At 45.8% G+C, this 63,488-nt stretch overlaps 3 protein-coding genes across 5 annotated transcripts in view; all 3 read left to right on the top strand.

The window, feature by feature from the left end:
* Positions 1-5,285: 5,285 nt before the first annotated feature.
* Positions 5,286-40,628, top strand: NSUN4 (NOP2/Sun RNA methyltransferase 4). Its single transcript, XM_061186632.1, has 6 exons — positions 5,286-5,426; positions 9,337-9,680; positions 14,767-14,921; positions 17,968-18,128; positions 31,891-32,015; positions 39,182-40,628. Exons 1-6 carry the CDS (start codon positions 5,334-5,336, stop codon positions 39,456-39,458), a joined length of 1,155 nt encoding a protein of 384 aa, XP_061042615.1. The 5' UTR covers positions 5,286-5,333; the 3' UTR covers positions 39,459-40,628.
* LOC133089052 (sperm head and tail associated protein-like) lies at positions 5,859-8,476 on the top strand. Its single transcript, XM_061187219.1, has 2 exons — positions 5,859-5,920; positions 6,346-8,476. The coding sequence occupies exons 1-2, from the start codon at positions 5,859-5,861 to the stop codon at positions 8,474-8,476; spliced, it is 2,193 nt and encodes a 730-aa protein (XP_061043202.1).
* A 10,105-nt stretch (positions 40,629-50,733) lies between the features above and the next one.
* Positions 50,734-63,488, top strand: part of FAAH (fatty acid amide hydrolase) — an 18,890-nt gene continuing 6,135 nt past the window's right edge. For 2 of the 3 annotated variants that reach the window (XR_009700395.1, XM_061184267.1), the window contains exons 1-9: positions 50,734-50,945; positions 56,424-56,537; positions 58,933-59,067; positions 59,257-59,390; positions 59,470-59,676; positions 59,928-59,968; positions 60,198-60,322; positions 62,326-62,451; positions 62,980-63,077. Coding sequence is in view for 2 of the 3 variants with exons in the window: in XM_061184267.1 (XP_061040250.1) it covers positions 50,751-50,945; positions 56,424-56,537; positions 58,933-59,067; positions 59,257-59,390; positions 59,470-59,676; positions 59,928-59,968; positions 60,198-60,322; positions 62,326-62,451; positions 62,980-63,077 (1,175 nt within the window). In the remaining variant the exon portion in view is untranslated. The remainder of the gene's footprint in view (positions 50,946-56,423; positions 56,538-58,932; positions 59,068-59,256; positions 59,391-59,469; positions 59,677-59,927; positions 59,969-60,197; positions 60,323-62,325; positions 62,452-62,979; positions 63,078-63,488) is intronic. The other variant, XM_061184268.1, reaches the window with a different exon arrangement.

Here is a 63,488-nt window from a genome sequence, read left to right as displayed (position 1 = left end):
AAAGAATCTGAAAAAGAATATATATATATATGTGTGTGTGTGTATATATATATATATATATATATATATATATATATATATATATATCTGACTCATGGTGCTATACACCTGAAACTAACACAACATTGTAAATCAATTATACTTCAATGAAAAATAAAAAAAGCAAATAAACAGACCCAGAACGACAGAGATGATAAAATAGTAGACGAGGACATTGAAATTGCCATTACAAATATGCTCAAGGATTTAATGGCAATCAACATAATGAGAAGTAGAAAATATAAAAATGAATCAAATAGAATTTCTAAAGCTTAAAAATACAGTATCTGAAATAAAAAATTCATTGGACAAGATTAACGAAAGATTAGACACTGATAAAGAAGGAAAAATTAGTGTACTGGAATGTTCTTGAAGACAGTAACAGAAACTATAAAAACTGAAGGACAGGAGAAAAAAACACTAAAAATAAATGAACAGGGATTTCCCTGGTGGTGCAGTGGTTAAGAATCCGCCTGCCAATGCAAGGGACACAGGTTCGAGCCCTGGTCCAGGAAGATCCCACATGTCGTGGAGCAATTAAGCCCGTGCGCCACAACTACTGAGCCTGCGCTCTAGAGCCCTCGAGCCACAACTACTGAGCCCACATGCCACAACTACTGAAGGCCACGCACCTAGAGCCCGTGCTCCGCAACAAGAGAAGCCACTACAATGAGAAGCCCGCGCACCGCAACCAAGAGTAGCCCCCGCTCGCTGCAACTAGAGAAAGCCTGTGCGCAGCAACGAAGACCCAGCGCAGCCAAAAATAAAAATAAATAAATAAAATAATAATAATAATAAAAATAAATGACCAAAGGAAAAGTAAGCTGAGGGACAATATCGAATGGCCCAGGAAAGAGAGAAAGAGGGAGAGGGGGTTAGTGGAGGGGAGAGAACAAATATTTGAAGCAGCAATGATTATAATTTTCCAAATTTGATGAAAATTATAAACCCACAGTTCCCAGAAGCTCAACAGACCCCAACCTGAATAAACACAAAGGAAACCACAACAAGTCACTTATTTTCAACTTTTTGAAAACCAGTGATTAAAATCTTAAACAGAAAATATGTATTACAGGGACTTCCCTGGTGGCACAGTGGTTAAGAATCCGCCTGCCAATGCAGGGGACACGGGTTCGAGCCCTGGTCCGGGAGGATCCCGCATGCTGCGGAGCAACTAAGCCTGTGCGCCACAACTACTGAGCCTGTGCTCTAGAGCCCACGAGCCACAACTACTGAGCTCGAGTGCCACACCTACAGAAGCCCGCGTGTCTAGAGCCCGTGCTCCACAACAAGAGAAGTCACCGCAATGAGAAGCCTGCACACCGCAATGAAGAGCAGTCCCTGCTCGCTCTCCGCAACTAGAGAAAGCCTGTGTGCAGAAACAAAGACCCAATGCAGCCAAAAATTAAAAAAAAAAAAAGATCCTGCATGCTGCAGCTAAGACCTCGCACAGCCAAATAAATATTAAAACAAACAAATAGAAACCACTACAGCTAACATCATGTATAATGGTGAAATACTGAATGCGTTCCCCCTAAGAATGGAAGCAAGGTAAGATGTCTTGTCTACTACTGCTACTTGTGTTCAACAGTGTACTGTAAGTTGTAACCAGTGGAGTAAGACAAAGGAAAAAAAAGGTATACAGATTTGAAAAAAGCAGTAAAAGTGACCTCATAAAAGACACGACTTTGTGCACAGAAAATCTGAAAAGGTTTCAAAAAAAGTTACCAAAACAAAATTGCATTTAACAAGGTTTCAAGATACAAGATCTGTTGACAAAAATCAATTGTATTTTAATATGCTAGCATTTTCCTGAAAAGTAAACAAAGTAAGCTTGCCACTTCAAGGAAAACAATTGACAGTATTTGCTGCCAAAGATAAAATCTGCGTTTTCAATGAAAAATTAGGATTTGAAAAACTTGTATGCACCACTGTGACTTTAAAAGCTGCCTAACATTTAAAGACTTTTCTGATGAGATCAGTAGTGATATTAACAAATGTGATTTTTAAAAAATATATATTGTATAATGAATGTGAAAACATTAGGAAGATCCAGGACTTCCCTGGTGGCGCAGTGATTGAGAATCCGCCCGCCAATACAGGGGACATGGGTTCGATCCCTGGTCTGGGAAGATCCCACTTGCTGCGGAACAACAAAGCTTGTGCACCATAACTACTGAAACCCGCTCGCCTAGAGCTGGTGCTCCGCAACAAGAGAAGACACCGCAATGAGAAGCCACAACGAAGAGTAGCCCCTGCTCGCTGCAACTAGAGAAAGCCCACATGCAGCAACGAAGACCCAATGCAGCCAGAAAAAAAAAAAAAAAAAAAAAAAGGAAGATCTGCATAACTCAGTGAACCAACAATTTCCAAATAACCACTGTAAGATCTGACAAAATTATGCATGATAGACCAACAGATCTTAATGTAACAGACTATGAAAAGTTCTTTGATATGGTTTCAGATTCTACACTGCCACTAACCTTGAAGGAAACCATCACTTGTCAAATTTTGGTGTAGTATCAAAGAATATTCACAGTTACCTATAAAGGCTATAAAAATACCCCTCTCTTTTCTAACTACATATCTGTGTGAGGCTGGATTTTCTACATATACTGCAACTAGAACAACATATTACAACACATTGAAGAAGAATATCTGAGAATCTAGCTTTATTAAGCCAGACATTAATTTGCAAGAGATTTGTAAAACAATGCCACTCTTCTGACTAAATTTCTTTTAGGAAAACATAATTATTTTTCATAAAGATATTTATGTTAGCATGTAATGGGCTTATTATTGTTATTTTTAATGAATAAATATTTTTTAAAATTTCTCAGTTTTAATTTCTAAGCTGGTAAACATTGATAGACAAAATAAACATCTCAATAATTCTCAATAATTTTTAAGATTTTAAAGAGGTCCCAAGACCAAAACATTTGAGAATCATTGATCTAGTCCAACCCTCTCTCCCTTGTTCCCCCAATTTCTAGATGGGTAAACTGAGGTTTGGAGTGGGAAGGGACCCTTCCCAGGGAGATTGTGGCTGTGGTTCTGACACTCCATATTTGGTGTAAGCCTTTGAAAACAGGTGTGTCTGGGATACCTCCTCTCTAGTGTATTGAATCTTTCTTCACTGGATCCTTATCTGGATTTAAATGTCTTTATTTTAAATTTAACTTTTATTTTATATTATAGTTGATTTACAATGTTGCGTTAGTTTCAGATGTACAGCAAAGTGATTTAGTTATACATATATCCATTCTTTTTCAGATTCTTTTCCTATATAGGTTATTACTATGAGCTTTTTATTTTTTAATTTTTTTATAGATTTATTTCATTTATTTATTTTTGGCTGCGTTGGGTCTTTGTTGCCGCGCGCGGGCTTTAGTTGCAGTGAGCAGGGGCTACTCTTTGTTGCAGTGCGCAGGCTTCTTGTTGTGGTGGCTTCTCTTGTTGTGAAGCACGGGCTCTAGGCAAGTGGCTTGAGTAGCTGTGGTGCGCGGGCTTCAGTAGTTGTGGCGGATGGGCTTAGTTGCTCCGTGGCATGTGGGATCTTCCCCGACCAGGGCTCAAACCCGTGTCCCCTGCATTGGCAGGCGGATTCTTAACCACTGCGCCACCAGGGAAACCCTGAGCTTTTTTTTAAAAAAAGGCCTTTCTCTATACATGTACCTCCCTCCACCTTACAACTGCTAGGTCCCTGTAACAAACTTCTCAAAGAAATTGTTTACACTCACATCCCTACTTTCTCATTTTTCACTCCCTCATTCAATAAATATTTATTGAGAGGCAACAATGTATCATATACAGTTCTAGGTGCTGATAATTCAACAATGAATCAAACAAAATCCTTGCTCTTTAAATATTACATCCTAGTGAGGGGAGACAAATCCAGAAAAATTGTCCAGAACTTGTAAATGGGCAGAAAAGGATTACTGGGTGATCTTTTATTGTAGTGCTGGGGTATACCTTTGATTGACTTTACATTGACTAGGCTATCTTACAACTTTGTAGGGGTAGAGGTTAACTTGTAGAAAGCTGATGGCAATGCAAATCTTGTCTGAGAGCAATGCAAATAATTCCTATCCATAGAAATGCAAATGAATTTTTGTCCAGTAGAGATGGAATTTAATTCTCTCTGGTAAAAGATAATCCCCAACATTATAGTTCATTGCTTAATAGGATATTCATGTTTTTGCAACTATTAGCAAATTCATTTCAGCATTCCTTTGGCTGATAATCTAAATCTCTGAAACTCAAATTCTCATTTGAACAAGTCTTACCATCTCACTGGTTCCCTCATTATTTAGGATAATAATGGATAAGCAGTTTATTATGATGAATAAAATCTTTGGCATGTGTTCATTTTATATTTTTATGTTATGTTTTTAACCTTTTGAAAATTATTATTTAACACACTATAAGAAAATAAATACATATCAGGTGATAATAAGTCAGAAGAATAAAAGCAGGGTAAGGGGACAGCTATTGACTGGTGGTGTAGTATATACTAGTGTAGATAGGGTCAATCAGTCAACAAGTCCTGTACTTCTTTCTCTGAACTATAAGGGGAATCCATCTTCTTCTCTCCATCTTCACTGCCACCACACTAATCCAGACCATGGTCTTCTCTCATCTGATCTCCCTGCCCTACTCCCACCTACTCCGATCGCTGGCTATCAGATGTTCATTTCAAAAAACAATTATCTGATCATGACCCTCCTTTCCACTGGCTCCTGTGGTGGAGTCAAGTTCTGTGGAAGCTTAAAAAATTTGGGAGACCCTCTTTAAGAAAAATAATACAAAAATTAGGTACGAGCCCTGAAAAGGGCAGTGCAAATGACAGGTCCTGAAACTTAAGCTTAATTAGCTTCACTATAAAACCGCCTCTGCCTAGAAGTCTAGCCTCGTTTTTCTCTACCTCAGGATGTCTCTCTGTACTTCCGCCTAGAAGGCTCTTCTCGCTCCATTTTGCCTAACTAACTCCTTCAGTACTCAACTGTCAGCTACCAGTCCTCCCTGATCCCCCAACTGGGTTAGGGGACTTTACAGAGTCTGTACAAGCATCCCAACGGAGCCACCACTCTCTGCGAAAAATTCTTCTTTTCCAGACCCTCAAAAGATCCCTACGCTGGGCTGGGTTTGCATCTGCGACGTATCGGTGGGCGGAGCCCCAGGAAAGAGGCGTAACTCTCTCCCCTTTTCGTCCCCAGTGGGGCGCACCTCCTCTCCGGAACCTGCGCGTCTCCCTTTGCGGTTCCGGTCGGAATTACCCGGCAGCGCACGCCGACATGGCTGCGCTGGTAGGGAGAGGTGTGCGCGACATGCTGAAGCGTGCGGACTTCATGACGGTCCCGCGGAGACAACGACATAAGAAGAAATGGGTAAGGTCCCGTGATAACAGTGTCTCGCCACCACCCCTCGGGAAACTTCTCCAGCCCTCGCACTTCCCGCACCCCCAGTTAGGCTCGCTCCTCCCGCGCCTCTGGAACGCCTTGGGCCTCCTTTCCCCCGCCCCTCAGGGGGCGTGACTAGGCGCTTCCCTCTCACATCTGTTACGTCATCGCCTCTGTCCGCCCTTTTATTTCGTCACAAGTCTTCGGCTTTCCCTCTTAAGTCTGCAGACTCCAGACTCCGCCCCTCTATGTTACGTCATCACCTCCGTCCTCCTCCTTTAAGTTCTGTCACGCCTCTTGTTTCCTGGCTCTTGGTTACCTTCCCCTGGGTCCCCACTAACCCTTCCACTTCCCTTCCTCCCTCCCCCTCCCCCTTTTTCCTCCTCCCTCGTCCCTCCCACCCCCCCCGCCCCCCCCCGCATGATCTCTTCTCCTCCTTTCCTCCTAAACCTTCCAGCCCGGCCTCTCTCACCCCTAGGAAGGTGACATAGCGACTTCCCCTTCCCTCCTTCCGCTGCCCTCCGGGAAAGGATTCAACCCCTTCCTCAGCCTCGAGCCGCCTCTGGCGCCCAGGAAATTACAGTAGCCACCCTCCCGGCCTTTCCCCAAACCCAGGCAAAAGGTGCAGCGACTCCTCTCACCCCATGGGCTCTCCCCACTTATGCAGAGATCCTTTCTCTGGCCTCACTTGTAGCCCTGGAATTTCTTCCATAACCGGCCAGACCCCCTCCCTACCCCGAGCGATTCCTTCCCCGCCCCCACCGCCCCTCTCCCCACCCCCACCGCCCCTCTCCCCACCCCCACAGACTCCCCTGCGCCCAGGAAGATGTTCTTTTGAACCCTGTTCTCCACTCCTAGGAAGGCCCTACTGCCGGGAGCCTATCCTCTCGGGTTCTTCCCCTCCAAGTCCTTGTGTTGACCGGTTCCGCCTTGTGGCGTCGCCCCCTGCCCGTCCGCGGAGCCCTTATTGCAGCTGGATCAGTCCCCTGAGAACACCATGTCCCTGTCCCCGAGGCCCTTACATTGACCAACACACTTATGGCTGTTACTGTGGTGGATACCCTTCAGCCCCAGTAACCAACCCGGTGACCTCTCCTCCCCTCACTCATGTGCCTTTGGAAACTGGCCCCATGATTTCACCTTCCATCACTCCTGGGACCCAGGGAACTTGCCCCATGATTTCACCTCCTCTTACTCATAGGCCCCTGGGAACTGGCCTCATAATTCCACCTCCTCATGCTCACTGGCCCATGGAAACTAGACCTATAATTTCCCCACCCCTTTCTCACAGGGTTTTGGAAACTGGGCCCATGACCTCCACTCTGCTCTCTTCCTGGTCCTCAGGGAGAAGTTATAATGATCCTCCTCTTTCCCCAGCATCTTCCCCACCCACTGGCAGCTTTTACCATGGCCACGTTAAGCATCTAGACGCTTGTGAACCTAAACCACAGCTTGACGCCCCTCTTGGGAAAAATTACTGTGGCTCCCCACTTTCTTCTCAGGCAGGCACATCTTCTTGTCCCAGCTCACCTCAGGAGGGCTCTTATCACTATTCCCATCTTCCCCCAGATGCCCGCATACCTGCCCCTGGGAACCCTTACTGTGCCATCCGCCTACCCCCTGGGAGTACTGGCTCTCCTTGCTCGCCCCAGTCCCAGGTTTCCAGGAAGCCTTGCTTTGAGTCCATTTACTCTTGGGAGACTGGTGGGAGCTCTTATCTCTGCATAACCCCAGGCACTACAATTTCTGGTGCACCCTGTCCCCAGGAACCACCTCTTCCCCTGTCCTCCCACTGTCCTTGTTCTGCCTTCTTTCCTTCACCTCCAGGCAACCAGTTTATGTCTCCACCCCAGGCACCCCACTGCAGAAGCTATAAGGAACCCCCTCTCCCTACCCCAGTTTGCCCCCAAGCAAAGTCTCCCAAATCCTCAGAGTTAAAACAGCCATGTGCTCCTCACAGATGTCACTCCCTGGTCACCCAGCACACTCCTCCTGACCGGCCCATGTCCCCTAAGGCCAGCACCTCTCCTCCACCTCCCTCCTGCCCTTCTGGTCTCTCCGGTCCTTCTTGTATGGTAACATCCATCAAAACTTGCTCAAATTCCTGCCCCAAAGAACTTCCCCAAGGGACTACCGCACCTACTGTGGTCCCTAGAACCCTCAAAACAGTTATCCCCACTTCCCTTCCCCTTCGCCTTCCTTGTGATCCTGTCTTACCCAATAGTTATGCTCAGACCAGCCCCCGAGGACCCCCCATTGGACCCCCCTGCAGTACCCATGTATATTCTGTGGTTTCCCCCACCCGCCGCGATCCCTGCCTACTCTCTGGTTCCCTCAATCAATCCACAGGTCCCCTTCAGTGTCATAACCAGCCCGTGGTGCCCCCCTGTGGCACCTATAGCACTCCCAGGGGCCCACCCCAACCTCATCGCCAGCCTGTGGCGCCTCCTTGTTCTACGCATATCTATTCTTTTATCCCTTTGAGAACACCCTTTGACCCCCCAAATTTACCCATTGCCCCCCGAGCCTGGGGCCATCTTGATACTAGGCCCTGTGGCCTCCGTGTCTACTCTGTGGCTTCTCGAGACTGCCGCAAGGAGTCTCCCCAGATCCCCTACAGCTGTCCTTTGTCTTCATCCAAGAGTTCCAGCTGTAGTACTAATGCGAACTGTAGTTCGACTGTTGTTATTAGTGAATGCCAGAGTAGTGACAGCCAGAGCAAGAACACCCTCCAAAGCACAAGCTGGAGCCAGAGTGAGAGTACCCATAGCCCTAGCACAAATTGGAGTCAAAGAAAGAGTTTCCATCTTAGTAGAAGTCTGAGTGAGAGCAATAGTACCCATCAAAGCATAAATCAGGAACAGAGTGAGAGTCCTCAACTTTTTGAAAGTCAGGGCCCGATCAAGAGTGCCCTCCGTAACAGAAGTCGGAGCCGAAGCAAGAGTCCTCGCCGTGGCAAAAGTCGTGGCCAGAGCAAGAGTCCCCACCGTAGCAGAAGTCAAGGTCGGAGCAAGAGTCCCCACCATAACAAGAAATGAGAGCAGAGAAAGAGTTCTGACCAAAAATCCAGGCTACAGCAAAATTCATAGACAGTAACAGGGCTGCCAGCCATAGCAAGCATCCCAGCTGTGGCAACCAGGACCAACTTGTGGACTCCTCAGCTGAGGCCTTTTTTCCCTTTCAGTCTACTTATGTGCTCTTCAAGCCTGACTCATGCCCCTCTCTGCTACCCTCATAGCAGTCATCCTGTAAGTCCCCACTTTTGTTCACACCTCAAGGTTTCTGTGAGCTCTCCTCATCCCACCTTCCTGGAGTCTGGGGACTTTCCCAAAATGACCCTCAGCCCTGTGATTCTGAGCATTGTGGTGTCAGTCACTGCCTGACCTTAGGTAAGTTACCCTCGTCTCTCCATCAAATGTAGAAGGTTGATATTTTTTGTGTCCCACTGCGCTATCTCTTGTGGTGCTCACCTAAACTAGGAGACATGAAAGTGCTTTAGAAAATGGAAGGACTGTTCAGAAAGAAAGCATCTTCTATTTTGAAGCTTGATGCTTCACCCAGGGCCTACATGGTTTCTACCAACCTTCTGTAGACTCTTCTCAAGAGTCCTCTCCAAGGCCTCAAAGGAGTACCCTCTTTATTGGTGGCCCCCCACATGCTATTGTGAGAGCTATAGCTTACTTTCACAACACTGAGACAGAAAGGCTGGTTCCCCACTGCTTGTCTCTCACACACTTCTTTGGCAGGCAGAGGCAGGATGCAAAGACAGAATGCAAAGACAGGAGTGGGCACTAGCTGGATCCACGTTTGCCCCAGCGCTCTGAGGTACTGGTGGGGTCAGGCAGTAGGGGGTAGAGGCAAGACTGGAAGACCAATAGGCCTGTTCTCGTTCTTTTAGGCTGCCACAGAGCCCAAATTTCCTGCCACTCGACTGGCTCTGCAGAATTTTGACATGACCTACAGTGTGCAATTTGGGGATCTTTGGCCATCGATCCGGGTCAGTCTCCTCTCAGAGCAGAAGTATGGTGCACTGGTCAATAACTTTGCTGCCTGGGATCGTGTGAGTGCTGAGCTGGAGCAGCTGAGTGCCAGGGACTTCGTGAATGAAGCTATCTTCCACGGGGAACCAGAACCTGAGAATGGCCAAACTGCAGCTCCACCCCCTGCCTCCTGGGCCTGCAGTCCAAACCTTCGATGCTTCACTTTCGCCAGAGGGGATGTCAGCCGTTTCCCTCCTGCCAGGTAGGATCTGGAGCTGTGGCTGGGGCTGTCCTGAGTGTCTGCTGGAAGTAGACAGGAAGAGACGCAGCTCCTGTCCTGTTTAATAGGGATCTTAATATTGCTAATACTTACTGAGTACTTATACATGCTGGGCATTATCTCCTTTTGTTCTGTCAACAGTCCTCTGAGGTGGGTAATATTATTGTTTTTCTTTTACATTTGAGGAAACTGAGGTGCAGAGAAGTTAAGGTACTTACTTGCTTTAGGTCCCTTAGATAGTAAGTGGTGAAGCTAGTAAGTGGTGAAGCTAGTATTTAGACCCAGGCAGTCTGACCTCAGAACCTGCACTTTGAACCTGCTTAAGTGCCCCACTTCTACTGCCTAAGTAAGAAAAAAAACAAAAAACAAAAAACCTTTTTACATGAGCACCCTCTCCAGTTAAAATGTGTGTTATTTACAACTGCTTTCTCACTTGCCCCCATCAAAGTGAGTAGGACAAGTAACCTCATGATACCAAATAAGAGGTGGGACTTGCCTAGGAAATAGGGCTTGCTTAGGGACACAAAGTTAGTACCAGACCAGACTGGGGTAAAAAAAAGGAGACCTTCCAGTCATCTTATCCAATGCTCAGATGTATATGAAGTTGAATGAAAAAAGACTCTGTAATAAAATGCTAAATTGAGAAAAGGAGAGCTCAGTGTTAGCTGTAGGAGGTGGGAATTGCTCTTTGAAGGATTGATTCATTCATTCAACAAATATTTATTGTCTACCAAATGCTAGGCACTCTTAAGTGCACAAGTCCTCATGGAACTTGCAGCCTAGTGAGGGAGATAACTGTTAAAAAACTATTTATGGTTGTGATAAGTGCTACAGAAAAAAAGTACAAGATGCTATGAAGTTTTATAGTTAGGAGATCTAATGCTGAGGAAGTGAAATTTAAGCTAAGACCTGAAAGCTGAGTAGGAATTAAAGCTGGTGGCATGGGAGTGGGGATGGGAGTGTGATGTGAGGCTACAGAAGAGGGCTGGAGCCAGATTTTGAAGGTTTTACAGGCCTTATGGGATCATGGACTTTTTCTCTAAAAGGAAGAGGGAGCCATGAAAGGTTTGTTTGTTTGTTTTGTTGGTGGTGGTTTTTTGTTTGTTTTTGGCCACACCATGTGGCATGCAGGATCTTAGTTTCCTGACCAGGGGTCAAATCTGTGCTCCCTGCAGTGGAAGCTCAGAGTCTTTTTTTTTTTAAATATTTATTTATTTATTTATTTTTGGCTGTGTTGGGTCTTCGTTTCTGTGCGAGGACTTTCTCTAGTTGTGGCAACCGGGGGCCACTCTTCATCGCGGTGCACAGGCCTCTCACTATCGCGGCCTCTCTTATTGCGGAGCACAGGTTCCAGACGGGCGGGCTCAGTAGTTGTGGCTTACGGGCCTAGTTGCTCTGCGGCATGTGAGATCTTCCCAGACCAGGGCTCGAACCCGTGTCCCCTGCATTGGCAGGCAGATTCTCAACCACTGCGCCACCAGGGAAGCCCGGAAGCTCAGAGTCTTAATCACTGGACATCCAGGGAAGTCCCAGCCATGAAAGGTTTTAAGCTGGGGAATAACATGCTCAGATCTGAATTTTTAAAATATCATTCTGGCTGCTGTGTGGAAAATAGATTGGAGAGGGGCAAGGCTAGAAATGGGGTTGTAAATTAGGAGGCTTTTGCAATTGTCCTAGCTGCAGGTTTGAGGGAAGGCTGTATGCTTAAGAGAAGTAAGAGATGAGGTTGGGAAAGTACATGGGGGCCATGTGTGGGAATCTTGAATGTCAGGAGCTTGCAGGTTGGGGGAAGGGGATTTTCCTGGTGGTCCAGGGTTGCTTATAAATGGCTGGAATTACCAGGGCTGGGTAGCTTCAGAGATGTGCCTTTTAATTCATATTGCTGTAATTGCAATACGTTCATCTGTTCTAGAGAACCACTGAAGAGGGTTTCTGAGTAGAGGAAAGGTAATGTACAGTGGTTAAGAAAACCTAGGTTTGGATCCTGTCTTCACCACTTATTAGACATGTGGCATTGGATAACTGAGCCTTGGTTTCCTTATCAGGAAAATAATCTGGAAAGTAATGGTAGTAATAGCTGACAGTATAGTATATGTGCCTGCTACTGTTCTAAGTACTTGTCTTCTATTACTTCCTTTAATTCTTACACTAATCCTATCTGATAGGTACTGTTATTACAGATGAGGAAACTGAGGCACAGGGAAGTTGAGTAATTTGCAGAAGGTCACACAACTGATGAGCAACTGGGCTGGATTTGAGATCCAGGCAGTCTGGCTCTAGAATCTGGGTTCTCCTGCCTCACAGGGTTGTGGTGAGGATTAAAGGAAATGATGCATATTAAACACCTAGTATAGTACCTGCAATATAGCACTCATAAATAGTATCTCTTACTATCGATGTTATTCCCATCAAGGCTGTGCTTCAGGAAGATCATTTTAGTCACTGTGAGGAGGGCATAGATTGGAGCAGGATTAGAGACCAATTTGGAGGCACTGGCTTTAGGCAGATCCATGGAGTAAGACCCATGTGGTTTCCTAAGTTGCCTGAGGACACCCGGAGAGTAGTGGGGGAAGCAGCCCTCTATGTTTAAGTTTTTTTCCTTCTTGTCTTGATGGGCTCCCTGTAAATCAAGGGGATCTTAATCTCTTGGGAGTTCAAGGATGTATGTAGGGAGTCCAGGAACCTCCTGAAATTGAGAAATTGTTGTGCTGCTTTTTTTTTTTTTTTAGTTTATTTATTTATTTTTGGCTGTGTTGGGTCTTTGTTGCTGCGCGCAGGCTTTCTCTAGTTGCGGCGAGCAGGGACTACTCTTCTTTGTGGTGCGCGGGCTTATTGCGGTGGCTTCTCTTGTCGCGGAGCACAGGCTCTAGGCGCGCAGGCTTCAGTAGTTGTGGTGTGTAGGCTCAGTAGTTGCGGCACAAAGTGTGATTTGACTTTGAAAATATCCTATCACGGCCTGAGCCCATCTGTGAACGCCAGAGGTGTTGTGACCTCAAGACTGGGGATTGTAGGTCTTGTAGCTGATTCTCAGTGGTGCTCTGTCTTATATCTTGTCACATCTTTCTTCCAGAGCCTTCCTGTCAGGTCAGCAAGGACCAAGTTTCTGCCTCCTTGAGGCTGTCGCCAAAGGCTGTCCGTGCTGAACCGTGTCTCAGGCTGAATGGCTGCACCACAGTTGCCCTTATGACAAGTGGGTTGGGAGTGAGAAGGCCTTCTGTGACAACAACCTGTCTGTTGTCCCTCTCTCTCTACCCACATGGGTGCTGCCTCTCTCCATGCCTTATTAGCTCTCATTTGGACTCTTTTTTTTTTTTTAATTAATTAATTAATTTAATTTATTTATTTTGGCTGTGTTGGGTCTGTGTTGCTGCGCGCGGGCTTTCTCTAATTGCGGCAAGCGGGGGCTACTCTTCATTGCAGTGCGCGGGCTTCTCATTGCGGTGGCTTCTCTTGCTGCAGAGCATGGGCTCTAGGCGCGTGGGCTTCAGTAGTTGCAGCATGTGGGCTCAGTAGTTGTGGCTCACGGGCTCTAGAGCAGAGTCTCAGTAGTTGTGGCGCACGAGCTTAGTTGCTCCGTGGCATGTGGGATCTTCACAGACCAGGGATCGAACCCGTGTTCCCTGCACTGGCAGGCGGATTCTCAACCACTGCGCCACCAGGGAAGCCCCTCTCATTTGGACTCTTGTAACAGCTTTCCCACTGGTGTCTCTGTTTCTAATTTGTTCTTTGTAGCCCACCTAGCTTTCTAAAACTCTAACTAGCCGATCATGTCATTTTCTTTAAAAACTTTTGGTAACTGCCTACAGGTTATAGTCCAAACTCCTTAGCATAGGGTTTAAGACCTTTTACAGCCTTGGCCTCTATCTGCTTTCCAACTTCAATCTCATGTACCTTGTATTTCTAACACACCAGATTTCTCACTGTGTCTGAAAGAAGGTATGAGTTTGCATGCATCTGTGCCTTTGCTTTTTCTTTTTACTTCTGCTTGGAATGCTCCTCTTCCCTTTTTTTTTTTAACCGAATGAAGACCCATTCCTTCATCAGATCTAACTCAGGTAACTCTGACTCTGACAGGCACAGTGGATGGCACTCTTTTCTGAACCCACAAAGCACTTTGTATCTCAATATGTAACCTAATAAAACTGAGTTTCTACTACATGCCATTCACTGTTTCAGGTGTTGGGGATGTTATAATGAACAAAGCAAGACAAAGTCCCTACCTTCATTCTAATAGGGAGAGAGAGAAGGGGTAAAATACACACAAACCTATACATATAAAGTGAATAATAAATACTTTAAAGAAAAAGAATGCAAGATAGATAGATGGGAGTAGGGGGCTGCTACTTTTAGATGGAGTAGTCAGGGTATGCCAGTGCCTCTTTGATGAGGTAACTTTTGAGGAGGACCTGAAAGAAGTGAGGAAGCAAATGAGAGATATTTGGGGCTTCCCTGGTGGTGCAGTGGTTGAGAGTCTGCCTGCCAATGCGGGGGACATGGGTTCGAGCCCTGGTCTGGGAAGATCCCACATGCCGTGGAGCAACTAAGCCCGTGAGCCACAATTACTGAGCCTGCGCATCTGGAGCTTGTGCTCCGCAACAAGAGAGGCCGCGATGGTGAGGGGCCCGCGCACCGCGATGAAGAGTGGCCCCCACTTGCCACAACTAGAGAAAGCCCTCGCACAGAAATGAAGACCCAACACAGCAAAAAATGAAAATAAATAAATAAATAAATTTAAAAAAAAAAAAAGGGAGATATTTGGAGGAAGAGTGTTGTAGGCAGAAAGCACAACAACTACAAAAGCCTGAGACAGGAGTATGCGTGGCTTAATTAAGGAATAGCAAGATGGCTGGTGTGACTGAAATAGAGTGAGTTGATCTATGTTTTAAAAGGCTGCTCTGGTTGCTATGTAGATGAATGAGTGAGTAAATACACAACTGAGTGTGGGTCTGAGAAATGAGTTTTTGCTGAGTAGAGCTCAGTAGCCCCTGAGGGCATGGACTTGTGACCTTGACTTCCAGTGGGTCTCCTGACTTGGAATTTGACTCTAAGGTGGTCTCCTCTCTTCTAGGCTTGGCAGCCTGGGTGTCATGGATTACTACCTGATGGATGCTGCCTCCTTGCTGCCTGTCCTGGCCCTCGGCCTACAGCCTGGTGACACCGTGCTTGACCTGTGTGCTGCCCCTGGGGGAAAGACACTAGCATTGCTTCAGACTGGCTGTTGCCGTAAGTCAGAGGGCTGGTGTCTTGGCAGGGAGGGCTCCCGACCTCACCCAGTCAAGGGCACACTAAATATGATGGGCTTTCTGGTCCGGGTCACAGGTAGGATAGTGCTTGCTTGCTAAGCTGGTGTGTTTTTTCTGTTTGCAATGATTTTCTCTCTTTCTCCGTTAGTTGGCCAGGGAAGACTGCTGAGCAGAGCAAGGTCTCTGAAGGCAGATTAAAACAGAGCCCTGATTAATCTACCACATGACACTTTCATCCCTCTGCATCTGTTTACTTTGTGTCTAAGATTAAGTTCCATTTCCTTAGCCTGCCAGCTAAAGTGATAAGATCTGGCTGCAGCAGCCTGTTATAGCTTTATTTTCATTTTTTAATACATTTATTTATTTTTGGCTGCATTGGGTCTTCGTTGCTGCGCGCGGGCTTTCTCTCGTTGCGGTGAGTGGGCTCCTCATTGCAGTGGCTTCTCTTGTTGCGGAGCACAGGCTCTAGGCGCGCGGGCTTCAGTAGTTGTGGCTCGCAGGCTCTAGAGCGCAGGCTCAGTAGTTGTGGTGCACAGGCTTAGTTGCTCCAGGCGTGTGGAATCTTCCTGGACCAGGGCTCGAACCCATGTCCCCTGCATTGGCAGGTGGATTCTTAACCACTGCGCCACCAGGGAAGTCCCCCGTTATAGCTTTACTGTGTCATTCTGCCTCAGGCTTTATGTGTTTCTGCCAAAACCTGCTACTCTCTGTTGCCTGAATAAGCCTCCAACTTTGCCATGTTATGAATTCTCTCTGGAGTACCCCCACTTTATCACAGCTGGCCTGTCAACGCCCTTTAAGCTTTCCAGCCTCAGCTCAAGTGTGCCACCTCCTGGAAGTCTTCCCTCATGATCTCTGCTGGCCAGTTGAGAAGTGCTGCCTCTGTCTCCTGTGCTCCCACACCATGGGCATCACCTTTGCAACTGTTAGCACATTAGCCTTGCATCAGAGCTTTACTGGGTATGCATCTTCTTCCTGCTCAAGATTATAAATTCCTTGAGGACAGGCCCAAGTCTTACTCAGTAGTATAGGCCAGGCTGGGCCTTGTACATTGTAAGTGTTCACTTCAGCCATCCATTGGCTGACATCCTGCCTTAAATAGGCAGTATTTTTATCTTGAGAAATATCCACAAGGGGGCTGTATTTTTCACACTGATCCTGGAGCTCAGCCAGGCTTAACTTGCCGTATGCCCTAGCCTTTTTGTTGGGCCTGGATCCTTCTTTTCCAGTTCTCATTAGCCAACTTGCACAGTTTGAGTTAGCTTCCAGCCTCAAGGTAGGTCCTACAGGTGATTCAGAGAGGTACCACATTTGATCACTAGCTTCTGGCAGTCCAGAGAGAATGGAGAAGAAATGTTGATATGGTTTAATGGGTCCAATTCAAGGGAGCCCAGCCTGTGTACTGGGCTGTGTTAATCTGACTGAGTGCTGTGAGAATCCATCAGAAGGGGGAATGGATAAGGTAGGGTTACTTGGATGAGGAGGGACTGGAACTCAGAAGAGGAAGAAGGGCCGAGGAGAAGTAACTGAGAGTTGCTTTTCTAAGGTATGCTGAATTACCAACACCTCACCCTTATCCCAGCTCCTCACTCAAGTGACTCTGTGATCCCAAGGAGATAGGAATTACAGGGTAAGAAGGGACCAGCCCTCATATTTTATGGAGGGGGAAATTGAGCTCTAGAGAGATTAAATAACTTGAATCTTTTACATGAATTGGAGGTAGAGGCAGAACTGGAACCCAGCTTTTCTTTTCTCAGTTGATATCCTGCTGCAAATTCCTCTTGAGCAGAGAATCCAATTTTGACTTCTTTGAGTGCCCTCAAAAATTGGGACATATTTCTTTGTGGGAAGACTAAGCTGGTTCACCATTGGATAAGGTATGTATTCTCTAGTTCTTCACCACAGTGCGCACTGCTCCCTTTCACTCCTTGACTCTGAGGCCAGGTGTCAATTGCCATTTATCATTAAGCTTGCAGTAATAGTATTTCTTATAGTAGAGCCAAGAACAAAGTGAGATATTTCTTGAACTCATGTCTATCACAAAAGGGAAAATGAAAGGAAGATGATGAATCATTTAGGATTAGGTTTGGTCATATACAATAGAAAACTCAACTAACTGGCTTAAAGAAGAAATGTTTATTTCTGTCTTACATAAGAGAGCTGGGATATAGGCAGTCCAGGGCTGGTATGGAGACCCCACAATTATCAGGGGACTTGGGCTTCTTCTTTCTTTTTTGCAACCTATTTTATTGCTGGCTTCCATCCCCAGGATTGCCTCATGGTCCTCATGACTGCTGGAACTCCAGTCATCACATTCAAATTCCAGGCAGGAAGAAAAGACTGGACAAAAGGGACACATCTCCTGATTGTATCAGCTCCTTTTAAACATTTTCCCGGAAGTCCCACACAATAATTCTGCCTACAACTCATTGACCAAAACTTAGTCATTGAGTCTTACTTAGTTGTCAAAGGAGGCTGGGAAATGTAGTCTTTTGGGGAATATTGCTTCCCCCTCCCTCAAATAAAATTGGAGTTCTGTTACTAAGGAATAAAAGGAGAATAAATTTTGGGTAAATAATGTGTAGTGTCTACCAAAGATGAAGAGAGACACATATTTCAAGAAAAGTGGGAGAGAACGTATTTCTTTAGAAATAAATGTTTTAACCTGGTCTGCTTTATTTATTTACATAACCTTTCTGGCCTATGTCGGTGTTTGCCTTTGCAGCCCCCACTCCGGAGTGTCTAGTACTGTGCTATGTATGTAATAAACGTTTCTCCTCCACCTGCCCCTGCCCCTGGGGTCTGCATTGATTGGCTATGCCTGAGAATTGGTCTGACTCTCCATTAGCACCATTGCTGGTGGGATGTTTTCTTTTGCTGTGGCCTCTGAAGTTGCTTTATTCCTGCGGGCATAAAATGTTCATACTACCCAAAACGTCTATAGATTCAGTGCAATCCCTGTCAAGATTCCAATGGCATTTTTTACAGAAGTAGAAAAAACAATCCTAAAATTTATGCTCCCACAGGCAATCTCGCTGCCAATGATCTCTCCACTTCACGAGCAGGCAGACTACAGAAGGTCCTTCACAGCTATGTGCCTCAAGATGTCAGGGATAGGAATCGAGTTCGAGTCACATCATGGGATGGCAGGAAGTGGGGAGAACTGGAGGGGGACATCTATGACCGGGTGAGTGATTCCTGACCTGGGACATCCAGCTAGCCAAATCTGGCATCCCCATCCTGGCTCTAGGCCCTGAGGGGGTAAGAGCTAGCCATATATATTTGAGGATGTACGGCTGACTGTGGACCTGGCCAACTCTCCATGGATGATTTGGTGAAAACAGCCATCTGTAGAATTGTTAGTTCAGTTTAGATAACTGGCTGCTATCTTCATTAGAGGCAGTTAGCAAAAAGAGTTTGAACCTGTCTGACTGGAAAAAAAATTATTCAGCTTATTTTATTTTGCAACTCACTTGGTTACACAGTAACCCTCATTAAATTAATATGAATTATCTCATTTATTTTTGAATATTAATACAGTACATGGTACAAAATGCAGAAGGCACAGCATGGTATCCAGGGAAAAGTATGTTTCCCTCTTACTCCTGTCTCACAGCCATCTACTTCCTCTACAGATGACTATTGTCTATATTTTCTACTGTATCCTCTTAAAATATTTTCTTTGTGTATATACAAATATAAATGTGTGTTTTAAATCTACAAACAATAAATGCTGGAGAGGGTGTGGAGAAAAGGGAACGCTCCCACACTGTTGGTGGGACTGTAAATTGATGCAGCCGCTATGGAGAACAGTATGGAGTTTCCTTAAAAAACTAAAAATAGAACTACCATATGACCCAGCAATCCCACTGCTGGACATATACCCTGAGAAAACCATAATTCAGAAAGAGTCATGTACCATAATGTTCATTGCAGCTCTATTTACAATAGCCAGGACATGGAAGCAACCTAAGTGTCCATTGACAGATGAATGGATAAAGAAGATGTGGCACATATATACAATGGAATATTACTCAGTCATAAAAAGAAACGAAATTGAGTTATTTGTAGTGAGGTGGATGGACCTAGAGTCTGTCATACAGAGAGAAGTAAGTCAGAAAGAGAAAAACAAATACCTTTTGCTAGAGAAAAACAAATACCGTATGCTAACACATATATCTGAAATCTGAAAATAAAAAAATGGTTCTGATGAACCTAGGGGCAAGACAGGAATAAAGACGCAGACGTAGAGAATGGACTTGAGGACACAGGGAGGGGGAAGGGTAAGCTGGGACTAAGTGAGAGAGTAGCATTGGCATATATACACCACCAAGTGTAAAATAGATAGCTAGTGGGAAGCAGCTGCATCGCACAGGGAGATCAGCTCCGTGCTTTGTGACCACATGGAGGGGTGGGATAGGGAGGGTGGGAGGGAGATACAAGAGGGAGGGGATATGGGGATATATGTATACATATAGCTGATTCACTTTGTTATACAGCAGAAACTAACACAACATTGTAAAGCAATTATACTCCAATGAAGATGTTTTAAAAAAAAAAAAGGAATGATAGTATATTATGTTTACTATTCTGAACTTTGTATTTTTTTAAATTTAATAATGTGCCTTGAAGTTCAAGCTTTTGTTTTTGTTTTTGGAGTATAATTGCTGTATAACAGTTTATATGTACTTAGGATATTGACAGAGGTTACTAAATCACTCCCTATCGAGGCCAAATCAGTTTCATTTCTACTGGCAATGAATAAGAGTACTGTTTCCTCATATCCTGCCACCACTGATGTTGTCCAACTTTTTGGTTTTTGCCAAACTGAAGCATCTAATTTGCATTCTGTTATGAATGAAGTTGAAAGTCATTTCATATATTTTTTTTAATTTTAAAAATTTATTTATTTTATTTTATTTATTTTTGGCTGCATTGAGTCTTTGTTGCTGTGTGCAGGTTTTTTCTCTAGTTGCGGCGAGTGGGGGCTGCTCTTGGTTGCGGTGTGCAGGCTTCTTATTGCGGTGGCTTCTCTTGTTGTGGGGCACGGGCTCTAGGCACATGGGCTTCAGTAGTTGTGGCTCGTGAGCTCTAGAGTGCAGGCTCAGTAGTTGTAGCGCATGGGCTTAGTTGCTCCGCGGCATGTGGGATCTTCCCGGATCAGGGCTCGAACCCGTGTCCCCTGCATTGGCAGGCGGATTCTTAACCACTGCGCCACCACGGAAGCCCCTCATTTCATATTTTTAAGTTATTTGTATTTTCTTTTAATTGGCACATTCTAAAAACATTTACTTAAAACATATACTTCTAAAAATGTAAAAAATATATAGCTATTGTCTCTGTGTTGTCATCTGACACATTTGTCCAATCTGTCCAGTTCTTACCATCTTGCCTCAGCCACTCTAAAAAATTGAAAGAAAGACCAAGACTTATAGAATCTTGGATACCTTGAGAGACCTGCTTCCCACCTGTGTAGGAATCCCCTATTCAGCTTTTTTGTATGGGGGCAGCAGATTGGAGAGAGCATGACCTCTGCTGTTGGCCTAACTTGTTTCTGTATCACAAGGTTGCCACTTACCTACTTTGGGAAAGCTGCTTGATCTCGCTGAACTTCAGCCTCTTCATTTGTAAAATAGGAAATACTGCTATGTAAGATTATTATGAGGATTCATAATGAGCATATCCAGGGAAAGTGCTTAGTACATCATCTGGCCGTGAAGATTAGGCAGGTAGTAACTATCATCGTTATTCAGCCTGTGCTTTCACACTTTCATTGACAGGGGCTCACTGAGGTTTGAACACCTCTGCTGTTAGAAAATTCTTCCTCTTATTGAATTAAATGTGTAGATTGAATTAAAATGTGTAGATTTTGTGGTATATGGTTGAGTACAGGGATTCTAGAGTCAGACTGCTTGGATCGGAGCCCTGGCTCTATCACTTATCAGCCAGAGAAGTTTGGGCAAGTTAACCTTTCAGTTTAAGCTTTTGTTTCTTCATCTGTAAAATAAGGATAATAGTAGTGCCTATCCCACAGGTGAAGATTAAATAAGAATGCATTTAGCATAGCTCCTGGTATATAGAAAGCATTTAATAATATTGTCGTCATAATCCTTATTATGTTTATTATTTCCATTCATCGGTCCTAGCTATGCCTTTTAGAACAATGAGCTGCCTCCCATTTCACATGAAAGTGCTTCAAACATTTGAAAACAGCTTTAATGTCCTGAAGATGTCTTTGTTAATTTATTTGTTGAACAAATAGTTGTGCATACTATAACATAGTAACACATACTACGTGTTAGGCAAGGGTGAAGCACTTTAGATGCAAAGAAGAATACTATCTCAGGGCTCCATACACTCTTGGTAACTCTATCTTACCCCCAACTCTACCTGGCCATCAGCTGGAGTGCCAGAGCTCTGCATTTTCATGGCAAGATACCTACCTGCCTCCCCACTCACAGCTTTCTTTTTATAGGTGTTGCAGTTATACCTTTTACCCATCTCTTTATTTTTAGCCTTGTTGAATCACTTCCTTTTAGATATGTCTCTTATATACTGCATAGAGTTGGGTTTTGCTTTGTGAACCAATCTGTAAATTTTATTCTTTTAAAACAATTGTCACTGATATATTCGGTTTCGGCTCTGTCAAATTATTTACTGTGTTTGTTTTACTTTATCTAGGAAGGTTTATATATATATGTATATATATATATAAATTATTTATTTTTGGCTGCATTGGGTCTTCATTGCTGTGCACGAGCTTTCTCTAGTTGGGGCGAGTGGGGGCTACTCTTGGTTGCGGTGCGCGGACCTCTCATTGCGGTGGCTTCTCTTGTTGCGGAGCACGGGCTCTAGGCACATGGGCTTCAGTAGTTGTGGCTCACGAGCTCTAGAGCACAGGCTCAGTAGTTGTGGTGCACGAGCTTAGTTGCTCCGTGGCATGTGGCATCTTCCCAGATCAGGGTTCGAACCCATGTCCCCTGCATTGGCAGGCGGATTCTTAACCACTGTGCCACCAGGGAAGTCCCAGGAAGGTTTATATTTTAATTCTACATTAGATAATTTCAATATGAAAACTCTTTGGGGGTTTAATTCTACTGGTGGTTGTTTCTGCTAACGCTTGCTCAAGGAGGCTTGTTTCCCTTTAAATTTTGTGGTCATTTTTATCACCTTTCATAATTTTCTAATAATTTTTCTGTTGGAGTATAACACAGAAGTGATCAAATCATCAATATACTGCTTAAAGAATGATCTTATAGTGAAATATATTATTACTATCCTTTCAAGAACTATGATACTACCAGCATCCCAGAAACTCTCTTGTGCCCCTTTCTGTCTTCCTAGGGGTGATCACTATTCTGACTTCTAAAACCATGGATGTACTTCATATAAATGTAATCATATAGTATGTACTCTTGTCTGACTTTTTTCTCTCATTATGTTTGTGAGATTCATCCATGTTGTTGCCCCTGGCAGTGGTTTATTCATTGTTGTTGCTGTATTATATATTATGGTGTATATACAGAATTTATAGTCCATTCTATTCGTAATAGACATTTGGGTCACTTCCAGTTTGGGGCTATTACAAAAACACTGCTGTGAACATTCCTGTAAATGTGTTTTGTTGCACTATGTACACATTTCTGTTGAATTTCTGAATCATAGAGTATGTATATGTTCAGTTTTAGTCAGTACTGTCAAAGTTTTCCAAGTGATTGTGTGAGTTTACATTCCTACCTACAGTGCATGAAAATTCCTGGTGTTTCACAACCTTATCAACATACTATTTTGGGACTTCCCTGGTGGTCCAGTGGTTAAGACTCTGTGCTTCCACTGCAGGGGGCACGGGTTTGATCTGTGGTGGGGAACTAATATCCTGCGTCCCGCATGCTGTATGTGTGTGTGTGTGTGTGTGTGTGTGTATATATATATATACTATTTTTTCCTCATTTTAGCCATGTTGGTGGGTGTGTAATGGTATTTGCATTGTGATGTTAATTTTTGTTTCCACTGATGACTAATGAGTTTGGACACCTTTTCATGTGTTGATTGGCTATTTTTTTTTGAAGTGAGAATTCAAGTCTTTTACCTGTTTTTCCTATTGTCTCTTTTTAATGTGTCTATTTTTATTTATTTATTTTTAAATTTTATTTACTTTTTATTTTTTATTTTATTTATTTATTTGGCCACACCACGGGTCTTGTGGGATCTTAGTTCCCTGACCAGGGTTTGAACCCGTTCCCTCACATTCCCTCAGCAGTGAAAGTGTGGAGTCCTAATCACTGGACCGCCAGGGAATTCCCTGTCTGTCTTTAAGGATTTACTTCTTATTTACTTATTTATTTTTGGTTGCGTCGGGTCTCAGTTGCAGCACGCAGGATCTTTCGTTGTGGCACATGGGCTCTTCGTTGCGGCATGTGGGCTTCTCTCTAGTTGTTGCACGTGGGCTCCAGAGCTCGCGGGCTCAGTAGTTGTGGCGTGGGCTCCAGAGCGTGTGGTCCCTATAGTTGCGGCATGCGGGCTCTCTAGTTGCGGTGCATGGGCTTAGTTGCCCCACGGCATGTGGGATCTTAGTTCCCCGACCAGGGATTGAACCCGTGTTGCCTGAATTGGAAGGTGGATTCTTAACCACTGGACTACCAGGGAAGTCCCCTTGTTTGTCTCTTTTTAATGTGTGAGTGTTCCTTTATGTATTCTGGATATGAGTCCTTTATTGAATATATATGTATTATAAATATCTTCTTCCACTCTGTAACTTATCTTTTCACCCTCTTAGGATGAAACAGAAGTTCTTAGTGTAGTCTAATTTATCACAATGGTTAATGCTTTTGGGTCTTATTTTTTTTAATTTATTTTATTGAAGTATAGTTGGTTTACAATGTTGTGTTAATTTCTGCTGTACAGCACAGTGATTCAGTTATACAAATATATATACAGTCTTTTTCACATTCTTTTCCATTATAGTTTATCACAGGATATTGAATATAGTTTCCTGTGTTATACAGTAGGACCTTGTTTATACATTCTATGTATGATAGTTTGCACCTGCTAATCCCAAACTCCCAGTCCATCCCTCCCCCAACCCCACTCCCCTTTGGCAACCACAAATCTGTTCTCTATGTCTGTGAGTCTGTTTCTATTTTGTATATAAGTTCATTTGTGTCATATTTTAGATTCCACATATAAGTGATATCATATGGTATTTGTCTTTCTCTTTCTGACTTACTTCACTTAGTATGATAATCTCTAGGTCCATCCATGTTGCTGCAAATGGCATTATTTCATTCTTTTTTGTGGCTGAATAGTATACCATTGTATATATGTACCACATCTTCTTTATCCATTCATGTGTCAGTGGACATTTAGGTTGTTTCCTTGTCTTGGCTATTGTGAATAGTGCTGCTAGGAACATAGGGGTGCATGTATCTCTTTGAATTATAGTTTTGTCTGGATATATGCCCAGGAGTGGGATAGGTGGATCATAGGGCAACTCTATTTTTAGTTTTTTGAGGAACCTCTGTACTGTTTTCCGTAATGGCTGCACCAATTTACACTCCCACCAACAGTGTAGGAGGGTTCCGTTTTCTTCACATTAGGTCTTATTTAAGATACCTTTGCCTACCCTAAGGTAATAAAGATATTCTAGTATTACCTTCTAGAAACACTTTTGTTTTACCTTTGTCACTTGGATTTACAGTCCATTTGGAACTGATTTTTATGTGTAGTGAACAAAGTTAGGATACTAAAAATGGTATTTAGTTGACCCAGTATCAATTATTGAAAAGATTATTCATTTTCCACAGCTCTGCCTTGTCACCTTTGTCATAAATCAAGTATCCATATATATGTGGGTCTGTTTCTGGACTCTATTCTGTTCTATTGGCCTATTTATCTTGCTTTTCAAGAAACTATACTGTCTTCATTGCTGTGGCTTTATAGTAAGTCTTTAATATCTGGTATACTAAATCCTCTAACTTTATCTTTGAATTTCTCTTGGCTCTTCTTGGTTCTTTTGTATTTTCATAAATTTTGTCAATTTACACAACAAGACTTTCAGGGCTTTTGCCAGGAATTACATTGAGTCTAAAAACCATATTTGAAAGATAATTTCACTGGACATAGAATTCTATATTGGTAATTGTTTCCTTTTAGCATTTTGAAGGTCTTATTTTTTTATTTTTAAAAATATTTATTTACTTATTTGGCTGTGCTGGGTCTTAGTTGCGGCACGTGGGATCTTTGTTGTGGTGTGCAGGATCTTTAGTTGCGGCATGTGGGATCTAGTTCCCTGACCAGGTATCGAACCTGGGCCCCCTGCATTGGGAGCATGGAGTCTTAGCCACTGGACCACCAGGGAAGTCCCTGAAGATCTTATTTATTTTGCTATTCATTGTTTCTGTTGAGAAGTCAACTCTAAGTCTTATTAAAACTCCTTGAGGGGAATTTCCTGGCAGTCCAGTGGTTAGGACTCAGTGCTTTCACTGCTGGGGCCTGGGTTCAATCCTTGGTCAGAGAACTAAAATCCCACAAGCCATGAGGCGTGGCCCCCCAAAAAAAAAACACCTTTAAAGGTGGTGTGTATATCTCCTGCCGGAGGTTCATAGTGCTTCCTGAATCTGTGGTTTGATTTTCTCATCAGTTTTAGAGAATTCTCAGTCATTATCTCTTTTTTTTTTCTTTTAATAAATTTATTTATTTTATTTATTTATTTTTGGCTGTGTTGGGTCTTCGCTGCTGCGCACGGGCTTTCTCTAGTTGTGGCGAGTGGGGGCTACTCTTCGTTGCAGTGCGTGGGCTTCTCATTGTGGTTGCTTCTCATTGCGGAGCACGCGCGGGCTCTAGGCGCGCGGGCTTCAGTAGTTGTGGCACGTGGGCTCAGTAGTTGTGGCTCACGGGCTCTAGAGCACAGGCTCAGTAGTTGTGGCGCACGGGCTTTGTTGCTCCGTGGCATGTGGGATCTTCCCGGACCAGGGCTCGAACCCATGTCCCCTGCATTGACAGGTGGATTCCCAACCACTGTGCCACCAGGGAAGCCCCCAGTCATTATCTCTTCATATAATTTTTTGCTTCATTTTTTCTCATAATTTTGGGACTTTAATTACATGTATGTTAGGCTTTTTCACCATGTCCCGTATAAATTTTATATTCTTTCCTATATTTCTCTCCTTTTTTCCATCATGATTCAATCTGGATGTCATGTTTGACCTGATTCACCAGTCCTTTCTTACCTGTGTCTAATAAGCTGTTAAATACATCTGTTGAGGTCTTTTTAAAAATTGAGAAATAATTGACATATATATTAATATTGTATTAGTTTTAGGTGTACAACATAATGATTTGATATATGTATATATTGTGAGATGATTATCACAATAAGTTTAGTTAATTAACATCTATCACCACACATAGTTAACAAATTTTTTTCTTTTTTTTTTGGCTGCCATGCGGCATGTGGGATCTTAGTTCCCTGACCAGGGATCGAACCTGTGCGCCCTGCAATGGAAGCGTGGAGTCTTAACCACTGGACCACCAGGGAAGTCCCACAAATTTTTTTCTTATCATGAGAACCTTTTTTTCTGGCTGCACCACGCAGCTTGTGGGATCTCAGTTCCCTGACCAGGGACTGAACCTGGCTACAGCAGTGAAAGCTCGGAATCCTAACCAATAGGCCACCAGGGAACTTCTGAGAACTTTTAAAATCTACTCTCTTAGCAACTTTCAATATATAATACAGTATTGCTAACTATAGTCATCATGTTGTACATTATATCCCCAGGACTTATTTCTTTTATAACTGGAAGTTTGTACCTTTTAATCACCTTCACCCATTGCACCCACCCTCCACTCCCTGCCTCAGGTAACCACTACTCTGTTCTCTGTATCTACTAGTTCTTTCTTTCTTTTACATTTTGCATATAAGTGAGATCATACAGTATTTGTCTTTCTCTGTCTGACTTATTTCACTTAGCATAATGCCCTCAAGGTCCATCCATATTGTCTTAAATGGAAGAATTTCCTTCTCTTTTATAGCTCAATAATATTCAGTTGTATATATATTCCACATTTTCTTTATCCATTCATCTGTTGATGGGCACTTAGGTTGTTTCCATGTCTTGGCTACTGTAAATAATGCTGCAGTGATCGTGGGGGTGCAGATAGCTTTTCAAAGTAGAGTTTTTGTTTTCTTCAGATAAATACCTAGAAGTAGAATTTCTGGATTATATGATAGTTCTATTTTTAATTTTTTGAGGAACCACCATACTGTTTTCCATAGTGGCTGCAGTAACTTATATTTTCACTACAACTATTGAGTTCTTGATTTCAGTTATTATATTTTCCAGTTTTAGAATTTCCAGCTGATTATTTAAAAAAAAATTCTAGTTCTATAGAAATTAGAAATGATAAAATTTTATGTCTTTTCATCTAACTTCTTGAACATATGCATGATTTTTTCAAATACTATGATAATTCTAATATTTGGATCTCATGGGTCAGCTTCTGTGATCTGTTTTTTCTCTTGGTTTTTGGTCATTTGGTTTTGTCTCCTGGTATTAGTAATTTTTTTGTTAGAATGCCAGACATTTTGTGTGAAAAATTGCAGGGATAATCTGAGGCTCTAGATATCTTCCTCTAGAAAGGATTTGATTTTCCTCAGGCTGACAGTTAACATCAGAGCAGATCATCTTAATTCAGCCAGAAATTAGGCTGATTCAAAGCTGGAGTTTGTGAGGGCTGTTCTTTTTCCAGTTTACCTTTATACCTAGGGTATTTAATTTCAGCACTCTAGCTCAAGGCATGAGGTGTTTCTTTACTAGGACCCTCTACTCCTTGGTGTGGACTCTGAACTCCAGTTTTTGTCCCCACAGTTCCATAAGACTGCTGAAAGTTCTGTTCATCTTCTCAACCCCTTATTTGTCACAGTAGAGCTGAATGCTTCTGGCTTACCTACCTGTACTTTTTCCTCTCTAGGATCTTAGCCCCTCAGTTCTTGGTTCTTTAGTAGATCTCTAATGATTTCAGATAGATATTTTAAATATTTTGTCGAGCATTTCTAATTGTTCCACCAGGAGCGTTGGTTTACAAGCTATTCTGCTTTTACTAGAAGTGTAAAACCTGATTTTGTTTATTGTCAGCTTATGATCATTGCCTAGTTAATTATAAGAGCCCTAGTTTAATGGTTGATTTTCATTCCTCCAGAAAGGAACCTGCATTTGCTTTGCCAGGTGTTTGGGGGATCGCTCAATCCAGGACCATTTATTGCTCTACAGGGGGTTTTCTGGATCATGCAGGCATCATGAGTTCGAACCTCCTATCTGAGTGGTTACAAATTCTCAGGGAGACTTTTTTTTCTTTTTGCCTAGAGTTAAAGCCAAAACAGACAAGTTCTCTTGTCTTCTGTTGTGTCTGATTTTTCTTTTTTTGGCTGTGCCACGTGGCATGTGGGATCTTAGTTCCCCATGCAGGGATTGAACCTGTGCCCCCTGCATTGGATGCACAGAGTCTTAACCACTGGACTGCCAGGGAAGTCCCATTGTGGCTGATTCTTTTTTCCCCCTAGTTCATACTTTGATTCAGCATGTAGCCCTTTAAGGATTTTGACTTTTCTATGGATTTCCATTCCACTTCTGTACCTCAAGTGCCCTGTTTTCTGCCCTCCAAGGCTTTGGGTTACTAGGGATTGATAAAAGATAGAAGTCACCTCCAATGGGCACATGAAAAGATGACCAACATTGCTAATTATTAGAGAAATGCAAATCAAAACTACAACGTGGGGACTTCCCTGGTGGCACAGTGGTTAAGAATCTGCCTGCTGGGACTTCCCTGGTGGCACAGTGGTTAAGAATCCACCTGCCAATGCAGGGGACACGGGTTCAAGCCCTGGTCCAGGAAGATCCCACATGCCGCGGAGCAACTAAGCCTGTGCACCACAACTACTGAGCCTGTTCTCTAGAGCCCACGAGCCACAACTACTGAGCCTGTGTGCCACAACTACTGAAAGCGGTGCACCTAGAGCCCGTGCTCCGCAACAAGAGAAGCCACAGCAATGAGAAGCCCACACACCTCAATGAAGAGTAGCCCCCGCTCGCTGCAACTAGAGAAAGCCTGTGCACAGCAACGAAGACCCAACACAGCCAAAAATAAATAAATAAACAAATTAATTAAAAAAAAAAAGAATCCGCCTGCCAATGCAGGGGACATGGGTTCAATCCCTGGTCCAGGGAGATCCCACATGCCATGGAGCAACTAATCCTGTGTGCCACAACTACTGAGCCTGTGTGCCACAACTACTGAAACCTGCACGCCTAGCACCCGTGCTCCACAACAAGAGAAGTCACCGCAATGAGAAGCCCGCGCACTGCAACGAAGAGTAGCCCCCACTTGCCGCAACTAGAGAAAGCCCACGCGCAACAATGAAGACCCAACGCAGCCAAAAATAAAAAATAAAAAAAAAATACTACAATGCGGTATCACCTCACACCAGTCAGATTGGCATTCATTAAAAAGTCTACAAATAATAAACACTGGAGAGGGTGTGGAGAAAAGAGAACCCTCTTACACGGTTGGTGGGAATGTAAATTGGTGCGGCCACTATGGAAAATGGTATGGAGGTTTCTCAAAAAACTAAAAATAGAGTTGCCATATGATGCAGCTATCCCACTCCTTGACAGATGTCCAGACAAAACTATAATTCAAAGAGATACATGCACCCCTATGTTCATAGCAGTATTATTTACAAGGGCCAAGACTTGGAAGCAATCTAAATGTCTATTGACAGATGAATGGATAAAGAAGATGCGGTACATATATACAGTGGAATACTACTCAGCCACAAAAAAGAATGAAATAATGCCTTTTGCAGAAACATGGATGGACCTAGAGATTATCATACTAAATGAAGTAAGTCAGACAGAGACAGACAAATATCACAGATCACTTACATGTGGAATCTAAAAAAAAGATACGAACGAACTTATTTACAAAACAGAAACAGACTCACAGACATAGAAAACAAACTTATGGTTACCAAAGGGGAGGCGGGGAGGGATAAATTAGGAGTTTTAGGATTAGCAGGTACAAACTACTGTATATAAAACAGATAAACAGCAAGGTCCTGGGAGTTCCCTGGTGGCCTAGTGGGAAGTGTGCTATAGGGAATATAGTTCCCTATAGCATAGGGAACTGTATTCAGTATCTTGTAATAAACTACAAAGAAAAGAATCTGAAACATAATATATATAATATCTATGTGTAAATATATATATTTACTGAATCTCTTCGCTGTATACCAGAAACTAATACAACATTGTAAGTCAACTATACTTCAATTTAAAAAAATTTAAAAAAATAGAAGGCATCGACTTCAGCTCTGGAATCCCTCCCTGGATTTGTGCTCCTGGTTTTTCTTTGGCTTCTGAGGATTTCTCTAATTTTCTATGAGCTATGCATTTAAAAGTATTTTAAAAATATATTTTATCTGGCCTTTTTAGATATTTTGTATCACAAGGGTTTCAAGATACCTAGTTTACTACGTTCCTGGAAACAGAAGGTATTAATTTCTTCTATCGTGTGGTTTCTAAACATCACAGTGGCCCTTCTCTGAGCATTCCTATGCCCTTCTCTGAGCATTCCTATTTAGTTAATGTCTCTTTCCTGTGAACGCTAGCCGCATCACATTTCTTGAGTTACGACCTGACCAGAATACAAGGTAGTCATTATTTCTCTTACTCTGTGTACACTGTATCAATTCATTCAGCCTAGGAGTACATCAGAATATTGAACACTGGGTCATTACTAATTTACTCAGAATTTCTGCTTGACTGAAAATTTACAGATCTTTTCCACAGATGATTTTACTTTTTTTTTTTAATAAATTTTATTTATTTTATTTAATTTATTTTTTAGCTGCATTGGGTCTTCGTTGCTGCACGCGGGCTTTCTCTAGTTGGGGCAAGCGGGGACTACTCTTCATTGCAGTGCACGTGCTTCTCATTGTGGTGTCTTCTCTTGTTGTAGAGCACGTGCTCTAGGCATGTGGGCTTCAGTAGTTGTGGCTCACAGGCTCTAGAGCGCAGGCTCAGTAGTTGTGGTGCACAGGCTTAGTTGCTCTGCGGCATGTGGGATCTTCCCAGACCAAGGCTGGAATCCATGTCTCCTGCACTGGCAGGTGGATTCTTAACTACTGCACCACTAGGGAAGTCCTGATTTTACTTTTTTGAAATGTAAATACAGGACTGTTCTTTTTGGGGGGGGGTGGGTAGGTTTTTTTTTTTTTTTTTTTGGTCTTTAGTGCCCATCACAGAGTAGGCTCTTAGTAAATAAATGAATGACTTTATTTATTTATTTATTTTTGGCGGCATTGCGCAGCTTGTGGGATCTTTGTTCCCTGACCAGGCATCGTAACCCAGGCCCTCAGCAGTGAAAGCGTGGAGTCCTAACCACTGGACCACTGGGGAATTCTTCAATAAATGAATGACTTTACATCTCTCACTTTAAAACTTTTCCATGTTGGATATGACATTGTTTTAGCATAAGATAATTTTGAATCCTGATCCTGTTATTCAATATATTAGCTACCCTTTGGGTATTATATCATCTGTAAATTGGATGTTTTCATTCAAATAGCTAGGGACAGAGTCAAGGACAGAGCCCTGAAGCACTGAAGACTTCTTTTTAGGTTGATATCAATTACTTAATTCAGTGTTTTGTATGTTGGTTTTGGTTTTTTGACCAGCCATGAGTATACTTAGATGTACTATTTTCCCACTGATTATTTCACAATTGTCCACCAGGTTAAAGTGAGAAGCTTTGTCAGATACTCTGCAGTGGGGGGATGGGCCAGAGAAGCACTCTGCAGAACCCTCCAGGTCAAGGGCCTAAAACACCCCTGGCCTAAGGAAGAGTAGCCTGTAAGGAGCCCTAATACTTTACCCTTTAACACTCCTGGGCAGGTGCTGGTGGATGTGCCCTGTACGACAGACCGCCACTCCCTTCATGAGGAGGAGAACAACATCTTTCAGCGTTCAAGGAAGAAGGAGCGGCAGATGTTGCCTGTGTTGCAGGTGCAGCTTCTTGCGTGAGTAATAGATTTACAGAAACTGAGGACTTCGGACCAGAGTGCCGTGGGAGGGTCTGGTCACCTGGGGGGCTTGGGGGCTAGAAGCTGTTGCCAAGACCATTACCCGTAGAAGGGTCTTCTGGCTGGGAATCTGCCTGGAGGAGACAGTCATCACTGGTTGGTCTTTCTATGGGACATGAGGACTCTATGTGGAGATTGGTTCAAGATGGCGTAGTAGAAGGATGTGCACTCACTCCCTCTTGCGAGAGCACTGGAATCACTGCTAACTGATGAACAGTCATCAACAGGAAGGCACTGGAACTCAACAGAGTTACCCCACATCCAAAGACAAAGGAGAAGCCACAGTGAGATTGTAGGAGGGGCACAATCACAATAAAATCAAATCCCATAACCGCTGGGTGGGTGACTCACAAACTGGAGTGAAGGTTCTGAGCCCCACGTCAGGCTTCCCAACCTGGGGATCTGGCAATGGGAGGAGGAATTCCCAGAGAATCAGACTTTGAAGGCTAGTGGGATTTGATTGCAGGACTTTGACAGGACTAGGGGAAACAGACTCCACTCTTGGAGGGCACACACAAATTAGTGTGCACATCAGGACCCAGGGGGAAGGAGCAGTGACCCCATAGGAGACTGAATCAGACCTACCTGCTAGTGTTGGAAGGTCTCCTGCAGAAGCGGCAGGGACAAGGACACTGGCGGCAGAAGTTCTGGGACGTACTCCTTGGCATGAGCCCTCCTGGAGTCCGCCATTAGCCCCACCAAAGAGTCTCTAGGCTCCAGTGCTGGGTCACCTCAGGCCAAACAACCAACAGGGAGGGAGCTCAGCCCCACCATCAGCAGACAAGCCGATTAAAGTTTTACTGAGCTCTGCCCACCAGAGCAACACCCACCACCAATCCTTCCCATCAGAAAGCTTGCACAAGCCTCTTAGATAGCCTCATCCACCAGAGGGCAGACAGCAGAAGCAAGAAGAACTACAGTCCTGCAGCCTGCGGAACGAAAACCACATTCACAGAAACATAGACAAAATGAAAAGGTAGAAGACTACATACCAGATGAAGGAACAAAATTAAATCCCAGAAAAACAACTAAATGAAGTGGAGATAAGCAACCTTCCAGAAAAAGAATTCAGAATAATGATAGTGAAGATGATCCAGGACCTCAGAAAAAGAATGGAGGCAAAGATTGAGAAGATGCAAAAAATGTTTAACAAAGACCTAGAAGAATTAAAGAACAAACAAGCAGAGGTGAACAATACAATAACTGAAATGAAAAATAACACTAGAAGGAATCAATAGCAGAATAATTGAGGCAGAAGAACAGATAAGTGATCTGGAAGACAGAATGGTGGAATTCACTGCTGCAGACCATGATAAAGAAAAAAGAATGAAAAGAAATGAAGACAGCCTAAGAGACCTCTGGGACAACATTAAACACACCAACATTCGCATTATAGGGGTCCCAGAAGGAGAAGAGAGAGACAAAGGACCCGAGAAAATATTTGAAGAGATTATAGTTGAAAAAGTCCCTAACATGGGAAAGGAAATAGCCACCCAAGTGCAGGTAGCGCAGAGAGTCCCAGGCAGGATAAACCCAAGGAGAAACATGCTGAGATACATAATAAATTGACAAAAATTAAAGACAAAGAAAAATTATTGAAAGCAACAAGGGAAAAATGACAAATAACATACAAGGGAACTCCCATAAGGTTAACAGCTGATTTCTCAGCAGAAACTCTACAAGCCAGAAGGGAGTGGCATGATATATTTAAAGTGATGAAAGGGAAGAACCTACAACCAAGATTACTCTACCCAACAAGGATCTCATTCAGGTTTGATGGAGAAATCAAATGCTTTACAGACAAGCAAAAGCTAAGAGAATTCAGCACCACCAAACCAGCTCTACAACAAATGCTAAAGAAACTTCTCTAAGTGGGAGATACAGGAGAAGAAAAGGACCTACTAGAACAAACCCAGAATAATAAAGAAAATGGTAATAGGAACATACATATTGATAATTACCTTAAATGTGAATGGATTAAATGCTCCAACCAAAAGACACAGGCTCACTGAATGGATACAAAGACAAGACCCACATATATTCTGTCTACAAGAGACCCACTTCAGACCTCGGGACACATACAGATTGAAAGTGAGAGGATGGAAAAAGATATTCCATGCAAATGGAAATCAAAAGAAAGCTGGGGGACTTCTCTGGTGGCGCAGTGGTTAAGAATCCACCTGCCAGTGCAGGGGACATGGGTTCGAGCCTTGGTCCAGGAAGATCCCACATGCCAGTTGCAGAGCAACTAAGCCCGTGCACGACAACTACTGAGGCTGTGTTCTAGAGCCCGTGAACCACAACGATTGAGCCTGCGTGCCACAACTACTGAAGCCCATGCGCCTAGAGCCTGTGCTCCGCAGCAAGAGAAGCCACTTCCATGAGAAGCGTGCGCACCGCGATGAAGGGTAGCCCCCGCTCGCCACAACAAAAGAAAGCCCGTGCACAGCAATGAAGACCCAACACAGCCAAAAATAAATAAATAAATAAAATACATTTATAAAAAAAAGAAAGCTGGAGTAGCAGTACTCATACCAGATAAAATGACTTTAAAATAAAGAATGTTATAAGAGACAAGGAAGGCCACTACATAATGATCAAGGGATCAATCCAAGAAGATGATATAACAATTATAAATATATATGCACCCAACCTAGGTAGGAGCACCTCAATACATAAGGCAAATGCTAACAGCTATAAAAGAAGAAATCAACAGTAACACAATAATAGTGGGGGACTTTAACACCTCACTTACACCAATGGACAGATCATCCAGACAGAAAACTAATAAGGAGACACAAACTTTAAATGACACAGTAGACCAGATAGATTTAATTGATATTTATAGGACACTCCATCCGTAAACAGCAGATTACACTTTCTTCTCAAGTGCACATGGAACATTCTCCATGATAGATGACATCTTGGGTCACAAATCAAGCCTTGGTAAATTTAAGAAAATTGAATCAAGCATCTTTTCCAACCACAACGCTATGAGATTAGAAATCAATTACAGGGAAAAAAACCGTAAAAAACACAAACACGTGGAGGCTAAACAATATGTTACTAAATAACCAAGAGATCACTGAAGAAATCAAAGAGGAAATAAAAAAATACCTAGAGACAAATGACAATGAAAACATGACGATCCAAACCTGTGGGATGCAGCAAAAGCAGTTCTAAGAAGGAAGTTTATAGCAGCACAATCCTACCTCAAGAAACAAGAAAAGTCTCAAATAAACAATCTAACCTTACACCTAAAGGAACTAGAGAAAGAAAAACAAACAAAACCCAAAGTTAGTAGAAGGAAAGAAATCATAAAGATCAGAGCAAAAATAAATGAAATAGAAACAAAGAAAACAATAGCAAAGATCAATAAAACTAAAAGCTGGTTCTTTGAGAAGATAAACAAAATTGATAAACCTGTAGCCAGACTCATCAAGAAAAAGAGGGAGAGGACTCAAATCAATAAAATTAGAAATGAAAAAGGAGAAGTTGCAATGGACACTGCAGAAATACAAAGCATCCTAAGAGACTACTACAAGCAACTCTATGCCAATAAAATGGACAACCTGGAAGAAATGGACAAATTCTTAGAAAGGTATAACCTTCCAAGACTGAACCAGGAAGAAATAGAAAACATGAACAGACCAATCACAAGTAATGAAATTGAAACTGTGATTAAAAATCCTCCAACAGGGACTTCCCTGGTGGAGCAGTGGTTAAGAATCTGCCTGCCAGTGCAGGGGACACGAGTTCGAGCCCTGGTCTGGGAAGATCCCACATGCTGCGGAGCAACTAAGCCCGTGTGCCACAACTACTGAGCCAGCGCTCTAGAGCCCACGAGCCACAACTACTGAGCCTGTGTGCCACAGCTACTGAAGCCTGTGCGCCTAAAGCCTGTGCTCTGCACCAAGAGAAGCCACCATAATGAGAAGCCTGCACACTGCAATGAAGAGTAGCCCCCGCTTGCAGCAACTAGAGAAAGCCCACGCACAGCAACGAAGACCCAACGCAGCCAAAAAAATAAATAAAATAAATTAATTAAAAAAAGAAATGAATGAACAGAAGTCCAGGACCAGATGGCTTCACAGGTGAATTGTATCAAACATTTAGAGAAGAGCTAACACCCATCCTTCTCAAACTCTTCCAAAAAATTGCAGAGGAAGGAACACTCCCAAACTCATTCTACGAGGCCACCATCACCCTGATACCAAAACCAGACAAAGATACTACAAAAAAAGAAAATTACAGACCAATATCACTGATGAATATAGATGCAAAAATCCTCAACAAAATACTAGCAAACAGAATCCAACGACGCATTAAAAGGATCATACACCATGATCAAGTGGGATTTATCCCAGGGATGCAAAGATTCTTCAGTATACGCAAATCGATCAATGTGATACACCATATTAACAAATTGAAGAAGAAAAACCATATGATTATCTCAATAGATGCAGATAAAGCTTTTGACAGAATTCAACACCCATTTATCATAAAAACTCTCCAGAAAGTGGGCATAGAGGGAACCTACCTCAACATAATAAAGGCCATATACCACAAACCCACAGCAAACATCATTCTCAGTGGTGAAAAACTGAAAGCATTTCCTCTAAGATCAGGAACAAGACAAGGATGTCCACTGTCACCACTATTATTCAACATAGTTTTGGAAGTCCTAGCCACAGCAATCAGAGAAGAAAAAGAAATAAGGGAATACAAATTGGAAAAGAAGAAGTAAAACTGTCACTGTTTGCAGATGACATGACACTATACATAGATCATCCTAAAGATGCCACCAGAAAACTACTAGAGCTAATCAATGAATTTGGTAAAGTTGCAGGATGCAAAATTAATGCACAGAAATCTCTTGCATTCCTATACACTAACATCAAAAGATCAGAAGGAGAAATTAAGGAAACAATCCCATTCACCATTGCAACAAAAAGAATAAAATACCTAGGAATAAACCTCCCTAAGGAGGTAAAAGACCTGTACTCAGAAAACTATAAGACACTGATGAAAGAAACCAAAGATGACACAAGAAGAGATATACCATGTTCTTGGATTGGAAGAATCAATATTGTGAAAATGACTCTACTACCCAAAGCAATCTACAGAGTCAATGCAATCCCTATCAAATTACCAATGGCATTTTTTACAGAACTAGAACAAAAAAATCTTAAAATTTGTATGGAGACACAAAAGACCCTGAATAGCCAAAGCAATCTTTTTTCTTGAGGGAAAAAAGCGGAGCTGGAGGAATCAGACTCCTTGACTCCAGACTATACTACAAAGCTACAGTAATCAAGAGAATATGGTGCTGGCACAAAAACAGAAATATAGATCAATGGAATAGGATAGAAAGCCCAGAGATAAACCCACGCATCTATGGTCAACTAATCTATGACAAAGGAGGCAAGGATATACAATGGAGAAAAGACAGTCTCTTCAATAAGTGGTGCTGGGAAAACTGGACAGCTACATGTAAAAGAATGAAATTAGAACACTTTCTAACACCATACACAAAAATAAACTCAAAATGAATTAAAGACTTAAGTGTAAGGCCAGACACTATAAAACTCTTAGAGGGAAACATAGGAACACTCTTTGACATAAATCACAGCAAGATCTTTTTTGACCCACCTCCTAGAGTAATGAAAATAAAACCAAAAATAAACAAATGGGACCTAATGAAACTTAAAAGCTTTTGCACAGCAAAGGAAACTATAAACAAGACAAAAAGACAACCCTCAGAATTGGAGAAAATATTTGCAAATGAATCAACAAAGGATTAATCTCCAAAATATATAAACAGCTCATGCAGTTCAATATTAAAAAAACAACCCAATCAAAAAATGGGCAGAAGACCTAAATAGACATTTCTTCAAAGAAGACATACAGATGGCTAAGAGACACATGAAAAGCTGCTCCACATCACTAATTATTAGAGAAATGCAAGTCAAAACTACAGTGAGGTATCACCTCACACCGGTCAGAATGGGCATCGTCAGAAAATCTACAAACAGCAAATGCTGGAGAGGGTGTGGAGAAAAGGAAACCCTCTTGCACTGTTGATGGGAATGTAAACTGATACAGCCAATATGGAGATCAGTATGGACGTTCATTAAAAAACTAAAAATAGAATTACCATATGACCCAGCAATCCCACTGCTGGGCATATACCCAGAGAAAACCATAATTCAAAAAGACACATGCACCCCAGTGTTCATTGCAGCACTATTTACAATAGCCAGGTCATGGAAGCAACCTAAATGCTGACAGATGAGTGGATAAAGAAGGTGTGATACATATATACAATGGAGTATTAGCCATAAAAAGGATCGAAATTGGGTCATTTGTAGAGACATAGATGGACCTAGAGACTGTCATACAGAGTGAAGTAAGTCAGAAAGAGAAAAACAATATATGTGTATATTAACTCATATGTGTGGAATCTAGAAAAATGGTACAGGTGAACTGGTTTGCAAGGCAGAAATAGAGACACAGATGTAGAGAACAAACGTACGGACACCAAGTGGGGAAAGCGACGGGGAGGGTGGTGGTGGTGATACGATGAATTAGGAGACTGGGATTGACATATATACACTAATATGTATAAAATAGATAACTAATAAGAACCTTCTGTGTAAAAAATAAATAAAATTTAAAAAAAAGAAAAGACTGTGTGGTAGGGCATGCATAGCAGGATGGGCTGCACAGATTCACTTTTATTCTCTATGCTAGTCCCCATGTCAATGAGTAGCACAGTTTTGAAAAATAGTTACTGAGGTTAAGGCTCTGTAGAGCTGGGGTAAGGACTCAGTCCATATCCAGCATCAGGGTTTGGTTTACAACCAGAGTCAAAGATCAGGGGACCATTTCAAGAGGACTTTTGGAGGAGAGCCCATGGAGTAAGGTTGGGTTTCTCTCAGCTTTGAGAACAACTTTCAGGTGGTGTCAGTGTGGAAGGCACTTCAGAGGCTAACACAGCTACCCATCCCACAATACACTCCCCTATCCTTCCAGCTTCTTCTGATGCACTTCTACTTCTGGGAAGCTTACTAGTCACTGCTACTCTCTCTTTCTGGTTACAGGGCTGGACTCCTTGCCACCAAACCAGGAGGCCACGTTGTCTATTCCACCTGCTCACTCTCACACTTACAGAATGAGTATGTGGTGCAAGGCACCATCGAGCTCCTGGCCAATCAATATGGCATCAAGGTTCATGTGGAAGACCTGACTCACTTCCGAAAGCTTTTCATGGACACATTTTCTTTCTTCCCATCCTGCCAGGTTGGGGAGCTGGTAATCCCAAACCTCATGGCCAATTTTGGGCCTATGTACTTTTGCAAAATGTGTAGAATGACGTAGCATCACCCTGTTCCTGAAGTCCTGTTGTAGGAAGACAAAGGGTGTACTCTTGTGAAGACCAGTGGCAGAGATGCACTCTGGCCTATCTCCATCCCATTCAAGTCTTTCTGTAGACAGTTTTCAGCAGTAGGAAGTAAGAGTTTTTCTGTCCTGCTGTCCAATTGTGGAGCATCAGCACGTTTCTAACTCACTTATTACACTCCACTTCCAACCCCTACTCCCCGTCTCTGAGCCTGTGCTAAAGGTTCCTGCCCCATTAGGGGCTTAGGAGGAGGAACCTGTGAGCAGGGCCACTCTTTAAGCTGTAAACTTGGGAAGAAGCATTTAGCCAATAAAATTGTTGAAGCTCCATGGAGCTGGGACTGTAGTTGGGGGGCCTCACGTCACTCCAAGTAGTGTTAGTTCCTTTTGTACCCAGGTACCCAAAGCGCAGGACCTCAGCCTGGTTACAGGCCTCTGGTTACAGAGCCCATCTCACACTTGAGGTGAGAGTTCTGCATGATAAGTCTTGAGCAGCCGAAGGGCTTAAACAAGCCTACCAAGTTTCTCCATATGTCCCATGATCTAATTTAAGGAACAAGTAACTAAAATGTTAAGCCAGTGCATAATAATCTGCTTACTTACTTTGAGAAAGCTCTCTTGAGCTGAATAATTCCAGCCATTCCTCCTGCTGTCAACAGCACTGCTTCCTAAATGTGGCTGGGAAGAGGTCTAGTGGCTCCAGTGGCTCCTGTGCTCTAGAGCCTGCGAGCCACAACTACTGAGCCCACGTGCCACAACTACTGAAGCCCACGTGCCTAGAGCCCATGCTCCGCAACAAGAGAAGCCACCGCAATGAGAAGCCCGCGCACCGCAATGAAGAGTGGCCCCCACTTGCTGCAACTAGAAAAAGCCCATGCGAAGCAAAGACCCAACGCAGCCAAAAATAAATAAATTTTAAAAAACTAAAAAAAAAAATTAAAAAAAAAAAAGAATGTTCATAGCAGCCCTGGTCACAAAAGCAAACCCAAATGCCTATGAGAGTGGACAAATAAAATGGAATATTCACACAATGGAATATTATACAGGTGTCAAAACAAATGAGCTACAATAACACATAACAATATGAATGATTCTTAGCAAAAATATATTAAATGAAAAGTTTAGTCCCAAAGATTAAATGTAGCATGATGCCCTTTAGAAATAAAACTTTATTCTTTTTTGTTATTATTTACATATGATATAATGTATCAATTTTAAATGTACCATTTAAATGAATTTTGATAATTCATTATAATAGTATAGCCATCATCACCATCAAAATATGGAAAATAATTCCGTCTTCTAAAAAGTTTCCTTGTGCTCCTTTGCACTTAATCCCCTTCTCCCACTCCTGGTCCCAGGTAATCACTAATCTGCTTTCTGTCACTATAGTTTTGCCTATTCTAGAATTTCACATTATGGAAGAGAGAGTTGATTTACAGCTGGATTGCAAAGGCTGTGTCTTTATCTGGATGTCTGTTTTTTCACTCTTGGCTGAGGTAAGGGCATTGGTATTTCTAATGTGCTATTTAAATCTGAAGCTCCCCTGGTGACTCCCAAGGTCACTTTATTTACTGACGGTTTACAGCTGGCCTAACTGGTTACATGTGTGTGGCTTGACTACCTGGCCAGAGTAGCATAAAAAAGATCTGAGCTCTCCCACAGCCAAGATTCCCCACACAGATCATGGAGATTCAATCCAAAGATAGAGTACTTTGCTTCACATCCTTGCTAATACTTGGTATTATAAATTTTAAACTTCACATCCTGTCCCAATGCATTATGGCTTTGCCACTTCCTTCACTAAGACACAGTGTCTCTTTCCTCACCCCTTGAATCTGGGCTGACTGTATGATTTGCTTTGACCATTTAAATTTGGTGGAATGAATGTTGTGTAAGTTCTAAGCTTAGGCCTCAAGAGGCCTTGCAGCTTTCACTCTCACCTTGGAACTTTTCTACTGCCATGTGAAGAAGCCCAGGCTAGCAGCTGGAGACATGTGACGGACACCAAGCTAAGACCTTCTAACCTCAATTAAGTGGTTAAATGACCCAAACTGCATGAGTGACTCCAGTCGAGACCAGCTTAGCTTGCTGATTCCCAGAATCATGAGTAAATAAAATGGTTGTTTTTAAACCACTAAGTTTTGGGGGTGGTTTGTTACACAGCAACAAATAATTGACACGTGTGGAAAACCCAAATCTGACTGTCATTTACCTGCTTACAATCCTTTGTTCTCTCTGCATTGCCTGCAGGATCAAGTCCAAACTCTGCCCTGGCCCCTGGTTGTTGATTCTATCTCTGCTATCCCCCAATGCTCCCTTCTCTCACAAGTTCTTTGTGTATCCCAAGCATAACCTGTCCCCTGGTGCCTCTGTATCATGACACATTGTCTTCTCTGTCTAAATGCCCTTTTCTCTCTGTTCTTGCTAGCCCAGATTTCCACCCCCTCCAGGAGGCTTTCTCTGATTTTCTAAAGCAGACTGAGTTGTTCCCTTTTCTGTGCTTCCCCAGCCCTCTGTATATATTATGAATATAACACTTCTCTTGTGTGCTTTCTCTCCTCACCCCATCCCCAAACTGAGAATTATTCGGGGCAGGAAGCTAGTATCTTGCATCTCTAACCCCCCGGCACCAATATGTTCGGTACATAAAAGGTATGAGTACAGACTGAATATCTCATATGTGCTAGGCCTCATCCAAGATACTAGAGAGAGGGGTGATCAGAATGCACAAGGTCTTTGTTCTCAAGGGATGTACAATCCAGTGGGAAAGATAGATAAGAAATTACAGATGAATTACAACTAAATTACAAGTGAGCAAAGTACTGAGAGAAGTGTACAGTGCGTATACCTGGGAGACCTAACGTAGCCTGGAGGAAGACGTGTTCAAACAGACCTGGGGATGAGGAGTTAGATTAGTGAGGCACAGGAGGAGGTTGTGTGTGTGTGAGGGCTGTCCTCCAGCAGAGATTACAGGCCGTGTGACTGAAGCTCCTGAGGCTGGAGAGATATATTCCGGGACCTGAAAGAGGTCTAGTATGTTGCAACGCAGAGAGAAGGGGACGCTTGTGAAATACGAGGTCAGAGAACAGGCGGAAGCCAACTGCACCAGGGCTGGCAGGCTCTGAAGGAGTGAGTACTTGGAGTAATTGGAAGCCATTGCAGGAGTTTTAAGCTGGAAAGTGACCTGATCAGATTTCCATGGGCCTCCCACTGGGAGTATGGTTATCAATAGTATTGGCTGAATGAGGAAGTTAAATAACTGATTCAACAGAAAATGCTTCTGAAGGTCAGTCCAATACTTAAGCTTCCTCAGCCCTCCCCTCTCTGAGTAAAGGGAGCTGCTGAATTCCCTGCTGTTCAGACTGAAGTTTGAGGTGACCCACTAGGAGGCACACTGGCAAAGTCAGGTGTACCTGGGAGAGTGACCAGGATGGAGAGGAAACTGAAAGTTCCATCCTGGGAAGAAGAACTGGGAGCATTAAGCCAGGAGACAGCTGTTCTCTTGCTCTCTATACATCCCCTGCTCGACCAGTGCCTGCTTCACCTGCACCCTACTCATCTGACTGACCTTCCTACATGCTTGCCCCAGGCCCCAGCTAATGATTGTTCTAACTTTAGCCACCGTGATAGCTTATCATAGGGGTAGTGAGAGGTGTGCCCTTCTGCTAGTTTCCCTGGTAACCAATAAGCCAACCTAACATCAATTCCCCCTATAACTGGTAACCTACACCTACCCCTGGGAGTGAAGACTGCCACCAAGTCCGGCCCCGCCAAGTCCAGCCCCGCTGCAGAGGGGTGTCGCTCCAGGTCCTTGCACAGACTTGTAAGCTCCCTCTATCCATTAAACCACTGATGTCTCTGTTGCTGAAAAAGAGAGAGAGAGAGAAAGAGAATGAGAGAGAGAGAATGAGAGATGCCTGTATCTAAATAGGACTGTTCTGAGGCAGGGGGTGCAAGTGTGTTTTGAGTGTCGCCAGGGTCAGTAGGGCTGGGGTCAGTAGAAGAAAGTTGTAGTGAGCCAGATTGCAGATCAATAGAAAACCTTTAAACTAGTGCTTTCTGGACTGTGGTTCACAACCATAATTCATTCGTGATCATGGAATCAATTTTGTGCGTATGGTAGGCATTAGGATTTTTCAGAGATAGCTAGTTACTCCTCTTCCTGAAGGAAAGGTTACTCCTCTTCCTCAGAAGGGTTGGCTTCCCCACTCCCTCTGCAGTTGGGCATGGCTATGTGACTTGCTTTATGAAATATTAGAAGTGGTGTCTTTCTTCCACATTTCTGGATGGAAGCGTTGAGAGTGAACATCAGGTTTGCCATGTCATTCCCACCACAGTGACCATGGAAACATATGTTGAGATGGAACTTACATCAGCCTGAGTGCCCAAGTGACTCTGTTGAGCAGAACCCCCTGTGGACCTGCATTAGACACGGGGCGAGAGTGAAAAATAACTGCCGTGTTCAGCCTCTGAGAGTTTGTGTTGTTACTGAAGTATAACTTGGTCTCTCTCTTTTTTTTTTTGGCTGCGCGGCGTGGGGGAACTTAGTTCCCCCACCAGGGATTGAACCCGGGCCCTCAGCAGTGAAAGCACGGAGTCCTAACCACTGGACCGCCAGGGAAGTCCCTACCTTGGTCTCTTTTGACCTATCCAGCGGGCATGGATCAGCTCCTTACTTTTTTTCTTATTGATTTTTTTTTAATCAAAGTATAGTTGATTTACGATATTGTGTTAGTTTCACGTATACAGCAAAGTGATTCAGATATATATATATACACACATATATGTACATAACACTTTTTTTGATTATTTTTCATTATAGGTTATTATAAGATATTGAATATAGTTTCCTGTACTATACAGTAAATCCTTGTTGCTTATCTATTTTATGTATATTTTTAGCAAAAGAGAATAGAATAGAAAATATCAGATGCAAACCAATCTATAGTGACAGCAGATCAGTGGTTGCCTAGGGGAAGGCTAGATTACACAGGACCATGAGGAAACTTTTGGGGATGATGGATGTCTTGATGGTGGTAATGATTTTACATGTATATACATATGTAAAAAACTCATGACACTGTATACTTTAAATATGTGCAGTTTATTATGCACCAGTTTTATCTCAATAAAGCTATAAGATATATGCATAGAAAACAACACATTTTAAAAGATCATATACAAACAAAAAGATAGGCATTAAATTATGAGTTGCTTATGGGTGGAGGGAGGATAAGATTGGGGAGCAAAGATAAAAAATAAACAGATAGTATATGAGAGGGGCTTGGATGGATCAATGATGATAATGTCCTGTGAACTGAGGGGTATGATGAATTCAATCCCTCTGCTCCTGATGGCATAAATGGATGAATGAACAAACTATTAGTCAAGAAAGGTGGCTGGTGGTATGCCTTTCTTCTTGAGTTGTGTTGGTCTTACCTCCCAGGAGGCTTTTCCCCTGACTCAGAGGGTTAACTGGTCAGGAGAGGGAATGTGACCAAGAAGTGGGCAGGTAGGCTGGGACTCCTACAATGTCACTGTACCCTTCTCTTTTTTCCCTTCCTTGTCTGTTCTAGGGGACCAGAGTCACACAGTTCCTCTTTGTTCTGTTCCTCGCAAGCCGTGATTCCCTTAGTGGTTGCCCTTCCCAAACGGGGGCACTTCAGTTAGAGAGTATTTCATCACACTCGAAACTGGACTGTTATTTTATTTATTGAAGGGGCAGGGAACAGCCCCAAAGTCACAGCAGTTCCAAAACAGTACTCTGTATATTCCCAAGACTGTCCTCACTGCCCATTCCTGCTTGGACCTTCCCCAGGTCTTTCTTGGGGAAGACCCTGGCTCCCTCTGGTGTCTTAGACTGCTTCTCCTTTTTCTTCAATTTGATATCACTTGCTTTCTATCTTCTAAGAATTTTACTTTTTGGGGGGTTTGTTTGTTTACCAATAATGCCTCTGTTATTCTTTTTGTTATTGTTATTCTTTTAAAAATATGTTTTTCTGTTATTTTAATGAAGAAGGTAAATGCATGTGCTTCATCTGCAAAATGCATGTGCTTCATCTGCCGTCTGGAACCTGAGGCCTCTGAACTGGGTCTTGAAGGATGAATAGAAGTTTGCCAGGCAGTGTGTGTTGCAGGGTTGGGGTGAAGATTTTGGAGGAACATCGGACATTAGAGGCCAAGGGAAGTGTGTTCAAAGGCACAGAATAATACTGGGACCTAAAGTGTTTGAGGAGGGCCGAGAAATGAGTTAGGACCTTCCTTTGTACATATGCTCATTCTGACAGTCTGCCAGAGTCGTTAGATACTGAGTTTTAACCCTACCCATGTGTTCCCCCAACTTACAGAACCAGATGAGGGCATCCACTAGAACTGTGGGCTCTGTCTCTCTTAGATGCCCCTGTTTGTGAAGGAAGTTGTAAGCAGGTTGTCGCCAGCTTGAGCAGAAGCCAGAGAGCTTGGTAGCTGAATATCCAGACTGTCAGCATAGTGACATCAGAGTCACTGAGGACAATGGCCCCACACCTTCTGGTTTCAAAGGGATTCACCTTGGTAGAGCCAGGAATTGCAAAAATTCCAGTCCTAGAGAGCCAAGGGCAAGAGGCCTCTTTGGGTGGTATCAGGATTCAGTAGCAGGCAGCCCTAGAGAGAAGGACCAGAGTCACCTGAGGGAGCCTTGGGTGGGCAGATTTGTTTTAGACACAAAGAAGTTCTGTCTACCTATAGTCAAAATTCTGAATGTCCCTCAAAGGTATACTGATTTTACAAAAGCCATCCTCACTTTGCAGAATGGTTCCCCAGATGAGTTCTTTAAATAAGATAGATTTATGTTAAGATTTGATTTATACACAACCTACCAAGAATATACCCTCTGTGAAGTACGAGGTAAATATGTAATGATGTCCTACCAATGCTTCTTGAGAAGGGAGGCATGTGCTTTTCTGCATGTCTGGTTTTCAAAAACTGGTTTGCCACCCACGAGATGTTTTCTTCCACACCGTCTTGGATACAAAGGTTATGGCATACAAGCTGACTCAATACTCATATTGATGTCACCAGAGCCAAGTGAAAAATATGTAGCTCTCAGGATCAAAATAAAAATGTTTCCCTAATAAAATTGCTATTGCTATGGCTCATTTTTAGTCACATTATTTTATTCTATTATTTTATTTTATATAGCCCTTGCTATATGTCAGGCACTGTTCTAAATACTTTACTAAAATTAACTCATTTAATTCTCAATAACCAATGAGGTAGTACAATACCTCCATTTTACAGATGAGGAAACTCAGGGGCAGAATGGTGAAGAAACTTACCCCACAGTTTCAAATAAATTTAGGAGGGAGAAAACATTTTGTGTATATCCAAAGGATGACATGGGTTAAAACAGGTTGAGGAAAACAGATTAAGGGTGAGATGTGGTTGGTGTGTTTCCAGGCTAACGACTAGGAACTTTTTTTTTTTAATACAAGAAATTTTTTTTTAATTCATTTTTTAATTTGTTTTTTAAGATTTTTGGCTGTGCTGGGTCTTCGTTGCTGCGCCCGGGCTTTCTCTAGTTGCGGTGAGCGGGGGCTACTCTTCGTTGCGGTGCGTGGGCTTCTCATTGTTGTGGCTTCTCTTGCTGCGGAGCACGGGCTGTAGGCGCACAGGCTTCACTAGTTGTGGCATGTGGGTTCAGTAGTTGTGGCTTGCGGGCTCTAGAGCGCAGGCTCAGTAGTTGTGGCTCTCGGGCTTAGTTGCTCCGCGGCATGTGGGATCTTCCCAGGCCAGGGCTCGAACCCGTGTCCCCTGCATTGGCAGGCGGATTCTTAACCACTGCGCCACCAGGGAAGCCCAGGAATTTTAATAACAGTTCTAAAGTCTAGATGTGTGTATCCCTGTTAAAGAGGTAGCAGTGAGTCTCAAAGATCCAGGTCTGACTCACAGTGGGCCCCCACTCACTATGGAGTATTAAGCAAGTCCCTGGTTGTCTGTGGGCCTCAGTTATTCATCTGGGCCATGGGGATTGGGAGGTATGTCAATTAGCTATTGCTTTGTAATAAACCAACCCCAAAATTAGTGATTTAAACAACCATTTATTATTCTGAGTCTGTTGGTTGGCTAGGTTCACTCATGTATCTGCATTCAAGTGGCTCTGCTCATCTTGGCTGGGCTCTCACCTGTGTAAGGGCCTGAGCAGGGACAACTGGCTGAGGTTCTACTCCACATGGCCTCATCCTCTGGAAGGCTAGCTTGGACTTCTTCTCATGGCAGTGGCAGGGTTCCAGGAGAGAGAAAGAAAACAATTCTCCTGCAGCTTAGGCTCAGAACTAACACAACATCCCGTGCACTGCATTCTGATCGTTAAAACAAGTCACAAAGTTCAGCCCAGATTTACAGGGGTGGGGAAATAGCTCCCTTCTGAAGGGAGGAGCTCTTTGCAAAGAGCGGAGACATAGAAAGCTGTGGTATTGGAATCGTTTGCCATAGGAGACGAACTCTCCCCTCCCTCTGGGGAGAGTGTAAGAGTAGGGGGCCTCTGAGGTGGTTGGGGAGCTCAGTCAGCTGAGGTCAAAGACCTGTCAGTGCTTTGAAAATTATAAACTGCCCCACAGGTAGTGCTTCTGAGTACGGTATCCTGTGTCACTTGTGGAACTGTGAGTTCCTTGGAGCCAGGCTGTGCCCTGCCCCTGCCCTCCCCTTCTGTATTGAGGAAAGGCTCACAGAAGTGAAAGAAAACAAAGCAGAGCAGTTATTGAGAACAGGGGCACACTCCCTCTTCTCACCCCCAGAACAAAGACAGGCTTCAAACCCTCTGGAATCTGAGAGGCTTCCTCCCCTTCTGCATGCTCTACCCCTCATCCTTTCTGCCCTGCCCCCGCCTCCAACCGAACTTGGCAAGGTATTTACCTGTCTTCCCACTTGACAGCTGAGGATACATAAGGATGACTTGCTCAAGGTCACCAGCTAGTGGGGGAGGACCCTGATACTGCTCAGGAAACCCACCAGGGCCTGCTTGAGCGACTGCAAATACAAGTAACTAGTTTACACGCACCACCTGAGGGCAGGCACGTGCTGTTTTGTCTCACGGAATGGTGTGTTGAATTACAGATGCTTTTCTAGTAACACAGGTGGAGCCCTGGAAACCCAGCCCCACTGGATCCTCACATCCGCCTGCTCTTCCATTCCACGGTCTCTGCCTCCAGCTTTCCTCTGCCCGTCCTCCTCCACATTGCCTTTCCAAAACATTTGTGTCACATCTCTGTTTAAAATAATGAGTCAATGTTTATTGAGCTCTTACAATGGACCAGGTGCTGTTCTAACCTCATTTAATTAGCTGAATTAACTCTTTTGAATTAACTTCCCTTGAATTAACTCATTTAATCTTCACAATTCTATGAAGCAGTCACTATGATTATCTCCCATTTTGCAGATAAGGAAACTGAGGCACAAGAGGTTAAAGTGACTTACTGAAGGTTACACAGTAAGTGGCAAAGTTAGGATTTGAACTCAGGGAGTCTGGTTCCTGAGCTTGGGCTTCCCAGGTCAGAAAACCCCTCTCTGTAGGTCTCTAATAATAACAACAACAATAATATACTGATTAACATGCATGGATTGCTTTCTATAGGCTAGTCCCAGTTCTGGCTGCATTTCATGTATTAGCTCATTTGGTTCTTACAATAGTACTAGAGAATTGGCCCGGGGGCGGGGGTACTATTATCCTCATTTTACAGGTAAGGAAACTGGGGCACAGTCACACAACAAGGATGGGTTACCAGACACTCCAGCTCCAGAGGCAAACTTTAAACCACTGTGCTATCTGGCTTTCCCAAGGGCTATTCAGCCCAAGGGCCCAGCATCCAAGGCTCTTTGGATTCATGCCACATGATCTCTGCATTTCCACCAAAGCATGTCTTTTGTTTCTTGGTCTATGCATGTTTTTTCCTTCTCAACCAGACCTTGAGCTCCATAAGGCCTGATTGAAGATCTGGTACCCCCTTCAGTTTCCCCAGCTCACAGCAAGGATCTCACAGATTCCTCCTAACAATCTTGCGAGGTAGGCTTTCATCCTTTTACAGGAAAAGGCACGGATTCAAAGAGGTAAAGACAGAACTGGATGGACAGCAGTGTTTCAGCAGACAGAGTTTTCCAGCCACAAAGCACTTTCCCACATCCCATCCCACGAAACCTCACTTCCAGGGGCAGTAATGGTAGTACTGCTTGATGGTTAAGAGCAATGGTTTAGGATCAGACCTGAGTTTGAATCCCCACTCAACCACCTCTGTCACCCACAGAAGTCACTTACCCCCTCTTGTCCTCAGTTACCTCATCTGTAAAGGAAGATAATAAAAATGCTTTCCTCATAGGTCTGTTGGGAGGACAAATGAAATAAAGCACATAAAGTCCTGTGAGAGAGGCCTAGATGGGAGAAGTATTATGTGTGTGTATATATAATCCACCCACCCCCCCTAATGAAGGGTGTCAGGTCCCCAGACAGAAGCAGTTCTTTCTGTTTCCTGAGTGTGAAATCCAGGAGGGCCCAGGACTGGAAAAGAGTGACCCTGGGAAGGCCAGTCTGTGGGAGGTGGCTGAGCAAAAGGACAAGTGATGGGTGCTCTGGCCATGAAGAAGAGCCCAGGGAGGGAGACACCGGGTCCCAGGGTGGGGGAGGAGAGGGGGCAGCAGGTGGGCTCCCTGAGAGGAACATCCTGTGGCCATCTCTGCCTGGCACCCCAAAGCCCCACGCAGGGGAGAGGTGGGTGCCCTGTGATGCACGGCCCAACCCAAGGTTCTCCAAGGAAGATGCTGCTAAACTGTTTGCGGGGATTAAACAGGTCCGGGAGCTCAACCTATCGCTGCTCTCCGTCCTATTTCCCGCAGGGGCTCTGGCTGGACCGCATCTTCCGGGAGTTGGGGCTCTCGGGTGCGCCGGGCAGAGGTCGGGCCGGACGGGGGCGCCGAACCGCTGCTACGCTCGAGCTTCCGAGGGCGCCCAAGGGAATCGGGTGCTCCTCCCACTCCGCCTGGCCCAGTGCGTGAGGACTGGGGAGCAGTCTTAGCCGAGCTGCCGCGCCGGACCTTGACGGTTGCGCTTTACCGGCCTCTGGCCGGCTGCCAGGCAACAGCGCGCCGCCCCGCGGGTCTGCTGCTGCGGCACCGCCACTCCCTCCCTCCAGCGCAGGCGGGCGCTGGATCCCAGGTTGATCCAGGCCGGGTTTTGCGGCGAAGTCCGCGCGTGCTGATTCCTTATCGGTTGTCCTCGGCAGCGGTCGGCGGCGGGAGACCATGGTGCTGGATGAACTGTGGGCCGCGCTCTCCGGGCCCTCCGGGGCTACCCTGGCTTGCTTCTTGGTGGCGGCGGCCTTGGCCCTGCGCTGGTCCAGTCACCGGACGGCGCGGGGCGCGGCGGCCCGGGCACGACAGAGGCAGCAAGCGGCCCTGGAGACCATGGACAAGGCGGCGCAGCGCTTCCGTCTCCAGGTGATGGCCGGGGTTGGAATCGGGGTCAGGGGGAGGGCCTGGGGTGGCGGCAGCACTTTCAGCCGCCCGGGCACGCGGAGGGGCGGGCGGCGGGCAGCGGGCAGCGCAGGTGTGTGGGCAGCGCAGGTTCGTAACTCTCCGAAACTCCTCTCGCTGTAATGCATTCCGTGCTCTTTCTGAGCCAGGTGGGGCCTAGGGGAGGAAGGGAAACGAAAGGGACAGGGCAGGTTGTCGAAGGCTGTCGCCGCACTGGGTCAAAGAGGAGCTTTGCTCTGGTGCCAAAGAATCTCAAGATCACTGACTATTAGGACGCTAAAACGCAAGTGTGAGAACCAGTAGGATGCTCGGGTTTAGGACTTTGGAATCGTAAAGTGATGGCCAAGGGCATCTGGAGAGCTTACAGTTCAAACTCATTGATTTGTGCTTGAGGATGCTAAGAGGGAGCTGGGGAGGGACTTGCCCAAGTCCACAGGGAGTTACTGGCGGAGCTGGACCCCTGCCACCTAGGCTGTCGAGTCTGATGGGTTATAAGCCCTTTGCATGAATAGGTTTAGGTGGGTGATCTGTCAACAAGATTTTATCCTCTGGATCAGCTCAGTGTGTGTATGGGGGCAAGGGAGAGGCCTAGAAGGGGAGGCTTTTCCTCCAGGTGTATGACACACTGGACCCAGTTCCAAGTCAAAATGCTGAACTCACTTCTTATGTGCTGAGGGAGGGAAGACCTGCCCCGAGTGTTTGATAGGATTTGGATCTGACAGGTGGGAAGGCATTCCGGATAATGGGACAGCACGAGGCAGGAGCTGGAACTAGAACCCAGATGCCTGGTGGGACCATCCAGGCTCATTCCGCTGGAGAGGAGCAGGGGAGAAAGATTAGGAAGAGAGACCCTGGCCTTGAATGCCAGGCCCTGGGTATGGCCTTGATGGCCGTGAGGTTTTAGCTGGATGTAATGGTATGGATTTACTCCACACCATTCCTGGACCAGGAAATGTCATATTTGTTTATTTATTGAAATAAAAATGTATCTGGTTCCAGCCTTCACTCATCAAGCTGGCTGAAAAGTACACAATCAGTCAGTTTTTAGGTATTCAATCCAAACTGGTCACTTTCCCTACTTGAGCACAGGTTTATCACTGTCTGATCCTCCTTCTCTGGCTGACCTCCTTGGTGCCCCACTCAGGGATCCTTGCAGTGATCCCAGGCTCAGCCTAGAGACCCTCGGCTGCTCCCGAGGCTCCAGGTCCTGTGCAGCTGGCTAGCTGAGTTCTGCCAGCACCGAGGGCTGTGTGGAGGCAGCTGTAAGAATCTGCCCACAGTTCGTGCCTACAGGACTCCCGTCCTGGTTGCAAGGAACCCACCAGCTGGTAGGGGTGTGGGGTGGTAGTAGGGTGGGTCTTCCCTCACTTCAACTCCAAGCATCAGCATCTACACAGTTTCCTTCTGGAGCAACAGCCTTTCATTATTTTTAAGAACCAACTCTTCCAGGGTAGAAGCTTTAGCCCTGAAATACCAAAAGCTGTTGAAACAGCCTCCGTGGGGCAGAGCCTGGCCTCGAACACCAAAACTTGGCTCTTGCAGATGGGAAAGCAGGGAAATCACCTTTTGGTTTTCTAGTGACTGGGAGAAGAAAGGGAGAACTATCTTAGGAGCCTCAATGTGCCGAGCAATCAGCAAAGAGATGAGGTCTTCGTGACAGTAGCTTTGGGAATGGGTAGGAGGTGGGCAGTTTAGCTGAGCTCATCCAGGGCCTTGGGACGGGGCCCAAGGTTAGCAGGGCCCTGGATGAATACAGCAGCCTGTAGTACAACTCCTGCCTGAGAGACCGCAGGAAAGCTAGTTGTGACCCAGATACCTCCTGTGTCCCGAGGCGTTACTGGAGGAGGGGGCGTACTCAGCACCTCCTGAACATCGCAAGATGGTTCATCTTTCTCTGGACTCTAGAGCAACTTTAGAGTGAGGCGTATTTCTTGTATTCTCTGTTGACCGTGTGAGGCTTAACCTGTAACATGCCCGTTTGTTGCATTTGTTTCCACCTTGCCCCCTGAATGAGTTTCAATATCCTTTCTGGACTGAAGAGAGGGCCCACCATTGACAGAATATTATGGCTGGGAGAGCCATCCCAGAACACCTGCTTATCCCTCTGTGCCTCCGCACCTGTAGTTTTATCCTGAATGCCCTTCCCACACATCCCTTACAAGCCCTTTTGTCAAAATCCCACTGGATTACAAATGCCACTTCCTTCAACTGGATCTGACCTGTAGTTCCATCTCCTGGCGTCTCCAAGACCAACTTGAAGCTGATTTTAAAACAAAACAATTCAATGAATGACTTGAAGAACAGTATGGTTTTTGTTTCGATCAGTATCAGTGGCCTACGTGATCAAATGGAAGAGATATCTTGAAATAGGACAAAAGCGATTTAAAAAAACCCCATGAGTGAAAATAAAAAAGACTTCGAGGACAATCTAGGATACCTGAAATTAGGACAGTAGGTGGTTCAGAAGGAGAAAAACAGATGGAGGAGGGGCAGTGATTCAATGATAGCTATAGTATCCTTTGCTTGAAAAAGTAGGCATACAGATAGCCACATGCTTGGTGAGACGTTATTTGTGCACTTCCCTGCATTCTCCATACTAATTTTTTTAAAAATTTATTTATTTTATTTATTTATTTTTGGCTGCGTTGGGTCTTCGTTGCTGCGTGCGGGCTTTCTCTAGTTGCGGCGAGAGGGGGCTACTCTTCGTTGCAGTGCATGGGCTTCTCACTGCGGTGGCTTCTCTTGTTGTGGAGCACAGGCTCTAGGCGCGCGGGCTTCAGTAGTTGCGGCACGCGGGCTCAGTAGTTGTGGCGCACGGGCTTTGTTGCTCCGCGGCATGTGGGATCTTCCCAGACCGGGGCTCGAACCCGTGTCCCCTGCATTGGCAGGTGGATTCTCAACCACTGCGCCACCAGGGAAGCCCCACATTGTGGGTTTTTCACAGACATTTTTTTTTTCCTGTGAGGTTTCATCAGAAACTGTTAACTATGGTTTCCTTTTCAGAAGAGGGACTGGGCAGGGTGGTCCTAGAGGTGGGGAGAAATGTTCACTTTTCATTCTGTATACCTTTAAAAAAATATGTCACTAGGGGTTGTCTCGTGTGTTGGTGGGGAGATCATGGATCCATTTTTCTTCTTTTCCTTGCTTGTAGCTCCCTGTATTATTTAAAAAAAAAAAAAAAAATCCCAAGTGAGTGTTGTATCCACTTAACAAATTCAGGGAAGAGGTAGAGTGTTCCTGATATTGAGGCCGGGCTTCAAAGGCTGTGTGGTGGGCTGTGTGGTGGGCGTTCAGCTCTGGGCGTGTGGTGGGTGTGAGGGGACCATGTTGCATTAAGGGGGTTCAGGGGAGTCTGACAGCACCACGGCCTGGAAGCATCTCCTGGAGCTTGTGGTGTGAAGGGGACTTTAAGGGGAGAGGCAAGGTGGGCTTGGACATTGCCCTATCTGGCCTGGCCGCAAAGCTTGGGCGGGGCAGCCGGTTGGGTGGCCCCTGTCTGACCCAGGAGAGAAAGGATGTGCACTGGCAAGGGTTTTGGTAGAGGGGACAGAGAGATAGCCATTTGCCAGAGCTACTTAGGGGGCTTGGTGACTGGATGTGGGTGGGAAGGAGAGGGGGGGAGTCGAAGATGGAGGGCAGCGTCCTTCCCTGAGGGAAGAGGAGCCAGTGGAGAGGGGTGGGGAGGCACCGAGCTCAGGGGAACGACACAGGGACAGAGGGAGAAAAGGGAGTAGCCCAGCGAGTAGGTCTGAGCTCAGTTGGGTCAGTCGAAGGACATGATCTGGAGGCTGTGAGATAGGCGGAGGGCCTGGAGTGGAAGCCATGAGAAGGAGTGACTTCTCCCAGCATCAGAGAGGGAAGAAGAGGTGCCAGAGGAACCTCCAGGAGCCTCTGTCTCTCCCCGCGTCTGGCTCCTTCTCAGGCTCCAAATCACATCTGAAATGTCACCGCCACCTACCCAGCCCATCTGAGTCATTCCTCTGTTCTTTCTGTCACAGACTCCGTTTATCCTTTCTCACACTTGCCGTGGTCTGTCCATTCTTTGTTAACTTGTTTTCTTTCTTAAAAAAATTTTTTTTTCTTTTATTCTTTTTCAAATTCTTTTCTCAATTAACTTGTTTGTTTTCTTGAAGGTAAGCTCTGAAAGCAGAGACTTGTCTGTCCTGGTTATCTCTAAATTCACAGCCCTAGCTAGTCCTCAGCACATAGTAGATGCTCAGAACACGTGTGTTGACTGAATGAGTGGATGACAGAAGTAGCGGAGAGGTGGGAGGGAACCCCGGGGAAGGGGGTATGTCTGTGCCCAGAGGAAACTGCAGCGAGCCCTCTGCATGCCTCCATGAGACTTGGAGCAGAATGAACAGAGTCAAGTGTTTGTTGTATTCGGCAACAAGGAAGTCCCTGGTGACTTTGGCAGGAGCAGAGGAGGGTAGAGATGAGATGTGGTGCCTGCAATTCAGATGTCCTCCTAGCCCTATTTACTAATTAGCCCAATACCCTCGAGGGGGAAGCCAGCGGATGTTTGCAGGCAGGGGCTGACCCCAGAGACTCTGGCGGACTTCGAGGCCTGGCAGTAGGTGTCTGATCAAACATCTCTTCTCCTTCAGAGAGCTCTTCCCTGACCACCCTCTACCTGTGTGCCGCCCACTCACTGCATCCATTTTATTTTCTTTATTTCTTGCTATCTAAAATTCTTATTTACTTATGAATTATCTGCTCACCCCCAACTCTGCACCTGTGTAAGCTCCCCCAAAGCCTGGATGTGACTTTTTTGTTCACTGCTGTATCCCCTTGCCTAGCATGGTGCCTGGTACGGAGTAGGTGCCTAATGCATATCTATGTAATGAACAAAAAAACCCTCTCTTTTGGATGTGGCTCCAGCTCCAACCCTAACCACCCAGGACAGGGTTTTCTTATTTCTGCCCTCCCCTGACAAGGTGTTGAGTAGTTAGGTGCAGGTGGACAGCCAGTGGGCAGCCCATGCTGAATGGGTAGAGAACTATAGTTTATCTGTAAGTCCTAGGCAAGGCACTTCCCCTTGCTGAGCCTCAGTTTCTTTAGCTGTGCAATGGGAATGGTAGTAAGATTTAATCCAAACATGGAGCACATTGGCATGGTGCCTGGCGCACAGTAGGTAGTCATTGGTGGTCCCTGTTAGTAATGGTCTAATGATCAGCCTGGGCATGGCCTCTCCCTGGACCCCCCTCAGGTAAGCTTCTTGAAGAGATAGATCTGTATTGTCCACAGGTAGCAAGGGCCTGCCCAGGCTGGACCACATTTGTGGTGTCAGAGCTGCGGGTGGGCACATCTGTCACGAGTTGGCATGTGACAGTGAGCACGTGCTTGGTAGGTGTGGGGATTTGGGGGCATGGGCCACTGGTGTCTGCTGCAGGCACATGGGGCCTGCGGGGAGTGGGGGACTGATCCGAGTTGTCTCCCCAGAACCCTGACCTGGACTCGGAGGCACTGCTGGCCCTACCTCTGCCTCAACTGGTACAGAAGCTACACGGTGGGGAGCTGTCTCCGGAGGCTTCACTCTTCACCTACTTGGGAAAGGTAAAGCCTGGGAGTGACCCTGCTCCTTCCTCCCCTTTCTCTGCAAGGCTGGGGGGAAAACCTGGCCTGGACTTTGTCCCACTGAGGGCCGCGGTGGGATCACAGTGCCAGGGAGGTAGGGAGGGAGCCAGAGCTCTGTGTGTGTGTGTGTGTGTGTGTATGTGTGTATGTGTATGTGTGTGTGTGTGTGTGTGTGAGAGAGAGAGAGAGAGAGAGAGAGAGAGGGAGAGAGAGAGAAGAGAGAGAGAAGAGAGAGAATGGCTCTGTGTGTGTATGCGGGGAGGTGGGGAGGGGCGGGGGTGGGTGGGCACTGAGCATGTTGTCTTAGCTAGAAACCTGGCTTTTAGCCCAGACTTCCCTCTCCCTCCCGCCCCCACCCCATCAGTCACCAAGTCTGGTCTGTTCCCTTCCTATAGCTGTCTCTAGTCCATCCCCTTGTCTCCCCCTCTTCAGCCACCCTGGTCCTCCACCACCATCTCCCTCTGGGACCAAGCGCCAGCCTCCTGGCCAGGTGCCCTCTCAGCTCTTCAGCATCCTCTCTGGCCAAGGCCTTCTGTAGCTTGGGGCACCAGCGGCTCAGCTGCTGGCAGTTCCCTGGCACCCAGCGCCTGCACTGGCTCGTGTGGGGCTCCTTTTACCGGTGAGGCTCTTCTCCTTCTTGCCCCTCTCAGTTCAACAGGCTCCCCCGGAAGAGTCTTCAGGGCTCAGAGAGGAATCTCTGGAGTCTTCCAGGAAGCCTCCCATGACCCTCCTCCCCTCCCAGCCTGAGTTAGGGTTTCCTCTTCAGTGTTCACTTTCTAACAGCACATTTCTCGTCACATTGTAGGGCTTGCCTTGTCTTTCTCTTTCCCAAGGCAAATGTGGGCTTTTGGTGGACAGAGTCTTATTTGTCTTTGCACCTTAGTGCTGAACACTATGTCTTTTATATAGTAAGTGCTCAAGAAATGTGTTTGAAACAAAATGAAAGAAGGAATTGTGCTTTGTGAGTGTGACTTGTCTATATATGCCATAGCATTTTTTTAAAACATCTTTTTTGGAGTATAATTGCTTTACAATACAATGTTGTGTTAGTTTCTGCTGTATAACAAAGTGAATCAGTAATGTATACATATATCCCCATATCCCCTCCCTCTTGCGTCTCTCTTGCGTGTCCCTCACACCCTCCCTATCCCACCACTCGAAGTGGTCACAAAGCACCAAGCTGATCTCCCTGTGCCATGCGGCTGCTTCCTAGTAGCTATCTATTTTACATTTGGTAGTGTATATATGTCCATGCCACTCTCTCACTTCATCCCAGCTTACCCTTCCCCCTCCCTGTGTCCTCAAGTCTATTCTCTACGTCTGCGTCTTTATTCCTGTCCTACCCCTAGGTTCATCAGAACCATTTTTTCTTTAAGATTCTATATATATGTGTTAGCATATGGTATTTGTTTTTCTTTTTCTGACTTACTTCTATGAGTGTGACTTGTATCTGATATGATTTCTTGGAAGAGAGCATGTGGTAGTGAGTGGGACCCCTAAGCAGGTGGACATGAGTGCCAGGGGGACTGACGGGGGTGTATGAGAGTGGTGTGAGTGACTGCAGCTGAGAGGGGGGCAGAGGGGGACTGTAGAGAAAGGACTGGACACCCCTGGGCCGGGTGCACTGAGAGGACACAGTCTCAACAGCCGGGGTTGCTTCTAACGAATCAATGTCCCTGAAAAAGCTCCTGCCCCTCTTAATCATCCACAGAGAGCATTCTGGCTACAGATTGGCCTCCTCTCTTTCTGCCCGGGGCAGGAGACAGGTTTCACGTACCTGAGTGTGGCAATAGGGCCACACCCATGTTCCTGTCAGTTGCTGTCAGTCAGCCACTCCTCCATGAGACTTGATTATCAGCTTCAAGGGTTCCTGGGGGAGGGGAGGCTTCACCTGGGCCTGCCTGGGGCAGAGGAGCTGGGAGGCTCCCTGGGAGGCTGTAGCCTGGGTCTAGACCTGCCCTGCACTGACTCCCAGTGTGACCTGACACGGGGATCTGCCAGCCTCACTGGGCAGAGGGTGCGGCTTGGAGGAGGATGGGGGTGGGGTGGCCAAGGGTCATCCTCCTCCCAGCTCGGCCTCTGGGGGGCATCTGAGGTCAATATCTTGCCCCTTTGAGTTCCCTGGTCGTGCCCTGGCCCTGGGAGTACTCTCTCTCTCTGTCCGTTTTGGAGTTGAAGGCCAGAGACAGCCAGGGTGAGGCTGGAGCCACATGTCCCTAGTGAGGCGAGTGCTGGGCCTAGGTTATCCTCTGTGCCCCTGGGTCATGTTTCTGGTTACCCTTTCCCTGGGTGGTAAGGGAATTTTAACACAACTGAAAAAAAAAAAAAAAAAGCCAGCCTCACTTTGTCTTGTATCCATTTCTCTCTCCCACAGGCCTGGGAAGTGAACAAAGGGACTAACTGTGTGACTACCTACCTGGCAGACTGTGAGACTCAGCTGTGCCAGGTCCCAAGGCAGGGCCTGCTCTACGGCGTCCCTGTGAGCCTCAAGGAGTGCTTCAGCTACAAGGTGTGCCCTGCCCCAGTCCCTGCCAGCCAGCTCTGTGTCCTGGGTCACCCTGGGCCCTCATGGTGCCTTGAGAGGGCACCATGGGTATGCCCTGCCTTGGCCTGTGGGGTGGTGGTGGGAACAGACCCTGTGCTGCTGAGGCGCCCCTGGCTCATCAGCCACGCCCCTCTCGCCCATCCCTCCTTCTAGGGCCAGGACTCCACACTGGGCTTGAGCCTGAACGAGGGGGCGCCAGCAGAGTGTGACAGCGTGGTGGTGCAGGTGCTGAAGCGGCAGGGGGCCTTGCCCTTCGTGTACACCAATGTCCCCCAGTCCATGTTCAGGTTGTGTCTCGGGTGCGGGGTGGGGGCAGGGGCACCGGTGCCAGCGTGACATGGGCTGACCCCTTTCTGCTTCCTCCAGCTATGACTGTGGTAACCCCCTCTTTGGCCAGACCGTGAACCCATGGAAGTCTTCCAAGAGCCCAGGTGGCTCCTCAGGGGGTGAGGGGGCCCTCATTGCGGCTGGGGGCTCCCCACTGGGCTTAGGCACCGACATCGGAGGAAGCATCCGCTTTCCCTCTGCCTTCTGTGGCATCTGCGGCCTCAAACCCACAGGGAACCGCATCAGGTATGGTGTAGGTGGTCGGGGGAGGGAGCTTTTGAGTCTCTTGCTGTGTGACCTTGGCCTAGCTTCCCACCTCTCTGGGCTCCAGGCAGGGATTCCCTGACTGGGGTTTTGCTGGGAGGTAGTGTCACAGCACCACGGTCCTTGGTTCCTAGTTTCCAAAGTGGTGAGAGAGTTGGGAGCTGCTGTATGGATGTGGGGTTGGGCAGAGGATGGCCATTTCCCATTTCCAACATCTTGTGTTTCTTATCCAGCAAGAGTGGCCTGAAGGGCTGTGTCTATGGACAGGTAGCAGGTGAGGTCTGTGGTTCCCTCTATGCCCTGGAGGAGGGGGGTCTGCCTGATCCGCCTCTGCCCCTGCTTCTCCTTGGGGCAGTGTTGGGCCCCCAGGCCACCTTAGGTCTGAGTTCCTATGCCTTGTCCCTGCTCACACTCCTGGGCCACGGCCCAGCCCTTGCTTGGACCTGGCCCCAGAGCCCCTTGGGGCTGGGTGATCTCTTTTTCCTCCCCACCCTGCCCCACAGTACAGCTCTCAGTCGGCCCCATGGCCCGGGACGTGGAGAGCCTGGCGCTGTGCCTGCGAGCGCTGCTGTGTGAGGACATGTTCCACCTGGACCCCACCGTGCCCCCCCTGCCCTTCAGGGAGGAGGTGAGCCGGGGTGGGGGTGGGCATGGGGTGGATTCAGGTCTCACTGGTGCTCCTGAGCCCAGAGAGCAGCCCCTGCATTGCAGCAGGACTTGGAGGTCCTGTCTCCTGAAAACCACCCCCGCGGGGCGGGGGAGGGGGTTGAGGGGGGTGAGGGGGGTGAGGGGGGGACGGGGGGGGGGGCGGTGTCTGAGGCCAGCAGCAGCGCCTCTGCAGACAGCCACCAGATGGCGCCCTTGCCTGCATTTGGAAACCCTGAGGCTTTCAAATTGGTGGGCTGGGAGCAAGAGCTGAGGAAAGACCCACCTTCCGGCCTAGCCTGGGGGCTGTCACTGCGGAACAGGAGTGGCCTCGAGGCTAAGAACAGCTTGAGAGAGCACTCCTGTACCTTATCTGTGTTTGATCCCCAGTAATTAGGAGCCTTTCCTACAGTATTCACGTCCCTATCCCCAGCCTCCGGAGGGATGCTTGGCACGTAGGCTGAGTGAGTTAAGGACAGTTAAAAGCGGAGCTGTCTCCCTCCCAGAGAAAGCTGGGATCTGTGGGCAGTGGCAGATGCTGGCTCCCCAAAATATCATCAAAACAGCCTGTTGATCAGATAAGGCTGAGTTTAATGCTTTCTGTGGTGAGGGGGAGTGCTGCCTCCACAGAGCCTTAGCAGCATGGGGGAGGGGCGCGAAGTTAGGATATTGAAGTTGGTTTCAGGTGGATATTTCAGTGTGGGCCATTGGTTAGGATTGGGTACAGATCATGATGTAATAGGTTAGGACTGGTGGATACAGCAAGGTGAGGATTCTGAGGAGAGGGGTTCAAGGAGTCTTAGAGGATAAGCCCGTCATTTGGTGCTTCTATTGAAGAGTTGATGGGTCTTTTAAGAATGACTGATAAAGGGGGCTTCCCTGGTGACGCAGTGGTTGAGAATCTGCCTGCTAATGCAGGGAACACGGGTTCGAGCCCTGGTCTGGGAAGATCCCACATGCCGCGGAGCAGCTAGGCCCGTGAGCCACAACTACTGAGCCTGCGCGTCTGGAGCCTGTGCTCCGCAACAAGAGAGGCCGCGATAGTGAGAGGCCCGCGCACCGCGATGAAGAGTGGCCCCCACTTGCCACAACTAGAGAAAGCCCTCGCACAGAAACGATGAGACAACACAGCCAAAAAAATAAATAAATAAAAATAAATAAATAAATAAATAGAATACCACGGCCAAAAATTAGTAAAAATAAAAAAAAAATTTAAAAAAAAAAAAAAAAGAATGACTGATAAAGTTATCTGTACTTTATGTACAACACATTCAGGAGTAGTCAAGTTAGATCGATGTGGGCAGTGGAATAGTAAAGCCATGTTAATGTAGACAGTAAGCTGTGTGATGTAAGCGCCATTTCTCAGCAGTCTGGCATTTCTCCCTACAGACCTCTTGCCTCACCCAGCCCAGGTTGCCTTGGAAGGGCTGAAGGCCCTGGGGCAGGCAGGAGATCTGGGCTGGGGGTGAGGTGAGCTACCCCTCCTCAGCAGAGGAGATGTTCTAAGTGAAACCAGTCGTTCAAGAGCCCCTTCCTGAGCGGAGGCGAGGAGGTGAGGCTCCTGTCCTGAGGTCTGGAACAATCTATTACGGGAGCCAAGACTAGCATTCTCAAAACAGGCTGTAGAGAGCCTCGGCTCAGGACGCAGGATACCTGGCTTCCCGACCTAGTGTTGTAGCTCTGCCCTGACAAGTGGCCTTGGCTGAGTCCCAGCCCCACTCTGGGCCTATCTCCCTATGTAGACCTGAAGCCTCAGTTTCCTCGTAGGACCAGTGGGAATCTTCATTCTTGCTCTGCCCCCCTGCAAAGTCATTGTGAAGGGGTCAGATGCAGAAGGGGCTGGCCTCGCTGGCAGTCAGTTTTCGGGGGATCTAGGGTTCAGCCTCAAAGCTGCGTCTGGGGCTGAGTAGCTGCTCTGAGCTCTGGGAGCCCTGCTTGGGGCCACCCTCTCCTGACCTGACTCTGACTCCTGTGTGTTGCCCCCAGGTCTACACAAGCTCTCAGCCCCTGCGTGTGGGGTATTATGAGACTGACAACTATACCATGCCCACCCCGGCCATGACACGGGCCCTGCTGGAGACCAAGAAGAGACTCGAAGCTGCTGGCCACACGGTATGGAGGTGGGAGCCCATAAGTCCTGGCATCGCCCCTCTTTCAGGGAAACCTTCCTGGTACCCATGGCTGCCACCCATCCCTGGCATCCTTCCACCCTGATTGTTTTGTGGTTGGGGATGGGAATTCGGTCCCTGGGGGACCAGTAAAAAGGGACTGATCAGAAGTATTGGGGTACATGATTGATGGTGAGCTCACCCCTGTCCTGGGGATGTGTGAGCTGCATCGGGAGGGCCTCGTCGACCACAGACAGGGGTGCACAGCTGTCCAGAGGTTCCTGGGGCCCTGAGATGGCAGGTTTGGGGATGTTCATCTGAGACAGGCTTATGTGTGGCGCCAGACTTCTCTCCTGATGTGCATCTTACAGGGAGTTATCACGGGCCAACAAGGCCACCGTTGCAGCTCCAGTGAGGGTACCGTGAAGGCAGGGTTGGTCCAGTCCATGCTCGGGGCTGCCTGGGTAGCATGGGGGTGGTGGGGCCCAAGGGTTGCTAGGTCTGGGAGTCTTACACTCCTCAGTCCCTGCAGCTGGTTCCCTTCCTGCCAAGCAACATACCCCATGCTCTGGAGACCCTGTCGACGGGTGGGCTGTTCAGTGACGGTGGCAAGAGCTTCCTACAGAACTTGTGAGTGATGTTGGGTTTGGAGGTCTGTGGTGGGATCAGGACATGGGGAGACCCAGGAAGAGCAGCTGGGTGCTGTAACCCCGGGGACAGGCCAGGCTGGGGGAAGATGGAGGACAGGCCTCAGCCGAACGTGAAGAAGGTCTGAGCATTCTGGGTAGGGACCTTGCCACCCCTCTGATGGCAGGCTGAGCCTGGCACTACCTTGCCAGGGAGTCTTTGGCAAGGTGCCAGCGCAGGGGGAGGCTGGATTGAGCGTCCGTGGCCTCATCCTGAGCTGAGCTGAGCTGGCTGGGAGGTAGGAGGTAGGCAGGGAGTTGCCTATCTGTTTGGGAAAGATTGAGAGACAAGGGTAGGGTCAAATAGGAGGGCAGGGGTGTAGACGTCATTCTGTGACTCCGCGCTCTTCTGACT

Source organism: Eubalaena glacialis, chromosome 3 (assembly GCF_028564815.1).
Source record: "Eubalaena glacialis isolate mEubGla1 chromosome 3, mEubGla1.1.hap2.+ XY, whole genome shotgun sequence".
In the NCBI taxonomy this organism is placed as follows: Eukaryota; Metazoa; Chordata; class Mammalia; order Artiodactyla; family Balaenidae; genus Eubalaena; species Eubalaena glacialis.
The sequence above is the reverse complement of the archived record's forward strand: the minus strand, read 5'-3'. Positions and strand labels throughout refer to the sequence as shown.

Bases quoted from the DNA above. Each gene is read 5' to 3' on its own strand.
- NSUN4 (XM_061186632.1), top strand. From the start codon at position 5,334: ATGGCTGCGCTGGTAGGGAGAGGTGTGCGCGACATGCTGAAGCGTGCG. The intron at 9,681-14,766 runs GTAGGATCTGGA...CCTCTCTTCTAG, and splicing joins AGCCGTTTCCCTCCTGCCAG to GCTTGGCAGCCTGGGTGTCA. The intron at 14,922-17,967 runs GTAAGTCAGAGG...ATGCTCCCACAG, and splicing joins GCTTCAGACTGGCTGTTGCC to GCAATCTCGCTGCCAATGAT.
- LOC133089052 (XM_061187219.1), top strand. From the start codon at position 5,859: ATGATCTCTTCTCCTCCTTTCCTCCTAAACCTTCCAGCCCGGCCTCTC. The intron at 5,921-6,345 runs GTGACATAGCGA...TTCCCCTCCAAG, and splicing joins CCTCTCTCACCCCTAGGAAG to TCCTTGTGTTGACCGGTTCC.